This window comes from Ursus americanus, chromosome 12, assembly GCF_024610735.1.
Source record: "Ursus americanus isolate L20-20 chromosome 12, mUrsAme1.1.p, whole genome shotgun sequence".
NCBI classification, from domain to species: Eukaryota; Metazoa; Chordata; class Mammalia; order Carnivora; family Ursidae; genus Ursus; species Ursus americanus.
The window spans coordinates 21,894,991-21,957,840 of record NC_142138.1 but is presented as its reverse complement, the minus strand read 5'-3'; the positions used below and the strand labels follow the sequence as shown (position 1 = coordinate 21,957,840).

At 41.1% G+C, this 62,850-nt stretch overlaps 1 protein-coding gene across 1 annotated transcript; it reads right to left on the bottom strand.

Annotated features, from left to right (window-relative positions):
• Positions 1–14,812: 14,812 nt before the first annotated feature.
• On the bottom strand, positions 14,813–41,385 carry LOC148109157 (3',5'-cyclic-AMP phosphodiesterase 4B-like). Its single transcript, XM_087866314.1, has 6 exons — positions 41,378–41,385; positions 36,288–36,482; positions 27,654–27,690; positions 27,459–27,529; positions 17,929–17,981; positions 14,813–14,850 (listed from the first exon to the last, which is right to left on the bottom strand). The coding sequence occupies exons 1-6, from the start codon at positions 41,383–41,385 to the stop codon at positions 14,813–14,815; spliced, it is 402 nt and encodes a 133-aa protein (XP_087722440.1).
• Positions 41,386–62,850: the final 21,465 nt, after the last annotated feature.

Sequence of the window (62,850 nt, the reverse complement as noted above, 5' to 3'; positions counted from 1 at the left end):
TTAACTCACAGAACTGTCCGAGGCTTAGACATCACATAGAAATGGACTCGCCCAATGCCACCAGGAATAATGATCAGTGAAAATCGTTGTTGTAGTTGTTGCTGCTATTCTTTTGGGGGAAGTTTCTCCTTGTTTACTGTGTAGATGACGAGGTTAAAATAAAGCTCAGACAGGGTTCCCAACTCACTCAAGACCACACAGCTAATCGACAGACGAACTGGAATTCTCTCTCATGTTTTCTGACTCCAAGCCTGGCATCGTCTCCTGCCACCATAGCCAATACCGCACTAAGCATCCTGAGGAGCACGGCTCTGCTAATTCAGTCCCCTGCAGAACAAATACCACTGGCGCCTCACTGCACAAGAAATAAAATATCGATTTGTGTGCTAGGTACACAAAGCCTCTTATTATTTTCCCACTGATCTTTCCTGCCTAATTTCCCACTGCACACCTCCACCCTATCCTCCCTTCACGAATCCCCCAGGATAATTTTCATTCCAAAAACTCAGCCAACACTCTTTGGGCCACTATCCCTTTGTTGGAGCATGATCTGAATTCTTGAATAGTATTTCTCACTTTTGCCTTATGAACTCTTACCCATCCTTCAAGGCAGAGTTCAAGTCATACTTCCTATACCTTCTTACTTCCTCATCCTCGTGATTCTGGTTAAGATTAACCTGCATTGAAGGGGGAATGAAACATGAGAGACTGTGGACTATGAGAAACAAACTGAGGACTTCAGAGGGGAGGGGGGTGGGGGAATGGGATAGACCGGTGATGGGTAGTAAGGAGGGCACGTATTGCATGGTGCACTGGGTGTTATACACAACTAATGAATCATCGAGCCTTACATCGGAAACCAGGGATGTACTGTATGGTGACTAACATAATATAATAAAAAATCATTAAAAAAAAATAAGGCACAAAATATTGTCACAAACCCAAATATATTAAATCTTTAAAAAAGAGAAAAAAAAAAGATTAACCTGCATTTTCCTAATGGACTTAGTTATAATAGGTACTCACGAACACAATGACTTGAGCTGAAATGACTGAAAAAAAAGAAAAAAAACTCAGCTGTGTAATGAATGAGCTAGCTATGAGAAGTACTAATTTTTAAGAATTCAAAAAAAAATCACTTGTAAAATTCCCAGGTATAGCAACACAGTGTTACTTGTTACAGAGCACCTGGGGTAGAATCCTGTTCCTCACTACCCACCCTCCTCTGTGTATCTAGAACACTTTATCTGTGCTTTAGGCAACTTCTTATCACACTGTATTGTATATATTTACGTTTGTCTGCCCCACGAGACTGAGCTCCTCCAGAGAAGAAGCTGTGTCTTATTCATTTCTGTATACCCGCTGCCCGGCACAACGCCCAGTTCACGTAATGGTGAGTGCTCACTCGATGCTGAATGAATGAATGAGAGGGTTAGTGAATGACAGAATGAGCTGCTCTCTCTGTCTGACACAGATAACCCATTAAAAGTAGGTAATACTCTCTTGCCTAACATCAGAGTTCTAAAAGAGCTTTCTTCTTTAAAAAAGATTCTAATCTTCCCATTGGCCTACTGTTAATTCCACTTCCTCCAAATGGCTATCTGAATAAGTCAGTAAGTATTTATGTAGAATATTTTCTTCCCAGTTCCTTCTTTTAACTCTCCCTAAATAAGGGCCACCAAAAAAAAAAAATTAAAAAATAAATAAATAAAAAGAGGAATAGTTAAAGAGAAAAATTTTGCAAATTATATAAACTCTAAAACACGGTGACTTTTCCTAAGTAGGTTGTCAGATTCTAACAAGGATCCAGTAGAGGCTTTGCACATAGTACAGGCATTGTAAATAGTTGTTAAATAACTGGATCCAGCAAACATTTATTAATGCCAATGAACAAGACCCTGTTGCCACGTCCTAAGGCTCCTGGCATAAGGGAGCTAACAAACATATAGTGGTAACAATAACAACTATGTATTCATTCAGTCATGGCTCCATGACTGGCACTATTTCAAGTGTTTTATATGAAATAACTCATCTAATGTTCATAATAACTCTAAGAGGAAAGTATTAAAGATGAGAAGATGAAGATGAAGAACCTGAGGTTTACAGAAGGTTTCAGAAGTAATTAGTGTAATAAGTAGCAGAACTGGGACCCAGGCAGTCTGGCTCCAGAAACTTCCCATGAGAATGCTGCGAAGCTGAGGTGAGGGGCCATGCCCCCTCCATTTCTGTTTCCCCGGCACTCATAACCACTCAATGACCATTTGCTATTAAACTGTGCCAACCACAAGGCTGACAGGGATTAGGAAAAGAATACAGATACACTGTGTTATGCAACAATAATATGGCCTAATGTTAGGGTACGAAGGGGTGGAAGTAGCCCAGGTTTGGGAGCCAGACCAGAGACCTGGGCTTGAACTCCAGATTCACCAGTAACTAGCTTCAGGGCTATTTCTTCTCTGACAAAAAATCATCCACCCCAACACCCACACACTACCATTTCTGGGCCAAGAGCCACTTTGGAAATTTGAAGGCTCTGTAAGATTGGCCTCTACACTCAAAGACTCAAAACTAATTCAAAATAAAGATGACTAAGTCTGAGGTTAAAAGATTTACCTCAGGTCACACACCTGGTTAGTACTGGTACTGAAATTTAGTTTCCTGAGTTCCAGCTCAGTGCTCTTTCGTTTAAGTCACAGAGTTTCGCTTGAGGTAAAGAAGTTGAACAAAACACCATCAGAAGCAAATTATTCAAAACGGGGCTTTCCAGAGCCAGCCTGGAATTGGACAGCTGCCTCCTTGTGTTCAAGAGAGGCACACCCCAGTTTCACTACAGATCTGAAATCTAAGTCTCTCTCCTTGTGATGTCAGAGGCTGGGGACATCTTTTAAGCAGTGAGTAATGCTCTGGAGAGAAGTCTCCCACTGCTTTCGTGTGTCCTAAAAATTCTCCCTTGCCTTCTTTCTGTGTTGGGATAGCCTACTTAACACCAAAAATACCTTTCAGTGAAGGGGATTTATTCCCAGAAGAGAGAAAGTCACTATCACCTCCCTGTTGGCTCAGTTCTTTCCCTGAAGGGCTTGAAGCACATTTTCTTTTAAATTCTCTATAGCTCTAGAATCTGGAGAAAAGAGAAGATTAAACGTAGCAGAGGAAAAGGGGGGCATTGTCCAGAGAACGCTGAGTATGATTGGCACAGCAGGTGTGAACATCATCTCAAGGGTGTGGATATACCTTGAAGACAGGTACCTGTGTGGGCATCACCTACAGCACTTTATGTACCTGACAGCACAGAGGACTAGTGCCAAGTATCTTTGGAGCCAAATAAGCCAGGGTTCAAATCTTAGCTCTTTCACTTACTAGCTGAGTGTCTTTATATTAGTAGCTGTATTCACCAGGGCACAGTTTCATTGGTTAAAAAAAGAGAGACAATAATGACTTCATAAAGGGTTGTTGATGAGGAAAATGTCTCACTGTAGTTCCTAATAGCAAATCTTATACTTAGCAGGAGTTTAATAGTATGTTAACACTTCTCCCCGTGTTTTATAGTTGAAACAAATGTTTTAGAGTGAATTCTTTGGAAACAAAGAAAACACTTTGGGGCTAGTATAGCATTGAAACTGAATTGTCCAACCACTGTCCTATCATACAGGCTCATAATGCAGGGGAAAATCTCAGAATTGGCTAAGTCTGCCCTTCTTCTGAATAAGAGAATCTCATGTTACACTTTCTACATCTATCTAGACGTTCTCTTCCAGCAGGGCACACAGAATGAACCACTTGCCAGGGAAACATATTCCATTTTCTGCCAAATCTCTAGTGGGCTAAATGGTTCACTGAGGCAAATGTTGTCTCTGCTACAAATTCTACCCAGTGTAACCTGCCTTTGCTCTTTGCCCTGGCAACACAGAATGGTGAAAAGGGAATGTTTCCCTAACACTGTGCCCTGCTGAAAATCAGAGTGACTCCCCTCCGCAGAAACTGGAGGAGTAGGGGGTAATAAGTAATCCCACCAACAAAATCAGAAAATGAAATAGAAGGAGCACATTCCATTGCTGTAGAAAAAGAGGAGGTAAAGATAAGTGTTTCTACATTTTGAGTAAAACCAGTGACTCAAGACCAGGAGAAAAGGCAAGATTTTGGGGAAAAGAACCAGCTGAGATGTCAATTCTTTGAATGCCAGAAAGCATCCATATTTGGTTCAGTTTAGTAATTTGCTGAAAGCAATTCTTTATCAAAAGGTAAGTGAGGTGAGGAGGAAATTGCACCTTGAAGGGAAGATCATAGTCTGAGATGTTCCAGACAGAGGTGGTTACAAGAGCCACCTGGCTCACGGTTAAGGTACCCGCGGATCCCCCGGAGATGCAGGACTGCAGAGGTGAGAGCAGAAGCTGGGAGCTGTGGCGAACACGAGGCTATGTGCTTGGCAAAGGGGCTGGAGGCATCCTCTCTGATGTGTGCAGTTCTCAGTGGCAAGAACACAAGATGCAGACAAAGCAGAAGCATGAGAAGGTTTCAGAGTCCATGTCTGAGAAAGAAAGTGTCTCATGGATGACCTAGAGAATGGGGCTGACATTAAATTTCCTCAAGAGGATATGAATGTTCCAGACCCCATTCTGTGGAAACAAGTACTGTACATCAAGAGGATGCTCACCTCACTCCAAGGTATTTCCAGCCAAATTAACCTCTTCCTGAGATATTTGTCCCAATTAAGTTTGCAGTCATAGGTTGTGGTCTCCAGACACAGGGCACAGAATGACTGGCGTGCTTGCAGAGCTGAAGCCCGAGATTTCCTTTTCTCATACAGCTGCTCAGCAGAGAGAATGGTGAGAATGTGGGGCCTCTGTGGTGTCACCAACATTTACTAGGTGCGTCACCACTGCTGGGGAATGTTGGGGTGTTCAAAATACACATTGCCCTTGTGGTCTTTTCAAACCATCACATGGTTTTCAAGACAATCCAGTGAGCTGGGAGGAATGGCTATTTTACCATGTTTTGAAGTAAAGTCTCAATTAGTCAGAAGGAATATAAAGATTTTTATTCTCCTGGATCTTTTATTTTTTTATTTGTGTAGAGCTGGGCATAATTCTGGTCTGACACCTAAGGACAGGCTTATTTATTTGTTGGTTGGTCCTTTTGATGATTTGTTTTATGTGTTGACTTGGCTAGGCAACAGTACCTGGCTATTTAATCAATATTGATCTAGGTGTTGTGAAGATATTTTGTAGATGTGGTTAACATTTATAATCAGTGGATCTTAAATAAAAGAGATTACCTTCAATATTGTTGGTGGGCCTCATCCCATCAGTTGCAGGTCTAAGAGCAAAGACAGGTTTCTTAGAAAAGAACAGATTCTGCCTCAAGACTGAAGCGTTAACTCCTGCCTGAGTTTCCAGAAATTCAAACTTGCCAGTCCCCACAACCACATGAGCCACATCCTTTAAATAAATCATAAATATATGTATATATATTCTCACATTGGGTCTGTTTCTTTGGAGAATCCTGACTGATAGGGTCTACATCTTCAGGAAGCTTTTATTCTACGCTTTTATTTCCAGGTGGTGCAAACTGAAGATCAGATTCTGAGTCTTATTCAAGTTTGCACTTCCCTTCCCCCCTACGTGGTAGCAGGCCATAATACAAATGTTTAGCTTATGGAACACACACAAAGCCAAACAAATGGATGAACATATGCCAATGGCATAAAGAACAGTTATGTCTTTAAAAATCAATGCAGGACATGTATACCCAATACCATATATAAAGAGTGGGCCATTATTACAATAAGCAAGACTAATTGTAGGAGGCTTTCATAGGTAAGTTTTTGAGTCAAATTAAGAGGCCTAAAGGAAAGGCGGTTTAGAAGTGTGAGGGGCATGGAGGAAACAGCAAATCAGAGGGAAGCCTAGAAATGATCTGCAGGTGAAGAGAGACAGACTGGTTACATTTCTAATGAGAGAGGAAGAAATAATAGGAAACCAGGTCAGTGAGGACAGAGGCCCATTGTGTTGACTGAAAAAGCATTCGAAGAACCCTTATTTTTCCCTGGGATTTAAAAAAAAAAAAAAGGTAACCAGTCAGCATGCGTGCACACGCACATACACGGCACAGTGCTGGCGCAGGAGAGATCTGAGGGACTCGCTGTTCGTCAGGACAGGTCCTCTGCATGGCGATGGAGAGCAGCTGTTGGCCCTGAGTGCCTAAGACTCCCCAGCTACGCAAAGCCATGGAAAGCCTCTCCCAATGCTCATGCATCACACTGAAGGTGTAGGTTTGCTTCACAGAACTGAGCCTCTGTTAGCAGTGTAGGGGCGAAAAGGAAGTCACAGTGTTATGTCCTTAGTCCATGGGACTGTCCTCCAAAGCCAGCAAACGGAGAACTCTGGAGGCTTCACCTTCGCCTTCCAGACAGACAGTCCCGTAGCCTGAGAGAGTGCAGCAGCTCTTGCAGGAGCCCAATTTTCTTTTTGTGCAGATGGCAATCCAGATTGGCAGCACAGATCTTGAGACATATTTTTGTCTCATGGACATTGTTTCAAGTTCCCCAAAGCTGGAGCAGCGGGGCAGCTGCAAAGTCATTCAGTTTCTCTGTCCCCATAAGCAAATTTCTCCTCATCAGAATCTACCGCAGACTCAAGGAAGTCCATTTTTCCATGAGGAGGTCAGCAATCTTTCTCTTCTTTTACTTACAATTCATTGCATTACCTCTCCTTCACTGTTCATTATTTTCAATGATGTTTTTCTTTTTCTTTTTTTTTTAAGATTTTATTTATTTATTTGAGAGAAACAGAGAGAACACAAGTGGGGGGAGGGACAGAGGGAAAGAGAGAAGCAGACTTCCCGTTGAGCAAGGAGCCCGATGCAGGGCTTGATCCCAGGACCCTGAGATGATGACCTGAGCCGAAGGCAGGTGCTTAACTGACTGAGCCACCCAGGTGCCCCCTCAACAATGTTTTTCAATAAATATGTTTTGAGCACCGGCCCTGTACCAGGCATTGAGCAAACAGTCTAGAGGTGTAAGTAATAAAGAAAACAGGCAGGTATAACACATTAAAAATATTAACATTTATTTAGTGCTTTCTGTGTGCGGCATTGTGCTAAACCCTTTACGTACATTAAACTAGCTCTCACGACGATTCTCTGCTGAAGGTCCTATTGTTATCCTCATTGTACGTATGAGGAAATGAAGGCCCAGAGATGTGGAATTATTTGTCTATAGTCCTACAGAAAGAAAGGACTAGAACCAGGACTAAACTCAGCCAATCTGGATCCAGAGCTTGCCTGCTTAGCCACCAAGGTGAACGGAAGGGGCAGGTGCCGAGTATTGGGCCAGAGAAAGCACACGTCCCCGGGAGCCCACAGGAGGGGCCAGCAGCCCAGACTTGTGGCTCAGGGACAAGTGCTGTATTTGAAATGCAAATCTGATCATGTCAATCTTCTTCTCAAAATTCCTTAATGGCTTCCCACATTACTAAGAATAAAATTTACACGTTTCGCCCACGGCCTACAAATGCTCTGCTCAACCTGGCCTTTCTCAGTGTCTTTGGCCCTGCACTTCACTGCCGCCCTATTGATCCAGATTTTAGGCTGGAGCACCTGGAAGGGGTTACTTACCGTCTCTACCCACCCAGCTCCCACTCAGTGTTTAGGTCATAAATTCAAGGTCATTTACAAAGGCCTCCCCTGTCCCCTAATCTACATTAACCCCAATAATAATTAATGATAATGATAATTAGAGCGAATGCTAAATAATACCAGATGGTAGGCAGTGTTCTCAACGCTTTAGGTATAAAGGCTAACTTTAATATTACAACAATCCTAATGGCTTTTTTTTTTTTTTTTACAGGTGAGGCACTATTATAGTATTCTGTACTTTTCTTCATTATAATGATCAAATATGTAATTGGGTATTTATTTTCTTAACATTTCCTAGGCTGTAAGGTCCACGAGGTCAGGCTCTAAATTTTTCCTCTTCACTATTACATCTCCAGTATCTAACACAGTGTCTCATACACAGTCAGCATCTAATAAACATATATGGAATAAATTAATAAATGAATAATGGACATGTATGAGACATTTCTTTTAAGATTTACACATTTTTTATTACTTACAATAAAATGGATAGATAACAAAGGAATTAAAGGGCATTATTATATGGTAATTATTAAGGCTGTGGGTAATTCAGCATGTTTGTTTGCTCTCCTGTTGTGAAATGCTCACCATCCCCCTTTCCGTCAGTTATAACTTCCGAGGTTTACAATGGGGGTGGGACAGCGTGGTCTAGACTAGAGGAAAGAGCATGTGTTTTCAAGAAATACAGACCTAGGTTTCAGTTCTGACTTTATCACTGACTAACTATGTGGTCTTGAGTAGACCCCATGTATTCCCTGAGCCTTCTTTTCTAAATCTGTGAAATCAGGAAAACAATCTGCAGAATGGTTCAGTGTTGAGAATTAGGTGAGAAAATGTATGCAGAGTGCCTAGCCCAGTGCCTGGCACATAACATGAGTTGAATAACGGCTAGCCCCTTTCCTCTCCTGCAATCAGAGGCAGACAGGTAGGCTTTAGAAATTCTATACTTTGCTAGGCAAGCAGAACTAGCCAGATAGACCCTAGAAATGTGGATTCAAAGCACAAGTGAGGGGGTAGGGGCAAAGACTGCATTACTGACTGGGCTGCCTCCATGGATCAAATGGACTGGATAAGTGCCCATGGCCCCACCTCATGCCACGGACACAGCCAAAGGGGAGGTAGGAAAGTATACAAAACTCTGAGGCGTGACGTTTGGTACTTGTCAACAGCTCTGGCTGGGAGTAAGTCAAGACAATAAACTAAGAAAAAGATCCAGTGAGTTCTGTTGCCTGTTCTCTATTTCAAGGGGACAGTCCCTGCTTTGTTTCTCTTCTCTTGGGTGAAAGACTGTTCCCTGAAATGCTCCTGGCTTCCGAGAACAGCTCTGAAGACAACTCCATAAAGTGCTGGTCTGGGGTTGATCAGAAGCAAGCAGGCAGAATTCACCCCGCCCCCAGGATCCCCCCCAGGGGGATGCAGGAGGGAGAAAACAGGGAACTTAGAAGGTTCTCTTCCTTCTTCCTTCATTTCCTAACACCCATGTTCATTCTTCTCTAGGCCAACCCTGCCCCCCTTCTTTTCTCCCTCCCTCCCAATAAAGGGACAAGAAAGAGGCAGATAGGTAAGAGGGGGCCTTCCCGTTCTCAGAAGTGATTGAGAGAGGGCAGTCTTTTCAAAAAAAGTCAAAGCCCTCCCCTAGGCTGGACTCAGCTAGTAGGTTTTGTCTTCTCTCCACACGGAAGCTCTGTACCAGTTTCCATTGCTCATCTCTGCTGAGCTCCCCGAGCTGAAAAACCTGTGTATGTGCAGGTATGTACCAAGCCCTGAACATTGTATTTAAATACAACTGTAATGAGTTGTAGAGATGCAATTATTCTAGCCTATAAAGTGAAGTCCTCTCACGTTTGTGCAAGAGAAAGCTCTCAGTTAACTACAATCCAGTTCTCAGAGTCCTGACTGAGCATTTTCTGCAATCTGTCTTTAAGAGAAAGAGCCATCCTTGTCTGGTGTCCTACCTTCAGCTCCAAATGTATTTCTATATAATCAGATTTTTATGGTTTCAGGGAAAACGAATCTTAAACTTCAAAGACAGCTTGCCTTCTAGATTGTATTCCTATAGAAGGGAAGTAGGTCAGAACCTTTTAGACAGATCTGAACAGGACTTTCTGTTTTGGTTCCCTACTTATGCCAGCAGGCCTAGGCTCTTAGCTTTCACCTGACCACCTGCTATGTGCTGGGGGCTATGGGGAAACATGTTGTATAACATGATTAATAAAATGATACTAATATTGACACTTTTCTAAGTGTTAGGAGCTATTCTAAGTGCGTTTTGTATGTTTACACATTTAATCCCTACAACCAACATATGAGATATGTAAAATTTCCATCCCAATTTTGGAGATGAGGAGATTGGGACATGGAGAGGTTAAGTAATTTGTCCCAAGGCCACATACTAATGGAGTTGGGATTTGAAAGGGGCAGTCTGGCTCTAGAGTCTTTACTTTTAACCACTACATGCATAACTTTTCTCATTTAACCCTCACAGCAATCTTACATGACAGAGTATTAAAGTGCCCACTTTCTAGACAAAAAACTGAGTCTCAGAGTAGTAACTTGCTAAGGTATTGGCCCAGGGATTCCCAGCCCAATTCAATTCAATATACTAATTGAGTACCTACCTTGTGCCAGGCACTGTACTAGGCACTAAGAGATAATATAGAGTAATAAGCTAGTCACATCCAGTCATTTTTTATTGTATTTATTTTAACACTCCCACTTCTATTGTATTTATTTTAACACTGCCTGAAAGTAATAGATGATAAAGAGCTACTTCAAGTGAAAAAAAGTTACATGTAGTCAAGATTGGCCAGGAACGTCAGCATTGTATACATGCCAGAGAGCTAGAAGATATTTAGACAAGCCTAATATGAGCTCTCTAATCCTTTCTGATTCAGGCATGGACATATACTCATTTATATTTGTTCAGTCCATAAACATTTACTGAGCATCTACTATATTCCAGGTCATGTTCTATAAATTGGGGATATAAAAAAAAAGCCATTAGTACTTGAACTTGAGACAGTCTTAGTCTAAAAGGGAATAAAGTTAAATAAATAAATGCAGCATAATATGGCAAGTGCAATAATTGGGATTTTGAGATCATAATTAAGATAATAATTGAGAGTAATTTTGGATGAGTTGCAGGGAGCACACACAGAAGATGGCATATATGCTGAGTCTTAAAAGTTAAGGAATGTACTTTTAAGATGGGAATGAGTAAAGGAATTAGTATTTACTATTACAGATCAGGCTCTGGACTGAGACTACGTATTTAGTTGAATCCTGACTCCAGAATGCAAGAATCAATGAGTGGAAAGAACTTGTTCACTTGACAATGTAAGAATATCCCTGAGCTGAGTATGTGAGTGATATTTTTGGGAAAAGGCAGCCCAGACAGAGGGAACCACATGAATAAAGGCAGAAAGGCAAGAAGAGCATGGCATATTCGAGGGACAGTATGTTCAGGATGTTCAGGGCACCTCAACCATCAACTGTGCATGGGGGTTAAAGTGAAAGATGAGAACAAAGAAGGAGTTAGGAGCAAAATTCCGAAGGAATTGGTAAGAAGTGGTGATCCTGTATTGAAGGCAAGGGATACTCAACTAAGGAAATAACTTAACTATGACTGGATTTTAGAAGAATAATTCTAGTACCAGAATGGAGGGTGGATTGCAATGGGGGAAGGACTGAAGACAATAGACCAAGTGGAAGGACCACCGTAATGGTTTAGGAATGGGAGGATGAAGCACCCAACTAAGGAAGAGGGGGTGGGGAAGAAAAGGAGGGGGATGATTAGAGAAAAGGCTACAAGAATTGGCTGTTGAAGGTGAAGACAGAGATAAAGGATGGACTATGAAGCCACTACTCAAAGCCAAGAATATAGGAGAAGAAGCAATGGTGGAGGGGGGATGGTCCAGACCTCCAGATGAACCAAAAGGGGTTACCAACGGTGGTCAGATTTCTGGCATTTATATGCAAACTAACTAAAAAAAGAAAAATAAACATATACATATGTGTGTGTGTATGTTTTTTTTTTCTTTTATATACACACACACACACACACATACACACACACACACACACTAACTGATAAGCAAGTGGGGGGTGCAGGAGTAGGGGAGCACAGGTTGGAAAGGGAGATGAGAGCTGAAACCAACATGGCGGATTCCGATGACCAGATCTGAAGAAAGCTGTCTGCTCAAGATGGCTCCCTAATTCTGAGCCTGGGAGGGAGAGGAGCCCAGGTGTGAGGTGAATCTTTGGCTCTGACTCCTGGGGCTGTCCAGGTAAATAGAGCTGTCAGAAATACCCAGCAGGAGACAGATGTTTCCCGAAGGGCTCTCTCCCACACGCCTGGGAGCTGCATGACCAGGCTTGAGGTAGGCAGCAGCTGGGGTTTAGGAGGACACAGGCACGTGGGCAGCCTCCTGCCTCCCGTGGCAGCTCTGCAGATGAGGCAGCTGAGAGAAGTGAATCTTTCTTCCCAGCCTCCTCCTCCACCCTTCGCCTCAGAGCCCTGGTGCCGCAGCACCGTGCGGGCTGCATAAAGGCTGATTCATAGATGAAGGGCTGTGGCTACGAGCGTACAGAAGTGGCAGAAAGGACAAGGGTGTGCGTGTGCGTGTTCAGAAGAAACTGTTTATTCAGGGAACTATATGTCAAAAACAGCCTTACTGGCAGACAATAGTGATTCGCCCAGACAATTTATGCCACCAAATAAACATCAAGATGGGCTGTGTAGACCTAAAGGTGAGACACGTTTTCAGAAGTGGGGTGCCACCCCTCATGGTCTCAATGACAGGAGATGCTTTTGCACACAAAACACTGAAGCAACAATATCTGGGCATCGCCTGAGCCTACTGTAACCAAAGAGAAAGAAAGGCCGGAACTAAAATGCAAAAGAAAAAAATAAACTGTGTTTGGAGATAGGTCTGCTACAGTATAAACTTTTCCCTTTCTCTGGCTTACTGCTATAGCAAAACCTGATGGTTGTCTTTGTAAAAAACGTGTCTGTATCTAGGTCCCTGGCAGTGATTTGCCTCTGGGAGGGCCAGCAATCTATTTAATGACTCCATTGACGTCAATAGCATAACTGAAATACTTACTAACATGCATGATTCCAACTTTCGGGGGGGGGGGTGGATGGTGTTTCTCAGCAGCGCAAAAACATGAAGTGGAGTCAACCCGGAACGGACTCAAGTCTTTAGGCAGCAAGTGAGAGATTAGACGCTGCAGGTTTCATTGGTTCCATTGAATAGGAAGAAGCATTCACACCAAATTTAGAAATTAATTTTGAACTGGTGAAATAGCCATTAATGAGCAGGGCTTTATTTTTGGTAATGTTTGCTCAAGGGTAACATTTTAACTGTTCACACTTTAGTTGACTTGTCAATGTTTTTGCAACTACCCACACTTAAATTTAGACATATATGAAATAATTGCAGATCAATATAAATAGCTTGATGTTGATGGTCTGGGGTAAATGTTCAGAAGAGGGCTATTTTAGACAAAAGCAGTGCTTATAAAACAACTGTTCGGGGAATTATTCCCAGAATTACTGGGGCTTTTCTAGTGCATTTGCCCTATCGTTTTGTATGTGGGCTGCTTAAACACTCGAGGTTAGTCATTAAGGCAATTATCCCAATAATTTGGGCCACAGGACAATCAGAACACTAATGAAAAACTTCTCTGATATTTCTAGTTTTTTTTCTCTTGTTCCTTTCCTTTCTTTCTTCTTTCTCTCCTTCTTCTTCCCCTCTTCTCTTCTTTTGGTTACTCCCCCGCCCCCAGTCTCTCCTTTGTCATGTGTGGCCACCGCCTTTGGTAACAGGATTGATTTTATTCGTATTTGTTCATAAGTGTTGTAATCCTGCCTCAGAGTTCTTGCTTAATGTAGAAACCAAGCAAACGTACTTATGTCAGGCTTCATTTCCAGTCATCTGACACAGGCCACTGCTGTGGTTCTCAGAGAGCCCTTTACTCCTGCACACACAGTCCATGTCTCATCCTAGGCCCTGGCCGCTCTGGCAAAGAATGAGAACTCAGTCAATGTCATAACTTTCTGAAATTCTCAGAATCCAAGATAACTCTCTGAGCCCCTTGTCCACTCCTCGAACAGACGCTCTCTCTGGCACAGCCCCATGAACTTTCAGGGTGATATTCATAATCAAGTGAAGATATGGGAGGAACTCATACTGAGAAATAGACTTCTTCGCAGAAAGCCCCTTCTTCTGTTTTATCAACCAGTAAAGCATCATTTCCTCCCCCTAGAATGGCCTGGACACATAATAGAAGAAAGGGATTCCCATGAGCACAGAAAGAAATTAATTAAGTCTGTTTCTCACTTAGGCCAACCTATTTCAGACATACTGGAAAGTCCTCTGTTATCACATCTTATTTCTCCACATACAGGCTTCTCTTGAAAAACATCTAATTGACTGGTGTTGAAAACCACCATAAACCAAGGCCTTGGAGACCCAGGCTGGGAGAGACTCTGGGTCTGCAGCAGTCTGGCCTGAAGTCCTCAGGCAATTTTCTATTCATCTTCATGGCATGGTTTGCTGTCATTTCCAATGACCCATGGACTTGGGGGGTTGTTCGTCATGTTATCCTACATGTTATATCAGTGACACTCTTGCTCAATATGTTTATTGCTAAATTTTAGAAGGAGGAGATTAACATAGAATCTCCCAGCTTACACATCAATTCGCCTGCTAAAATGTATATACAATATATATTATCAATCAAGTCACATTTATATGAATCGGAGGTGCTGGCCATTAAAAGGATTACTTCTCTAATCCTTTTGTAAAGTAGAGTCAATTTGTAAAGGCAGTGAACACTGGATGATTTATCCTTTCAGGAAATTCTTAACTTCTCATGACATATCTGCACTCACTTGAAATGCATGCAAAGGCAAGGGATAGAATGGGTGGGAAAAGTGAGACAATTATCCCACACACACCTACACACATACGGTCACCCGCCCACTCCTGCACATGCACACACACACACACACACACATTGATTTTCCTCAATAATCTGTTTTTTTCTGTTGAAAATAGTTTGAGGCCTGAAATCCTAAAAATGACTTCCTGTTTCCATGTTGAATGTGTACAGATGATAGAAGCCTGCCTTGTTTTGGAGTGCTCTTTCTTCTATTTTTTTCCCCCTTTCTGTTCTAATCCTGACGCAGCATGTAGGAAAGGTCTGGAATTCCTGCTTGTGAAAAGGCACAATGTGATAAAACTCGAGATGTTCACTACACTCCACGGCATTAGCCTTTTCAACACTCCCAGGAGGACTTACTGCATCTTTCTCCTTAAAGCAGGAGCGTATCATTTCCACGCTGCTATACTTTCTGCGTTTTAAATTCTCAATTCCTTTACTCTGGCTTTGTTATTCAAAGTGCAAAAATGCCAACTTTTTTATTTCACTTTTTCTGTCAAAAACCCACATGACCCCATAAATACATATTTTTGCTGTTATAGAGTGTGTTTCAAACCTCTTTTCATTTCAATGCAATAACTGATATTTTTTTCAGAGTAAAAAAGCCACAGTTGAATATTTTTCAAACCCATAGAGCTAAAAATATTGACTCATTATTAAAATTTAATTTATGAACATTTTTCTTCAGATAAACTCCACAAACCTTATGCAGTTCTGGTCAAATCAAGATTTATGGTCTTCCTACTATGTGAAAATAGCGATGCTAAGGAATTTTGAAAGATAAAGAGATGAGTAAGGTACAGCTCCTACCATCAAGGTGCTCCAATGCAGGGGACAAGTAAGCCATGAATCACAATATAAGCTAGAATGGGATTGTTGCCATAGCACAGAAAAAGGAGCAATTACACTGATTAAAAAAATATATATATTGGGATGTCTCTGCAGAGGAGGGAAATTCGTGTTGTACTGCAAGAGCTGAAAAGAGTAACCTTGGTTAAACAGTGAGAATAAAGGTACTGAAGACTAAGCAATTTGCTTTTATTTTCCCCATGAATTATTTCAGTTAGTGATCAATTTGTAAGAGCAAATATACCAATTTAACCATGGATTCTGACAAGTAGCTTTTAAAATGAATTGCATTCCCTTCATTTCGATGCATGAAAAAAAAAAGTCTTTTAAAAAATAGTTGGCTTTTCTCTTTCTCTCTCTGTCTCTGTCTCTCTCGTACACTTGCTTCTTTATCCAAGAACAGTTACCTAAGTCAGTCTGGCTTTCCTAACAAACTGGATTGTTGCTAAATGTGTTTAAATGATCATGGGTTTCTTGTATCTTTTATCTTAGATTTCAATTGAAATACAGGAGTTCAACTTTAGTGATAATAAATGAAAACCTGATCTTATTATCATGAAAAATCATCTTTTAAAACAGCACTCCAGCTTTCCATTCTGTTTGCTCTGAGCTACTTATTTTTCATTCCCTTTTAAAGTTTCTATTTAAACGCACCTCTTTGTCACATGCTGATAAATATTAAAATACCAGGAAAAATCTGCCTGACTTATTTAAGCTGATAATAAGAACAAAACACAGGATGTGTGTGTCCTCCTTCCTTTTCTGGCTGTGGTTAAGTGGTAAGGAGATTTTGAAACCTATAATTACATAATAATTGGTATCGCTACATTCTCTTCCCGATGAAAAGCCAGAATTTTTGTAGTTTGCCACAAAGACAGACAAAAACAAATTGCCTAAGTGGTATTGTCATTTCTTTGCTCCATTGTTTTAAAAGAATTTACCAAAAGAATCCCTAGTTGCCAAGCCCTAGTTACTGTGCCAATAATCACAAAAGGATCTTTCCAACAACATCTCTGGCTAATGAGCTAATTTATAGAGCCATAAATATCACATATTCTCCTAATGTTTGTCAGTATTTATTACAAGAATAAGAAAGCAATTTAAATATTCAAATGGATGTCAAAACTTCTTAGCGCTTTTGGCTAACAGAAATGAAGAGCAGTGGCGTCTCACTGGCAAAAGCTAATATGATGAAATGATAGGAGTTTCAAAACCACCTCCTTTGATCTCCAGCTATGTAACACCAGTTATATGTTAAAACACTCTATTTAGTTTCCTTTTATCAAACTTCTAAAGGAAATAGTACATCAGCACACCAGGTTTTTGAAGCCCCCAGACGGAGTACTATTTTCTTCTCTCTGTTTCACATCATGGGGCTCTAGAGGCAAACTTACTTTTACTTATATCTTCCTCTCACCTTGATTCTTGTTCTCAATCTTTTTTCTAATAAAAATATTTTTAAAAGGGTGTACCATAAATACTTCCGAAGCCAATGAGCCAATGGAATCTATGTTTTTGTTCCTTTGTTTTTAGAAGTTGGGCTTTTATATTATTATTTCCGTTATCCTCCTGGCTGTGATACCAGCAAGAGAACACAACATGCAAGGAAGGAAGATGGTTAAGGATAAAGCAGTGGGAATAACATAGCTGGAAAGAGAGAAGTGTTCGAGGCAGTGCTGTTTGGTGTTAGAAAATCTCAACAGAGCTCATCTGGCTTGTTTTCTCCTGTGGTTTTACTCAGGTCCACTGCCACACTAGTGGGGACAGATTCAAGGGGGAAAACTCCATTTTGGACCTGTACCTTGCATCTTACGTCAAGTAGAATTACTGTTTGATCTATCACCATGGTGTTCCTTCAGCATAGCCCTGCCCCTCCATAGCTCTCAACTCCGCATGGAAAGCACATGCATGGCGCAGAAAGATGAGATGTTGGGTTTCTTAAACACACACACACACACACACACACACACACACACACACACACATTTGAGGAACAAAGTTGGATGACCTCCAAGGGAAATGATTTGTGACCTGGAAAAGCCTTTGGTTTCACACCTGGAAAGGATGTAGATTCAAACGGGGCCTATAGTTGACGCTCGGGGGAAAACCACTAACATACCCTGTGGGATGCTCGAGCCAACCTGGGGGCCCCTCAGGGCCTCTGAAGTCAGCTGTCCTGAAGTTTACTGGGGCCAGCAAACCGAGGTGAAGTTGCAGTATCAATACAGCTCTGCCTCCTGCCTGCCTTCGGGGAAGCCCCATTACCACACATCCATCACGCCCTGAAAGCCCGGGCGTGCACATGATGGGAAAACTATTCACACTGCTTTTCATTTGGTTTTACATGGAATGAAGGAAAGCTCCACTCTGCCTTTGAAAAAAGTCACCAAGAGACTTTATAGGGCCATATGCAAACGAGTGCTATGATCCTAAAAAAGTTTCTGCACAAAGGACACCTTGATTTTGAAACCTGGAGATAGGCCTCACCATGCCGCTTACCTTGCAGGTTGACTCTGGAGACAGGTGGCTGACTAGCAGCAGCTGGGGACCTCCTGTGGAGACAGAGAGGAAAGAAGGCCTGAGTCTTTGTATGAATATCACCTCCATGTCTCCCTCCCCTCCACCCCCGTGATCACCGAGGAGTTTTCCAGGTCATAATGAGCTATCAAATGACATAATGTTATCTCCGGAAGGCCGTCTCCCGTAACCCTGGTAGATGACTGCAATCCTCTCACATCCAGATGGCCTGGAATTTCCCTGTGCACAGCCTCCGGGAGGCTCCAGCTCTCCAGGAAGGAAGTCGTTTACTCCAGGTCCCTAACCAGCCCCTCCGTTTCAGGTTTCACTGTTCCAGGGGGCCCTCAGACAATACGCTTGCTCAGGAATAACACCAAATGTCAGAGTGGATCCCGATTCCTTTGGCAGCGCTGCAGAAAGTCATGCCAGAGGACCCCTTAGAGACCAATCAGTCCAGGCCTCCCCTGTGCACCTCAGGAAACTGAGACCCAGAGGGATGAAGTCAGTTGCCAAAAGTCACGCAGGAACAGGAATCCAGCTTCCTTAACCTCTGGACTGGTCTTTTCGCAGAGGAACTGGGCATTATTCTACATTGTAATACGCCTGCTGATGTCAAGAGTCCAATGAAACAAGCAAACAAACGTAGGCTCCACAAATACTGGGCTCCACCTTTTGTTTTTTGTTTTCCTTTTTTTCTTCTTTATCTCCCAATCCCACCCCCCCGCCCAATTTTGCTGGTCTCACCAACTTTTTCATGCTTTGTAGAACTTCTGCCCAGCACATGACAGGAGAGCCTCCCTCAAATAGTCTTAGAGCAGTGGCCCTCAAACTGTAGGCTCATCAGAATCATCTAGAAGGTTTACTAAGACCTCCTGCTAGGCCCAATCCCCAGGGTGTTTGATAGAACAGGCCTGGGGTGAACTTGACAGTGTGCATTTCTAAAAGCGCCCAGCGGTATGGATATTGCTGGTCCAGGAAGCCCATTTTCAGAATCACTGGAATAGAGGGCTGTCTGCCCCACTACAGAGCAATAGGACATCAGCAACAAGCAAGAGAATGAGGTGCTAGGCCAGTCTGGTTCTCAAGCATGGATGAGTATCCTACTCACTTGGGGAGCTATTAAAAATATGATTCCCTTCCCCATCCCTGGAGAGGCTATTTCAGTATATCTGGGATAAGGCCTGGGAATCTGTATTTTTCACATAAATCTGTGAATTCTGACACACAACCAAGTTTGGGAAGAAAGCCATGTTCTAAATGACAGAGAATGACCTGCAAGGATATGGTGAAGAAAGGGTCTCCATACTGGTATGGCCACAAGGTCTCTTCCTAGATTTGTAAGTGCGCCAAATCCATCTATGCTCCATTAGGGGCAATCTAGCTTCTAGGTAGCACACCCGATAGCGGCAGGGTCTGACGCACAGGGTGCACACTGACCGAACATTTACTAGCAAGGTCATCCTAGGCAGGCTACTTTTAAACCCTCTGTGATGTGACATTTTCTTGTGTGGCGAGGGAAGAAAAACTGCCATCCAAGGATTACTTTTTTTTTTTTTCCTGCTAAACATCGTGCTAGGTACTTCTTAGCTTCCACTGGGAATATAATCATCTCGTTTTAAGGAGAAGGAAACTGAAGCAGAGGTGAAGAGGTTAAGAAACACGCTGAAGTGCACATGGTTGCTAACTGGCATGGTTGAGAGTCCAAAGCTAAGTCTTTCTGAATCCGAAGTGCATTCTCTTTCCACTATTCCATCTGCTGATAACACCTGCAGTCATACTGAGGGCTGTTTTTCAGGAAAAGTTAAGAGATTAAATTCCAAACTTCTTAGCTTAGTATTCAAAGTCCTCTGCTCTTTGGCCTCAACATAACTTTTCCCAGCTTATCGGCTGGAATTCCTGACATTTCATCTCAAACCATTGACTGGCTGTTTGATCTCATGGATCCTGTGCTTCTCCTTAATAGCAGTTTAAAACTGTAATTAAAATAGACACTAAGTACTGTTCATTATAGAACTCCTTGGTTTAAACATAAAACTTATGCAGGCAGGGAACAACTTGTTTACTACTGGATCCCTGGAACCCAGGATGGTCCTTCACATGCCAAGCACTCAGTGAATGCTTAATGAATGGAAGAAGGAAGGAAGGAAAGAAGAAAGGAAGGAAGGAGGGAAGGAAGGAAGGAAGGAAGGAAGGAAGGAAGGAAGGAAGGAAGGAAGGAACGGAGGAAGGAAGGAAAGAATGAACTAACTCGTACTTTGCCAAGGCCAAACTTGATCGCTAATTTTTCCTTGAACACGCGCTATCCCTTTCCCGACAGTGTGCAAGCTATTCCTCTGAAAGGGAGCTCTCCCTGCACAAATCCACACATGTAAATATCACCTGCCCTTCTGTGATACTGTGATTTATAATAAGAAATATATATTTGATCTTTGTCTTCATTCCTACCACAGAGCTCCTAAAATTCATGGAATTTTAAGAGAGTTGTAAAAAGTGTCCTTTGTTATGTTAATGAGATTTATGGAAAGCCTCGAGGTAACCTAAGGATGGGGGCTGATTGCCAGGGGACCAACCACCGGATTAGAGGGTTAGCACTTTCAGCCCCACCTCAGACCTCTGGGGAGACAAGAGGAGCTGGAGATTGAGTTCAGTCACCAGTGGCCAATGATTTAATCAATCACGACCACGTAACAAAGCCTCCATAAAAACCCAAAAGGACTGGGTTTGGAGTGTCTCCAGGATGGAGAATACGAGGAGACTGTATCTCTTCCATTTGGCTGTTACTGAATTATATCCTTTTATAATAAACCAGTATTCTGGTAAGTAAAATATTTCTCTGAGTTCTGTGAGCCCCTCTAGCAAATTAATTAAAACCCAAGAAGGGGCGTCAGAAGCACTGGTAACAAACTGGACTTGGAACTGGTGTCTGAAGTGGGGAGAGTCTTGCAGAATGGAGCCCTTAACCTGTGGGATCTGATGCTATCTCCAGGTGGACAGTGTTAGAACTGAGTTGAATTGCAGGGCACTCAGCTGGTATTAAGGGAAAATTGCTTGGATATGTAGGGAAAAAAATCCACACATTAGAACTGGTGCCAGAATCATACCTTCAAAGGTGAAATGCCATCTTCCTGCAAAGGATGTCATCATATTAGCTAAAAGGGACCCCTCTTCTAATATCCCATGGTGCTTTGTACCTTTAGCGTTATTTCCTCCTGTTACAACTCATAAGTGTGCATATTATCCCCATCACTAATCTGTGACCCCTTGATGGGGGGATCCAGTGCCGACTCCTTTCTGTATATCCCCTGTGGTCCCCACCAACCCGCCTCACAAACAGTGGGCACTCCATAAATGTCGGTGAACTGTTGATTGAATGAACCCTTGATGTCACAATCATTTGAGGAGTCAAATACCACATGGATGTTTTATCTGGTTTCCTTTTCCTCTACAGTCTCGGTTCTATATACCACTCACTATTCCCACGAACCCAGCACGCGCTCACATTACTGGGCCTTTGCATGTGCTTTGCTCCACTCATTCCTTTCCTCCTTTGTAAGTGGCAGACTCCTTCCCCTGTACAAGGGATCCCCTCAGCCATCACTTCCTCAACTGCGCCTTCGCCCTGTGAGTAGTCACCCTCTGTGCTCCTCGTGGCTTGCTGCCTTTGCCCCACCCTAGCGCTGCTCAGAGGGTCCTGCAGTTCCTACAGTTTCTATTTTCTTGTCTGTCTCAATTCACCTGTGAGAAATGAGTAAAGACTGGATCTCCTTCATCTTTGTAACCTCGGAATTGACAAAATATTCGCTATGATAGAGGTATTCAATATGTATTCACTGGATTAATAACATGTCGTTAATAATTTTATTTTACCTGTCTTCCTGAGTTCCAAAGAAGGCTTTTGTGCAAGGAGACATTGAACTAGGGGACCCTAAATGTTTGGGAATCTCTGCTTTCTTAACAGTTTGGCTATTTGCAGCACCCAATTCTCCCAATGACTTCTTGAAAATGACACAAATTACGTAAATTCCTTTGTCCCAGGAGTTAATTTTGAAAACATAGTTCTTATTTAGAGTTGTTAATTCAGATTAGCATCTGTGTGTGTAAGCTTTGCAAAGGCAAGAGCCATATTTATTTGGTTTACCACTTATTCCCAAGACCTGGTGCAAAGAAGAGGTTCAACACATACTAAATGAATGAATGACTTCTGGAAGCTGCATTATTGCTTACAGGGCATGAAAGCGCCAGTTAGAACCTGTCATGAGTGCCAGAAGAAAATGTCATTGGTTGCCCAGTTTCCAGTGGTCCCTAACTATAGAAGAATCGTAAGAAGTTATATGCCTGGATTAAAGATGGTGATACTGAAAGGGAGGATAATTTGGCCACAGCAGTTAATATTTTACAGCCCTGAATAACACAGGGGAGAAAGAACTGGACTATGAATAAGAAGACAGGAATCCTAATCCTGGCTCTGGCCCCTTCCAACTGTATAGCCCTCGGCAACTCACTGAACCTCTTGGTTTCTTCCTCACTTGGGGAAAGCAGGCGGCAACTCACATTTACTGCTAATTTACAATGTGCCAGCTCCTGTGTGAGCACTTTTACATATATTTCCTCACTTACTCTGAGGAAATTTGGCTGGGTTCTTTCCCCTCTGAATGCTCGAGATTTTATTATTCTCAGCTAATTTAAATTCCATGCCAAAGGACATAAAGCAATGAAAGATATACATTGAAAACAAAATTAAGTGGTTATTAATTCTTTCTCAAAGATTACATGCATGTTGATTAAATTATGTCTCAGAAGAACATTGATACAGAGATGTTACATGATTTCCTGATAGCCACTGGTAATTTCTGCGATGTTAGAGGAACAGCTGAATGATGGGGGACACCTCTTTACTCCCAGCTGCTCTATTTCCTGGTTATCAGACTGAAGAATGGTGGGCATTGTCACTCGTAAGTGATTTCTCCATCAGCTGAAGCCAGCAAATGCTTTAGTGATGCTTATCTGAATTAACAGCTCTAAATGAAAGCCATATTTTCAAAATTAACTCCTGGGACTCAAGAAATAATAAGCTTTAATTTGAAGCCAAGAAATACAGGCCCAATCAAGCATCTCTCAATGGAACATTTCATGGAAGTGCAAGGAAATCACCTCAACAGAAACTGAGGTTTTTACCCTTTGGGTGGTAAAGCTCAGGCAGACAATGAGCTATTTTTGTGCAGAGCAAAGAGCCAAAAGATAAAGGAAATCTTGACTTATGAGAAGTATAGTTCTATGTGGGAGTTCCTTTTCATATAATAAACCACACTATCCAGATGTCTTAAGAAAACCATTCCAAGGACAGAATTATTGCTTAAATGTTACATTTAAGGAAAGGAGTGGCACCCTGGAACCCAAGTCAAATATCCCAGAAAGCAACTTGTGAGCTCCATAAATCTTACGGTTTCAGTTATTAAGACAAACGAATATGTGGGAGAAATGCTCTCAGTATGGTGGATCCATTTTTCTTGTCCTCAGTTTTCTTTGTTTGTTTGAGGGCATTGATGAGGAATAGGATGGAATGCATTGAATGAACACTCCGTTTTCCCATCTGCCCCTGCTAGGCTGCTTCACTAGTAGCTAAAGCCTATCACTCAGTTTTCAGCCTGAGCTAGACAGGCAATCTCAACTCCTGGTGAAGTTTTAGTGGTACCTGTGCCCCGCCTTGAACTTTGGTGAGGTGGTGTTGGTTTCAAGAAAATACTTGGAATCGATAAGAGGATCAACTCTGTACAAATATGGGGACGGATTTGAGGAAGATCATCAGATACAACTATCCTACTGCTGGAGATCTATTCTGTTTGGTGAGTGTGGTTTGGTGTGGACCAAAGGCAATGCAAAGGGTCATGATTTGGAGAGTGGTCCTCAGCCACAGTGTGAGAGTGCACTCTGGGTCAGCTCTGTATGTGACAATTGTGGTCTTAGGGAATTCTAGTTCCTGAAGGTTTATGTGTCTCAAAACCCTCAAAACTGTGGAAAGACCTGATTCTCAAGAAAGTAGCTTGAGCTGACATAGCCTATTATTCAATATGGTTAGGTGGAATGCCTCCACAGTTACAGAAAAAGAGTATTCGAGTTGCTTGCTAACACACAGTAACTGAAACCATCCCCCACCTCTTTGCCCTAGAGCTATGCAGGACAGTGACCTTGAGTCCTCTGAAATGTATCCTTATTAATCTTTCCTCCCCAGTTCCCACCTCCATCATTTCTTGGTCCAGGGCTTCGCTCCAAATATTTTAACATTTTTAAAAAAATTACTTATTTATTTATTTTGAGAGAGTTGGGGGAGGGGCAGGGGCAGAGAGAAAGAGTCTTAAGCAGGCTCCACACTCAATGAGGCGCCAGATGTAGGGCTCTATCTCAGGACCTTGAGATCATGACCTGAGCCCAAATCAAGAGTCAGATGCTTAACTAACTGTTCCCCAGGTGCCCCATTCACTCCTAATATTTTAATTCTGAAAACACTCTCCTAGCTCATGTCTCTGCCTTTGGGTTCTCTGACCTTCACCTATTCCATAAGTTCTTCCTAAGTGACTCTCTGTTAAAAAAAAAACCTTTAGAGATTTCTTCCCATAACCAAAAAGACTTAATGGGTGTAGTGAACGCAAAGATGTGAGGTAATAGAAATAGAATATATTGGTCTCTGCCCCCAATTCCTGGCACAGAGCTCCTAAAACTCTTGTAACTTCCTAAGTGATAAGAGCACTAGAAGCATCTTTTGTTCTAATGAGGCAACTCTGGGCGGGCTCCTGGGAGGGGCTGGTCACCCAAGCCATGATTAAGGGCTTGGAATTTTCAGCCCCACCTCCCATCCCTCAGAGAGGGGAGAGGGGCTAAAAACAGAGTTAATAATTGATCATATCTATGTGATGAAGCCTCCGTAAAATCCCAACAGCATCGGGTCAGAGAGCTTCCAGGCTGGTGAACATACCCACCCTGGGAGGGCAATGCCCCCCAAGTCCATGGGGACAGAAGCTCCTGTGTTCAGGACCCTCCCAGACCTCGCCCTGGGTAGGTCTTCATCTGGCTGTGCATGTGCGCCTTTATCATGTCCTTTACTCAACTGGTAAAGGTAAGTTAAGTGTTTCTCTGAGTTCCATGAGCTACTCTGGCAAATTAATTGAACCTGATGAGGGGCGACTGGAAGCTGCAATCTGTATGCCATAGGTGAGCACAGATGATAACCTGAGCGGTGACTGACGTCTGAGTGGGAGGCAGCCCTGTGGGATGGAGCTTTTAATCTAGGATCTGATGGCATCTCCAGGTAGGCAGTGTCAGAACCAAGTTAAATTGTAGGACACCCAGCTGGTGTCCGAGACTTGCTTGTTGTTGCGAGAGTGGGGGACCTCCACACATTTCGTGACCAGAGTGTCAAAAATGAAGTGTTTTCTGTTTGTCAAGGAGACTCACAGGGAAGAAAAACACAGGAAGAACCGGATTTTCTCCTACATAGGAAGAAAATGACTGTTTTTCCTTACAAAGTACACAGCAGTGACAGTCAGGATATCAGGCTTCAGGTCTGACTCTGCTCTTCACCAGAAGTGGTGTGTTCTTGAGAAAGTCATTTAATCTCCCTCGGCTTTGTCTCCTTGTCCACAGAGTGGGGGCAACAACACCTGTCACGCATAGCATTTATGGTGATTCTAACTGAGATAATGGACGTGAAAACTCCAAAGTGTTACACTGTCTAGATTCAGCAAGACAAATGTAACTATCAGTTACAATAGCTCACATGTATGGAGCACCTGTGGTGTGCTAGATGCTGTTATAAATGCTCTACGAATAGCACTCGTTTCATCCTCAGAGCAGCCCTATTTTATAGATTGGGAAACTGACATGTAGAGAAGTTGTGCACAAGTCACACAGCTGTCAAGTGGTAGGACTGAGTTATGGAATCAATAGGTATGGCCCCAGAGGCCCTAGTCTGTAAAGAAAAAAAGGTGGGTAAAGGGAAGGAATCTCTTCTGAAAAAATAACTTTCCAAAAAATTGGTGGTCTTTCTCCAACAATTATTTACTCAAAAATTGATATGTGTGATGAATATTTATGGAGCATACACTATGTGTCAGGCATTTTGCTACATCTTGGAAATTCAAGGAAAAGTAAATGTAATTCTAAAGGGGCCTCAAAGGACACACAGTCTAGCGGTGGACAGAGACCCATAAATGGTGTGATAAGGCTGGGAGAGTACTCTGGGGCCACGGAGGGGCAGTCAGCCAGGCTTGGTGGGGTCAGGGGAAGCCTACTGGTAAAGGTGATACTAGAGATGAGCTATAAAAGACAAGGAGGATTTAGCCAGGCGATCACTGGCAGGTGGAGAGAGACATTTTAGGAAGACAGAACAGTAAGTCCATAATTAGGATGGAAAATAGAACATGCAGGGAACAATCAGACCACAGTTGTTAGAATGTGATCCCATGTGGCCAGAGACCTGGTCTGATTATTCACCACCATATGTTCTGGCACTTCCTGTTTGAATGCAAGCTTTGAAAGGGCAGAAAACTTGTCTGTTCTGTTCACTATTATATTACCAGTTTCCAGTAAAAGGTGGTGCCCAATAAATATTTGTCAAAAACATACATGTATGCATGGATGAATAGTATATACTAAACAAGTCCTTCTTGGGTGAATCATTTAATAAATGAACAAACAAGGAGTATCACTACACAAGAGGCTGGGCACGTCTCTAGCCTCACGTATAAACCCAATCAACTATCAATCAAACTAACTTGAGTTGGATCATGCGGTGCCTTGGGCGCCATTCCACGATCATTGATTCTAGGACCTTCGGAACCCTGTGGTGATCTTTTAAAATGCTGGATAGTGAACTGCACAACACTTAGACTCACAGATTGAAATAATTTTGGAGGAGAAAGTTATGCGGGAATATCGAGTTCAAACCTTTCATTATAAAGATGAGGAGACCAAGGTTCAGCAATGTTCATTGAAATGACCAAGGTTATAGTTATTTGGGGGCAGAGGAGGAGATAACTCCACTCTTATTCATCAAATTACATGAACCTGTTTATATAATATCAAAGAAAGGCGACTTGGACTTGAACTTTTTGCTACCTTTAATCTTGCATTTGAATCTCTGAGTTCATTAATAGCTATTCCAAAAGAATTTTAGTAGAATTTATGGCTGTTACTGGTAAGTATTCATACTGCCCAAAGTAGTAAATATGTCAACAAAAATCCTCATCTCACTCTTCCACTAGTTGAACTCGCACTGTCTACAAAGTGTTAAGGGCACAAAGATTCACAAGATCCAGACTCATTTCTAACATCTTACCAGTTCTAAAATACTACGGTGCTCCATCCTATTTTCAAATTTCATCATGTGTCCTAACTTAGTTTGTAGGGCAAATTTCCATGCAATAGTGTTTTTTTCTTCTTCTTCTTCTTTTTAATGTGGCTTACTGTTTTTGCCTTTATGGAAGGGATTCGTAACTCCACAAAAAGTCCATGCTTACTTGTTGGACGCTCCATGAAGGTTTGTCAGGACAGTAAAGTTGTTTCTCACACTTCGCAAGCTGGCGAGGACCTGGAAGGACAATGATCAGGATGGTTAGGAACAAAGGGAGATGAACGGGTAGGTTCAGAGGCTATATTTGGAAACTGCACCCAGGGGCAGAGGGAGAGCGAGCCAGGGCCAGCATGACACATACCTGGGCAAAAGGCGTTACAATCAAGTCATCGCCATGTCTGGTAAAAAGAGAGGAAAGAAACAGGTAAGAATGAATTTGAATTATAACTAGGACATATAAGGTGTAATATTAAGCCATATCAGTGTTAGCAACACAAACGTTACACAAGTTCTTCTACCCGGATATAAGGCGGGACTGATCTAGGCATAAACGGGAACCTTGGGAATTTGAAAGAACAAAATACCAGGTTCGTGGCTCCTGGGCTTACAGTGACACAGAAGAGCACTTGCAAGTGAGCACATATCCTCAGGGTACATTCCCATCAAATAGCAGACCCAGAGTACTGTAATTCAAAGCAGCTTGGTTGCCAGAGCCAGGAAATTCAAAGGGAAGGCTGCTCACAAGCACACACAGAGTTGGAAAAAATGGCGTAACAGTCTGGATAAAGGTTAACTTTGGATTTCCTGGCTTTTGTTGATTTGAACCACAGCCTCAATGCCATTTAAACACAGATTTCTGTCTGGGAATCCCATTACTTTTTGTTTTTAATATAACTTTTTTTTCTTAAAGTACCCAAGGAAAAGCTTTTAATGGGAGTGTACGGACTGAGCCTACTATTACCATATCACTCTTGCTCATTTTGTCCCAAAGATCTGATTAAGCCGTACCTAGTGTTATGTAAATCTGTACTTAGGAACAGTCGAAAGCATGTTTTCAGAAATGCACTCTCTCTTTGGCACATACTTCCATAAATCTTCCTAAGCCCACATTCAGCAAGCTCTCCATAAAGTCATCAGAAGACACATTATTATTAGCTGCGGACACAAAATCGGGCCAATTTATTATTTGTGAATTGAGACAGCTGCACAGCAGTTGGTTGACAACGAGCTTCCTTCACTGTCTGATCTTCTCTGTCCTCATGACTGCCATAACAAATATGGCACCTTATTGGTTAATAACGTGAGCGCAGCCAATGATTATTAAGCACCTGCCCCGTATCAGGCATTATATGGGACACAGAGATGCAGAGCTGAACAACACATAAATCCATGTGGGCCTCTTCTCTAACACGGGCTTTTACTTTGGGGTCTTATCTAATATAATACTTTGCTTTCTATCTTTGTCTTTAGCTAGAAGTCCCCCTTCAAGTCACTCTAGTCAAGTTCTTGTGCATCTACTTTGTACAATGACTACAAAAAGAATACTGACGAGAGCATCCTTTGCGTGATTCCCTATGTCAGGCCCCGCACTGACCACTTTATGTGCATTGTCTCATTTAATTCTTGTAACAAGGCTTAAGGCAAGTACCCTTAATATTCCCATTTTAAAGATGATATCAAGGCTTGGAGAAGTTAAGCTACTGCTTAACGAGCACATAGTAAGTGGAAGAGCTAAGATTGTTGATTCCAAAAATCTGTGCTTTAAACCATTATATTACAACTATTTTATGATGACCCTGCATAGTTGGCAGATTGAATTACACAAAATCCATGACCCACCCCCAACCCCCAGTTACAACACTGTAGGGGAGACAGAAAGAATATTCAAAACACCGCGACAGATACAGAATGAGAACTGCAAACACTTCATGGGGAAACTTAATGGGGTGTAAAGGAGAGGTAATAATTACAAATTAGAGGAAGTAGGACAGGCTTGATTGAATGAGCGGTTTTGAGATGAACTTTGAGGGGCAGGTTCTAAAAAGTGTGGATGGTAGACGCCACCAATGAGAGAAATGGCCAGAACAAAGGCATACATGGGAAGTACTGAACGTGCTCACTGAGATGCCTGGTGGCTGTTTGGGCAGAGCTGAACAAATTAACTAGAGATGTTTTTAGAGGTTAAGATTAAAAGGTCCCCCACACTCATCTTATGGGTGGTATGGACCACGGTTGTGGAGGTGGTGCTTAACTCACAAGGAAGAAAGGAGCTCGTGAAGGTTTTGAGTGAGAGAGGCAAACAGAAAAGTGCTTTAGAAAGTAAAATCCTATGGACACCAAGAGACAGACTGGAGACAGGAAAGAGCCAGGAAGAATGGTTAGGGGGACAATGCAGTCATTCAGATGAGAAGAAATTGGTGAGGCAGAGGAAGAAATGGGAAAAGACAAGTTGAAGAGACCCTAAGTCTCTTCCAAGGACTCAGCATTTAATTGGCTAAGGGGTCATAAAGAAATACTATGTCAGTTTAAAAAATGGGTGTGTGGGAAAATAGTGAAGTCATGAGCAAAAATAAGAAAGTAAGGAGAAGCCTGGGGGAGGAGATGTGTCGCTTTCCCACAAGCTGAATTTTAAGATCCTCAGTGATATCCCAGTGGAGACATCAAACAGGAAGCCTGAAATATGGGAACTGGAGCTATACATTTCAGAGTTACCTACAACAGTGGGGAAAGTTAGAGCAACAGCAGGGAGTGGCTTCTGGAGGTGCGGGAATATAGAGAAAGGGAGCCCAAGTAAAAGCCTCAGGGTTGCTGGAGAAAAGCCAAAGGAGAGCCAGAAGAAGGTGCGGAGAGGAGCAGTTGTGATAAATGTAGGGTGGTGAACTGTACCAAGAGCAGCCCCTTCCCAAGCTATTATCTTGAGATGAACTTTCCATAGGTGAAATACTTGCTATTTGTTCATATTTCTGCTATGAAGTTCACATTGTTTATAAGGCATTGGGCTGAGTTGGGGATATAAGGTAGTGGAGTTAAGAGTTAATAGGTCATCTAAGGCTCCTGGATTTCAGGAGTCTAAATACTCAGTAAAAGCTAAACAGACAAATAAAATCTCATACATATGTAGACCTAAAGCTGATGAATTGTTGAATCAATGGGGAGTTACTAAAATGGTGCAAAGTATTGACTGAAGGGAGGTAAACACTAAGGGCGCACCCCGTCAGCATGACTTTACCATCATGGAACTTCTGGAGTTTGGGAAAGCAGAAAATTCAGAAGCAAGAGATGGTCTTGCAGGTCCCCAGCGTTGGTTCCCTTAAGGGATTTGAATGGCAAAAGCTCACGCTATGTATTAGGTAGTAGCTGCTAGAGGAGAGGATCAGACAATTTATAGGTAATTTATAGCAAGTGTAGGAAAGAAACAAAACCAAATTCCTATCTGAATACAGCCAGATTATTTATGAAACTGATCTAAAATTTTTAATCACAATTTAATATTATTAATGATTAGAATAAGATGACATGGAAATAACACAATTAATTATGACTAATTATGAAAACTGATATACTTCTTAGTTTCCCAAACTGCTAAGAGGGCAGCGCCAGATGTTCAGAATCATGGCATGAGCAACATCTAGTGACAAAACCAGCACATTACAATTTTGTAGAGTAATATGTAATGAGAACCCCGTAGATCTTCATGAGTGTAGTTCTGCACTAAACAATGAAATGGTTTTCCAGAAAGCAAAAATGTTACTGCCTTCCGCTATACCCTCTGGATTGCACTGGTTTTGTCCTTTTCTGTGTCATTACAAATAGAATTTCACTTGTAACGCTGATTTTAGTCTTACAGATTAGTCAAGAGCACAGATTTTGGGAGCCAGACAGCACTGGTCTGTTTCTGAGTTGCACAACTACTGGCTCTAAGACATTACCCAACCTCTCTAGGCCTCAATTTCTTTATTTGTAAAGTAGGGTGTTGTAAGAATTAAATGAGTTATTATACATGTACAACTCTTACAATAATGCTTGGCACATAAAAGCATTTACTCATTAGTTACAGCTATTCTTATTAGTAGTAGGTATCATTATAATTAAAGAATTGCATGTCTATCTTCCCCACTGGTGAGAAGTTTTTCAGAAGAGTCATATCTGCCCCTATTGCAGTCAAGAGAACGAATAATGTACTTTACAGTTTACAAAGCATTTTCACATACAACATTTCATGTGATAAGAGAATGTTCTTGACCCCCCAAAATGGCGCAACCAGCTATCTTGTTGGTCAAGCCTGAAACGTTCCCCCATAGTCAGCCACCAGACCCTGCTTATGCTAACTTGCAAATACTTATTAATTGCCCATTGGATCTGCTCTAAGGTAGATCCCTACCCTTCTATTATGGAGATCACCAAAGCAGTCTTCCATTTGGCTCCTGGACGCTAGTCTTTAGGCTTGTCCACCCTACAAACCACTCTTCACTGTTATCAGAACTATCCTTCAAAAACATTTCTCTGCTTATGTATTTTCCTCCTTCAAACCTTTAGTAGCTCCCCACTGATTTCCTTCAGCATAAAGACCAACTCCTTTGGATAGGCACTTCATGATAAGGCTCCTGCTTCCTCCTCCTGCCTTGCCTCTCACCACTTCCCCCTCCACTCACATTCTCTGCCTCAACTGCACTGACCTGTGCTTCTCTACAATGCTCCAGACAACTAAAGAGTAGACAGCACGTGGCCCTTCTTCCTGCATACCCCTCCCCCTGGCTAACTCCTCTAGCTTAGCTCTAACTGCTCAACGTGGGCTAGTCCCCTGCCTGGCCAGACCTTTCAAAGTCCTCTGCAAACCCTTCTGTGATTGCCCTTACTCAAAGATATCAAAATTGCCTATGGACTCACTAATCTTTTAGCTCCCTTGAAGACACAGAAAATGTTTTATTTGTTAGCAAGTGCCTAAATTTAAATTTAAAAGTTTTTGTTAAAAGAAAGAATGAATATGATCCTCATAACAGCGGGGAAAGCAGGCAGAGCAGAGATTAATATCATTATTTCTATTTTTCATCTTCATTTTGAGTCTGTATTTTTACTAAATATCCATATGATTTAATCATCCACACTCCTTGGATTTAAGCCTTGAATACCCATTTACTGTGCATGTTACTTAACTTCTATAAGCATCAATGTCTTTGTCTTTAAGACAAGAAAATTATAGTACTAATTAAAGTAAGATTATGGGGGGCGCCTGGGTGGCACGGCGGTTGAGCGTCTGCCTTCGGTTCAGGGCGTGATCCCAGTGTTACGGGATCGAGCCCCAAATCAGGCTCCTCCGCTGTGAGCCTGCTTCTTCTTCTCCCACTCCCCTGCTGTGTTCCCTCTCTCGCTGGCTGTCTCTATCTGTATTAAATAAATAAATAAATAAATCTTTAAAAAAAAATAAAGTAAGATTATGGGAATTAAATGAGTTAACACATGTAAAGTACTTTAAATGGTACCTAGCACATGGGAAATGCACTTTTATTTTACGTGCACTTTTATTTACAGATAATTTAGACACTGTAAAGGAGATTCAATGCCAAAGTCAGGAGGCCAGTAAGTGTGATGGCTGTAGCTTAACTCAAGTCCTCAACACCGGTTGCACCTCTTTGGCAGCCCATTAATAAACCGGTCTTAAATTTAAGTGAGCAGTTATTAATGCTTTTCCTCTTCATTCTTAGGTCTTATTTCCCTTGAGTGCTCTCTCTAGAGACCATTTAGCTCTCACACAAATGGAGGCTTTAAAAAAAAGCTCTTTGCCTATATAAGGCTTTGCAAATGGGGTGACCGAACGAAGGAAATACGGATCTTCCTTCCCTGTGGATTTGCAGGTGGATTGTCACAACTCCATCCTGTTCAGGGTGGTTCCTGCCACAGTTTTGAACAACGTAACTGGTCTCACCAGTTTCCAGTACTTTATGTGCCCATTGGGAAATCCGTACCTCGGTGTACAAAGGCATTACGTTAGAGATGACTTCAACACGGGAACAAAAGAGAAATCAGCAGAGTATTGCCACATCTAGGAAAGCATCCGAAATTTCCTCAGGGGACCCAATGATGATCTTGTTTTCCTTACTAGAAAGCCTTATTTCAATCTCTCTTTTGTTGCTAAAAGTTAAAGCCAATTTTCCATTCACATTTTTACTCCTAATATCTTCTCGCTCACATCTTCTCACTCACCTAATATCTCTCCCTGTCTATGTTTCCTCTTACTCTTCTGAAAGTGTTCAGATGAGAAATGTGGAAAAGCTCATGTTGTCTCTACCACTGGGGTTTAATAAAGACAGGAATTATGCACGTTTTCCTACATAAATCCATGATGGCACTGTACTGAAAATGAGGAGCTCCTGAGCAGGGGGCATCACATAGCCCCCACCCAATGACCTTCATATCAAGACTCTAGACCTATCATTGTCCTTCTTTTTCTTGGCTCCATAGGTAGAAGGCAGGAAAAGCAGTGAGAGGCTTGGGGGTTGCTGTTCCTCTATTCATTTCAATTCACTCTGAAGAGTAATAATCAGGTGAAATATTTTTGAGAGCATTACTTCAGTTTAGTTCAAGCTAGTTGTGTGAAACTGGACTTTCCAGCATGGTTCTGATAAAATAAAATACCAGAAAAATCTGGATATTATTCAAGCTCCTCTTTTTGTTGTACTGAGGAATCTAAATTCCTAAACTGACAAATATATAAAAGTTTTACTGTAATGTTGAAACATTAGCAAAATAAAAAATTGTGCCATTTTTATTCACTCAAAGATTTTAAGATTCTATTATCAGTATCTTTGATAGCCAGCTCTTATGTTGCCCATTGTTTTCTTGAGAAGAGCTATTCTTTTTTATGAAAGTGTGTCCTTTCTATATTTTTTCCTTTTAATTTTAAGAAGTCTCTTTCTTAAACAAACAAACAAACAAACAAACAAGAAAAACAGTGAGAATGATACTGGATAACTTACACCTAAAATTCTTACTTGCCTAAATTCAAAGTTGGCAATACTATGTAGGTTCTAAGTTAGGGGGAAACTTTTGCTGGTTGGTAAACTGAAAAGAGGATAAATGGTGAATATTAGGGACCCTACATGCAGAGTCATTCTGAATTAGATCTCTCTTTTTAGAGCTGTAGACTGAGTTGACTGTAATCTCTAAGTTCTCTTCAGGTTCAAAATTTTCATAACTTTTTGTTCTTAAAAAAAATCTTCAGAGTTTAATCTGAAATTCAGCTAGAACCTTCTGGGAAGCCTTGGAATGACCCTGAGACTCATCATGCTGTTTGGCAAGAGTTTGGGGAACTGTGAGCTGCCTCCCGAAGCTAGTCTTTCACCTGTCAAACGCTATGTGAATGAAGCTCTAATTCCTTTCAGCTGACGCCGATTCCTATGCTCTCCACCGACAACGTCTAGAGAGGTGTTTCTCCTGGTAAAAGAGGAAATTCCAGGTAGACTCAGCCAAGCCCCCAGGCCAACCTTGATCAGAAACATCCTTGGTTCTACATCATCGGCCGCAAAGTGGTTACCTCTCCTTCAGCTTCCGGCATCCTGACTCTGCACCCCTCTGTTTTCTACCGCGTGGTAGAGATTCTACTTTGCAGTTTGAAGAACACAGGCAACCAGAATTGAAAAGGTTCAATTAAGGTCAGTCTTAGCTACATCATGGGATGCAGCATAGCATATAGTTGTGGGATGGGGGCAGTTCTCTCAGTCTCTCAGAGGCTCGCTTTCATTATCGGTACTGTGGAGATAATAGTGGGACTTACCTGACAGGACTGCTGGGAAGATTAAAGAAATAACACATATGTCAGGGCCGCTGGCCCCGTGGTAAGCGCGTGTTAAATGTTTCCTTCCACTCCGTAGTGGAGTTATGTGGGTGTTCCTCTTATCTTTCTTATTAACTGTAACCTCCCTGAGAGGATGCAACCTTTCTGAGAATATCTGTTTTTAACTCCTCTATGATTTTTCCACTGTTTTGTTAATCTTTTATCCCCAGAGCCTAGCATGCTACATGGTACATAGGAGAGATTCAGGAAGTATTTGCCAAAGAAATGAATTTTGGCCCACCCAATGATTGAGACATTTTTAGGCCAGGGGTGCTTCTGGAAGAATCTGTTGGCAGAAATGCCCTGGGGAATCCTTTCTTACTGGTAGCTTTAAAATGTCCCCTGCCCTTTTCACAAGAGGCTGACCCTTTATAGCTTCATTTCCAACAGCACAAGAGAGCCCAGTGGAAATTTCCAGGCCAGAGACTTTAGGGAGCTACCAATATTTTTATAACATACAATGTTAAAAACAATTGTATGTGTGCCCAGAAACCTTTTAAGGCATGAATTCCAGCATCCAACTTTATTTGGTTTCAGAAATTTAATAAACGAATAATACAACCCCACCATTGTTCTTTAAAAATTAGAGATCTACGATTAATAGCAGCAAAACAAGAACATCAGCTGTGTTTAATAGGGTGGCAGAGTGTGCTGTGTCTCACCAAGGAGCCAGGCAACAAGTGGGCATTGAGTTAAGGTTCCAGAGAAGGGACACAGACATGCGGCTGGATGACAGCTTATTAAATGTCACCAAGCAAAGACCACTGAGAAAGGAGGCATGTCCCCAACTACTGTTTTTCTTTTTCACCATAGCCTCATGCAAACTGCACATGCTGTGGAAAATTCAAGTATGATTTGCAAAAACTGTTAAGGTTCTCAACCCATAAATGATTCAACAGTTCAGGAAATGAAGCTGAATGACAATTTTTAAAAAATGTATCAATAACAGATGAAAACTGCACACTGTGCCTGAGACCCCAGCTACATATTCTCATGCTGGAGGGCACTAATGTCTTTAAGGATCATCACTGTCACCTCTGCTCATGCTCATTTTTCTCCTCCCTCCTTCCCACGGGTTAAAGGGGGAACAGTTGTTGTTGCTGCTGTGACCGGTTAAAGATGAGGTAAGTGTGAGATGGCAGGCCACCCAGGGCTCGTACTTACTGCTCGCTTGGAAGTGAAGAGTTTCTTGACATCGCCTTTGGTGACAAGTCATAGTCGCTGTCTGATCTGTAGAGAAAGGACTCTCTGCGCTGGCTGTGCCCGGGAAAGGTGGCATGGAGCACCAACCCAGAGGAAGAGCTGGCCTGGGGGTCCAGAGGGCTCCGACCTGGGGAAGGGCCATTTTCCACATCAAAGCTTAAGAGAAAGCAAAAAACGCTGGTCACATAAGCATGGAGGAGGACATGTGACACACATACATGGAGAACCAATGTGTGCCAGGCATCTTACACAAAACTTCACACCTGATGCACCATTTTAATCTTCCAAACAGCTCTGAATTGTAGTCATTATTATTCTCATTTTGTATGAAGGAAATAGTCCCACAGAAGTCCAGTCATTAGTGAATAGTGGAGGCAGGATTTGAACCCTGGAGCAAAGCCCCATGGCCTTTCAGGGGCAAGAGTAACTTTGACAAATTCATAATAAGAGCCAACCGTAAAATCATTTGGTGATAACAAGCCACTTCAAAGACAGCATCCAACACAGCTCTACGTGTCAGACGCTAAACTATCACTTAAATGAGTCTTCGTAGCTGGGAGGCTTCTTCCTGCCATAAATAAACATCACGATCTCATTAAAAATACAATATGCATATTTCTCCATGTTTCAGGAACAAAGTGCTATCCTGAAAACATTCACTGGCTGATTAGATGGGAGGCCCAGTCTGAGACTTAATATTCACACGCAAGTTTAACCACAGAAAATGATTTAATTAATCTGATAATATCAAATTACCCTCAAGGGCTGCAGAGCTTTGTCTCTGGAGGAGGGTAAAGCCACTGGCTCTAGCATAGGAGAACCAGTAGGATTTCTAGTCAGTCTGCTCACCCTAGGAAGGTACCCTCCAGCCCAGATTAGTCGAACGAGCTCTGACCAATGAACACACTGATGGGAGCAGTGGAGATATTATCTCTTGTCTTCTCTCCCTATCCTGGTATCACATGAGGCTCTGTGTCCTTCCCATGCTCTCCATCATCCCCGATGCATTTTCCTTGGGTACACCACCTCCCTTTGCTTTAAACTGCCAGGAACCCTCTTGCCTACCATTTCTCTAGACCACTCCAGCAGGTCTGCTTCAGCTCTGCAGAGAGGTACTGAGGAAGGTATGCAGCTGGGAATGTTCTCTCTCCCAAGCTAGATCACAAGAGTGGGCTTCCTTCATACTCATCAAGCTGCCGTTATTTATTTCTATACTCAAGGTCTTTCCTTTCACTCGTTCTTACAACCCTCTCTCTTGGGGTGAATTCTGCTTATATTTCTTTAGTTTACAAATCGCTTTCTGATCGATGATTCCACTTACTCCTCATAACAACCCTGTAAAGTATACAGTATGCCCTCACTCGACATTTGAGGAAAATGAGGCTTAAAGAGATTTTTAAATACTTGCTCAAGTTTACATGCTCGTACCTTATAGGGTGAGTACTGGAAGACCCAAGTCTTCCAACTCATTTCTCTACAACCCTAGACTTCTCTAATCACAGCGTATCAGAATGGCTTGCTGGCTAGCTGAGTGCAATTTTTCCTCTGAATTCAAACAAAATTTGTGTTTGGTATGTAGAGAGTAAGATTATGAGCAGCCTTAACTGTTATCTTGAATGAGGACAAGAGAAGCAGCAAATTACCCTGAAGCTGTAGGCTTCTTTGAAACGGGAAAGAAATAACAGAATGCAGGGTTATAATGCTTCCCCGGAGACCATTCTGAGAAGCTGCTTTTAGCCAACCTACAAACACCAGGTGTCTGATAAGAAGCAGTGGGTGAGAATCTCTGGTTAAAAAGACAAGAAAGAGCCATAACAATCCAATATGTATTTGGACTTTCAAGGCACCAGTGCATGGATTTTCACAGCAGGCTAATGGTCTGGGATGGAGCTGCCTTTCAGAGACTGCAGGCAAGCAGGCAGGTGGGCAATCACTCACACACACCAGCTTGTTTCTCTGCCTGCTTCGAGGTAGAGCTATGTTGTAAGCCAACTACATTGCAGCAAGTGAAAATATAATGAAAGCTGACTTGCAAACTTTCCTTGGGGGGAGATCTATACTAGTTGTTGAGCGAAATAAAGAGCTTCTTTGTGGATAAGGGCTCCTTTGTGCCACCCAGATCCTGAAGAACTGGTAGGTCCTGACGCTGGCTCTGAACTCTTCTTAAGGACAAAGAGGTAAGTTCTTAAAAGGTGACCGTGGCCCTTAAGAATGGGCATGAGCTTCGAAGTTTCATGTGCACTCATGTTATTCATTTTGGATGTATCTGTTCAGCCTTGATGGATATTAAAACACTGAAATACTTTTGTAACAGTTGGCAGCCAGCTGTTGCCCCAGGCCCTCCAGAATTTGCTGGTCTCCCCGGTGATGCAGTAACTAAGGGGTTGGTGTCTGGAACAGCAGGGGTCTCTAGCTTTAGCACTATGGCCTGCATCCATTTAATTGGTCAGTGCCCATGCAGCAGCAGTCATTAAACATTATGAATGCGTGTTCCTGTGCTAAAATATTAGACAGGCACCAAGTGGGTATGCCTACCGAAGTCTTAGAACTTTTACCACTGAGAGTTTCCACCAGGCCTCACTCTGCCCCATGTTCTGCTAGAGGCATTCCTAGTGGGCAGAAAGTTTAAATCCACAAGGCATTACCCTTAAAGTGGATGTCACAAGGCATTCTGTCCCCAGGGTTTGTATATCAGAAACTTGGTCCTACCAGGTAAGCAGGGACTAGACCCAGACACCAAAACTCTCTCCAGGCTGTTCTCTTTTGCTTTTGTTTTTGTTTTTGTTTTGTTTTGTTTTATTCTTTATCGTGCCTAAACTCTAAACTCCTAGAAGAGCTTGCTGGAATTCAGAAAAAGCCAGGGAAGAATTCTGGTGCAAAGAAGCAGTCTCAGTGAGACAAACGGCCTTTCATATTCCCTGGGGCACTGTTTCAAAGCAACCAACACAGATGTACAACTTAGGAACAAACATGAATCACCAACCAGACACCAGCCCCAGTCACAGCAAACTTAGCGGGCAGACATCACAATACATCCCGCAGACCCAGGGTGGGAGGACGGGTATGAGCAAGGGGAAGATTGAGGACAGACTTAACAAGCAAAATGAACAGACCACACAAATGGAAACACAATTAGGGAGAAAATGGAATCTGAAATATCAGAAACAAACACATAAATGGGGATAATTCATTTAGGATGAATTATGTAGGCTAAATTTTTTGCACCTGCCTTAATCAGGACACACATTTCACCTTTAGACTTCTTAGTATTAAAGAAATTATTATAACAGCTATAAGAGTTTTATATATTATATAAAACATAGACAATAGAGAAAAAAATGCCACTTTTATTAGTTTAGTATGTTTCCTCCTGAATATTTTTCCTGTAGGCTTGGAGCATGATTTTTTTGTACAAGTATTTTCATGTTCTGCGGTTTTTGAAATTAGCATTTTTCATGGCCTGGCACCTAATGGTTCACGAGAAGCTGTACCATACTTTCTCAAGCATTTTCCTTACTGTTGGCATTGCACCTATGACCTTAAATAGCATTGTAGTTGATATCTTTCAGCCTATAGCTACTGTAATATTTAGATGAGGTCACTCAGAAGTTTCAGATAGATTAAGCGAGGATGTCACTAGTGAGTTTCTGAATATTTCACTGTACTTCTCTGGAAGGGATTGTCCATATCCAGCATGTGGACAGAAACAGTATTGCCTCTCTTCTAGGTTCAGAGAAAGTCCCATAATGACTCTCTCCTGTCCAGGATTCTGCATGTTGCCCTCCCTCATGATTCTGCCTGCTTCTCCCTGCCTTGGCCAATCACCCTGGGCTGAGTCAATTGCTCCTCGTCTAAGACTGAATATTTCAACAACTTTCTCCTGCTTTGTATCTAGAGTCTCTGCCTCCCAAGGCAGTGGTGGTAGCAGGTGACACTGGGGGTAGGAAGTGGTGCTCCCGGAGATGGGAATGGCCTTCCCGCCAGTCTCTGATAAGTCACTATCTTCAAACTTCAGCTCAGGGCACCCCCTCCAGGAAGTGTTCTCTGACCATGCAGCCTGAGTTTGATGTAAACACACGTTCCTCTCTGCATTCCCCTCCGCTCCTTTACTGCAATCCTTGATCACAGCATGTGCACCTCTCTGCTTAATTCTCTATTTAGCTGATTCCCACTAGGTTCTTAGGTTCCAGAGAGAGGGGACCCTAAATTACTCACTTTTGTATGCCAGGAATGTGGGTCAGAGCCTTGTAATTAACAGATCCTCAAAAAAACGTCAGCCGCACCGATTGAAGAACACTGCGATTTACTGTGAAATGTTTCTCCTCTCCCTTCCCTCTTCCTACCTGCTTACTCACATCTCGGTTCCCACCGACATGGGGTGCTGCTGTTTCTTTCAAATGAGTCTACAGAGATGGGGCAGTGACTTATTTGATCAGACTTATAAGGTGATGATCTAAGAATTCAAGTAAAATGAAAGGGGAAAAAAACAAAACAAAAGAAAATAAACTTGGACACACGGCTGTGTTCTCCCTGAACGAAACAATCTTGCATCGAAAAATCACTGCCTTGGAGATTTGAGATGGCGACATCTTTACACAACCCCATCCTGGGAAAAGCCCTCCTATGCCACTTTGTTTGCCATCTTCAAATCTCCTTCTTTTTTAATAAAAGTGAGAACCTTCTCTGCCCCACACTTTCTCTGCTGGAGGTTTCCATTCCCTAAGAATCCATGCAGAGCCAGCTCCGGACTGGTGCAAACAGCGAGCCAGCAGATGGCAGAAGACAGCTACAGCTTCCTCCAGGAGGCACCTCCCAGCCTCCAGTCGGAGCAGCTGGGGCTGCGTGCCAGTTTTGGAGGGAGAAATGTGACTGAGGCCTTATTCATAAGCCTAGGAGGAAAAATCAGGGATAAAGAACAGAACCACAAGGTATACATGAAACCTTTTATTAAACTAAGAGAAGCTCTACTTCCAAGAATTCAAGCTGAGCCAGGTGATTGCAGAATTGCCTGCAATTGTTCTCAGGGCGGCTGTTTCTTGACCCCCAATTACCTGCGCATACCCCAATTTCTGTAACAAAAACTCATGAAACAACCTCCCAGGAATAATTCATTTCCGAATCAGAGGAGACTTCTTTTTCAACTCAGCCCTTCTAGAGGTGAGTCTCGGGCTTATTCTGATAAATAGCTCCACTGTCAAGATCGTGAGCTCTCCGAGAGGTTTAAACTCACAGGGCAGCGTAGTGGCTCACCACCATCTGGAGAGGGCCCTGCTGTTCTCAATTTTGCTTTTCTTTCTTAAAAATGTATTCATTGAATATCGCATACAGCCCTCAAGTTTTACAACTCAGGAAGGCTAATTCTCTTCCTCCCATTTCAAAGAGGAGAAAATGGAGCCTCCAAAAATGTGAAACTTCATTTGAAAAATTCCAAAATGTGATCTCCTTGAAGGGCACTGGGTCTGTGTCTAGGGCCTCTCCTCCATGTCCCCATGCCCCTTCTTGATCCCAGAACCGGCCACGCTGGATTGTATTCCTCTGTGTACCCATCTCTTTCACTCCACTAGACTGTGACCTTGAAGCAGAGACTAAGCCTAATCCGTTTTGTATTCCTGGGGCCTAGAACGGAGCCTCACGCCAGAAGGTGTATAACCAGTATTTGTTAAACGAATGAGAGGATCTCATCCTTTATATTTCTCATCTGACAAAAATCTTCTTCTATTTGGAATAAAACCTCTGGCAGGTGAAGACTTCTGAGAAGCCCCTCGGGGGAGCTGATAGGTTCCTCCTTCCCCATTCTTTCCCACCTTCCTGCAGCATCCCAGGAGCTGTGTCCCGGGAGTTTTGGCTTTTGAGAACTTTTGTGTCTATGTTTGCATATAGAATGTGTGTGTGTGGATGGCCGTGGTCCGTCTGTGAGAAAATGCCATGTTTCTTTAAAGTTCTGTGGGAAAATATTTCCCTCAATTGGACTCAGAAACTAACATCTTCAAATGCTTGCTTATAGTTTTGATAAAAATACTCACGATGGCCATCAGCTCAGTGTGCTATCTGGTCCCTGCAGATAGGGAAACTGCCCAGGGGCGTGCATTCTTACCCACAATGGCAGTGACCCACCTTGATACAATGAATGGCGGCAGGCTGCTGCCAGTCCTAATTTTTAATGAAGGACTTAACTGTGCAAAATCACAGCCAGTGTGATGTAGAGCCCATGTCCTCGCTGCAGGAAAGCAGATCTCCTCTGGCTATAGTTACAGCCGAATATTGTGGTTCTGCCCTGAGATTTCAGTTCCAAAGGCTGTGCCTTCACAAGGAAGAAGAACGATGATGCTGGGCTCATCTGAATTCTAGAAGCGGCTTCCCACTGCTTTCTTTTTTTCCTAGGGGCTTTGAAAATTACATTCATGGCAATAATCCAAAAGTGCTTTCCCCATGGAGAGGTTTAACCAGAGGTAGCAGAGTAATGCTGAAGAGCTCTAGGATTCTGAAGATCTGGCTTCCAGTTCCTGCTCTGTGAGGAAATAACTGGAATGAAACAGAGACTCCCCATACCCTGACTCCCACGCCGTAGTCTTTCCCCCCTGAAATGAATGAAGAAAAGAATGAGTGGAAGATCTCTGAGGCCCCTCTGAGATTAGACATCTTACAGACATTTCGGAGATGGAGGAAGGATTGGTTCTCAAGTGCGGCCTGATGTGATTTTATATTGTTAATGATCATTCATTCAACTCATTCATTAAGTGCCCACTATAAAATAAGGCACTGTTCCAGGTCTGAGAATACCACCATGTGCCGTTCAGACAAGGTCCTTATGGGGGAGGGATGGACAATAAATCAATCAAATAAGGTAGTATCAGATAGTTGCTCTGAGGAAAATAAAACCTAACAGTGTGGGAGAGACACGTATGGAAAAGAGTGTTTCTTTAGTGTGCGTGGTCAGAAGATCCACTCGATAAACCCCAAAGGTGGTCTCCAGCTCTACATCAGGGTACACCCCTACCCCCACCCCACAATCTTTCCCAGATGGTACACTTGGGTTGAGATCTGATAGAGGTAGTGGGAAGTCTATCCCTGGATTCTTTCTGATTTCCATTTCTGCTCCCCTTGTAACCAAAGAATTTGGTCAGATGATACTTGTGCTCGAATTTGGCGCCATTTATTAAGCTAGCGATTTAATTTTCCTCATCCCTGCTCCCTTTCTGAGCTGAGCTGGTTGCTCCGCTGTCTCATATAGCTATACATGTATTGATATCTTTGTAACTCTGCCATAGCACTTGTCCAGCATAATCGTTAGTGTTCTAATCTGCCCCCAAACTGCTTTGGTCCTCAAGAACACAGAACATCTTTTTCATATTGTTTTTACCTCCTTGCTAAAGGCCATGTCTATCAGATTATGGGTACTTAATAAATGTCTGATGGATATACCAATGAAGGAATGAATGATTTGGGACCAAGGAACTTTTACCAGTTCCCCTTGATACCCATCATAGCACAGATGTACTTCTCCAGCAAGAAGGGATGGGAGTGCTGTGGGGACACCAAGCTATCTTCTGCTCTCTTCTCTACCTGACCTCTAAAAGCTAGCTCCATAAAGAAGAATCTGAGGTTTGATATCAAATATCACCTGCAGAGAGGACTGGAATACCTTTCATAGGGTACTGAGCCCAAGGAGAAAGCAAATGGTCCTCCCTGGCAGCAGTCATTCTCTTCCCTTGGTGTTGACGGTATCAGAGATAGACGTGCCAAGAATATTCCTCCTAATGTTCCTTTGGTAGAAAGCTTTAATTTTGCTAAGGAATTTATGCTGCAACTTCTTTCTTTTACTTGTTGTTTCAGATCCTTTCTTGGGTTGTAAACATTTCATGAAAGAAATGCATAAACAAAAATGTAATACCAATACTTCATTTTTCTAATGAGATTATATGAGTGTCATTTTTAAAAGCTTTTCTTTTCAAATGCTAAGGACATAATTTTCATGTGATCCTTTAATAACTTCACATTGTGCTGTTCCTGTGTTGTATGATTTGACGCACAAGGAAAACAGGACCAAATGTAAACAATCTTACCTCACAATTATAAGAACATTATTTCTAACAAGTAAACAAAGGGTTTTGTCAATCTATTTCCAGGTAAAAAATGATTTTCAGACATATAAGTGTTATAAGGTAAGTATGTTTCTTTATGCGTTCTAATTATCAAACCTACTCTCAGACTTTCATCCACTTAAACCTTCTAAGGGTTAGGATGACTCTTAGCAGTAATGGTCACTTTCTGTAGGACAGTGATTCTCAGGAAAGGTAGGGGTCCCCCCGGATGATAATAATTTTGGGTGGGAATGTGTTTTGCATGTAGACTTTATAAAGCATGGGGGAGGGAGGGGAACCAAGATTGAGAACTTAGTACTCTGTGGTCCTGCTGCTCTAAGTTGCACTTTGGGTATACAAATTTCCTACTAGCTCAATATTTTCCAGCCTACATTTTCCATCTTTTCTAAAAGATTGTCATAGAAGATGTTCAAATGGTCTCTTAACAGGATATAAGTATTCCCATTTATATGTTTGTAGCCCTGCCAAAAAGAAAACCTATTAATTAAATAATATATTTATTTAAAAATATTGTGTCAGCTTCCAGTAGCTCGAAGGCAAGTGAAATTCCCTTCAAGAGAAATGATCCTGATCTGGGAAAACCAGTTCTTACTCAACCAGTGATGGCTTCCAGGAATTGTTGCTTTCTTTTATAAGTTCTCAGATACCATCTGGAAATCAGCTCTAGAATTCTGCTTGATACATAGTTAAAATATTATTGATAAATGGTCACTTAGCTTGTTGGTATATGCTCCAGTGATGGGGGACATGTTAATCCCATGAGATAATGAATTTCACTTTTGGATTGATTTCATTGCTTATGACTTAGGCCAGCAAACTTCAATTACTTTCAGTCTTTAGTCCAAACCTCCTCCACCCTCATCCACTTACTCAACCAGTCTCCCTCACTGTGGTAAATAGACCTGCCATCTACTCAGTTGAATCATCCATGATTGACCTCCTTCCTCAAATTCCCTTCCTCTTCTTCAGTTGGCCAAGAAGTTCTATTCATCCTACATCAAAACGATACACTTCATTTTTGCTGCCACCATGATTTCAGTGCATTAAAATCTCACTTGAACTAGAATAGCCCCTATGAATCTCCCTGCTTCCACTTTCCCCCATCCTCCAAACTCTTCTCCACATAACAGCAAGAGCAATCTCTTAACATAAAAATCCAATTATGTCATTGCATTTCAAATAAAATCCAACCTCCTCACCATGGATTACAAGTCCCCATATAATCCAGTCCCTGCCACCACCCCTCCAACCTCATTTTATACCACACTCCCCTCTGCTCAGTGTGATTCAGCCTCAGGGGCTTCCGTTCTGTTTCAGGAACATGCCAAATCCTTTCCAACCTTAGCAGTTTTGCATGTGTGTGTTTTGTTCACTAGTATATTTTATTTGCTTTGAATACTTCCTGGCTCACAGAAGGTACTGAATAAATATTTGTTAAATTAATAAATAAATGCTGGTCTCTGCTTGTTCTCTCCTTTACTCTTTCCATGGCTGCCTTCTTCTCATTCTTTAAGCCTTGGATTAAGTTAGCTACTAAAAAAAAAAAAAATTCCTTTCCCAACCCATTATTTATGGAGGGCCCCTTATCTTCATAGCACCTATCTCTACTTTTTGCTATATATATTTGTAAGCTCATTGTTTTTTAATTGTCTTCCTCTCTCAAAGCTCCATGAAGGTCATCTGTTGTATTTACCAATGCATTAACTAGTGCCTAGCACTGGGCCTGGGACATACTGTTAGTTCTGAACTGATGTCTGTTCAATAAATTAATGAATAAATGAGTGTGTAAATGTATTAAACACTAACAATCACCTCACTGATTCATAGCAGATCCATCTAACTGCTATTTGAAAAAATATATTTCTTTACTAGGAGAAGAACTCATTTACTGACTTCCTGTCATTGGGACAGCTCCCACACTAATCCTAAGGAACCTCAAGTATAAAATATCAGTTGTTTTAAAAACTTGCTATAGGATTTTTTTGTGATTATTACTGGGGCTTATTTCAGAAAATGAGACTATTTTTTAGATCAAGTTTCATAAGCCATTGACCTTTCAGAGAGGGCTGCAAGGAGGTATTGAGGTTTACGTGGAGGTTGCATCCCCAGTTCTAGGTGTGTGAAATGCCATTACTTAATATTTTAAGAACTTCATATTTTTAAAAATAATTTATATTCTCTTGAGAATGAATAGGCTACACGTCTTTTTGGTGGAGGTAGGGGTCTGGGAGGAGTGGCAGACTGATTTGCTATAAATCCAAATAATAATCATAAAATTGGAAATCATTGCCTCAGCCTCCGGTCTACTGAGCATTTAATAGTGTTTACATCAGTTAACATCTGGCCTCCAAATGTTATCAGTCTTAAACACTGCACCTGCAGACAGCCTGGCATTTGAGTTTTAAATGTGTTCTTTTGGAAAGGAAGGAGGGGTGAAAGAAGAGGGGATAAGAGAAAGTACAGGTGGAAAAATGAGATCCCAGAGTCTCCTTGACTCAGGCAGTAAAGCTAAGAAAAGTTACACATTTTTTCCTCGCAGGTATAGAAGACTTACAATGTGCCAGGCCACGTATTCAGTGTTTGATATATATTAACTTGTCTCATTGCTATAGTCACTCTGTGGGGCAGTTGTTCATTTGGTTCTATGGATATGAAAACCCAGGTTCAAAGGGTTTAAATAATTTGCTGAAGATCACTCAGCTATTCAATGGTGGATCTTCGATTCAAACCTGGAAACCTGATTTGATTGTATCCATTAATAGATCAATTAACTCACCCACATCAGTAAACATTTGCTCAGTCTTTCCTCTTGTGACTGTAGATAAATTCTCATGATTGTATCTGAAGCCAAGTCTTCTGTTCTGAATCCTGCCCTTTCTCCCCTACTCCTAGACTGTGCTACTGCATCATCATTTTCCATTTTGCACATCAGTAAACAATCTAACTGTAAAAATTTATATCTAAAACAAACCAACCCACAAACAAAAAATAGTCACCGAAAAGACTTCCACCAGACATATGAAAGTTGAAAGAATTCATCATCAGCAGACCTGAAGTCTCTGAAATGTTAAAGGAAATCCTTCAGGGAGAAGGAAAATGATACCAGACAGAAATCAGTATCTACACAAAGGAATGAAGTTTTTGGCTTCTTTTAAAAATCTCTTCAAAATACAATTGACTGGCAAGAGAAATAAGAAGTAATAACCATGTATTGTGAGGTTTGTAATGTACACAGAAGTAAATCATACTACCGACAATAAAAGCACAATGGCAAAGAAGACAGAAATGGAAGTATATCGTGGGAAGGTCATTACACTATATTTGAAGTGGTATAATATTGCTTGAAGGTAGACTGGGATAAGATAAAGAGTTACATGAGAAACACTAAAGTAACATTAAAATTTTTAAAAAATGAAGAGCTTTACGTAAGGAAATAAAAAAGGAAGCATAAAACACCTAATTACCCAAAACAGCAGAAAAAGAGGAAAAAGCATATAATGGACAGATAGGGCAAATAGAAAACAAATAGCAACATGGCAAATATAAACCTGACCATGTTAATAATCCCTTTAAATGTAAACAGCCTTAACACCACAATTAAAAGGCAATTTTCAAGATGGATAAAAGAGTATGACTCAACATTATGCTGCCTGTAACAAGCCACTTTAAATATAAAAACACAAGCTAAAGGAAAAGGAGTGGAAATATATATACCATAATAACACTAATCAAAAGAAATTCTGAATGACTATATTAATATAAGAACAAGAAGATTTTAAAACAAAGAATATTATCGGGAAGAGAAGGTCATTTCATAATGATACAGGAGACAATCTGTAAAGAGTATGTAACAATTCTGACCATTTATGCACCAATATATGAAACAGAGTTTCAAAATACATGAAAAAAGAAACAGAAAAGCAAAAAAAGAACAAATAGAAAAATCAAGAAGTATAGTCTCAATAATTGATAGAACTAATAGAAACCCAATAAGGACATAGAAAACTTGAACAATGCTATCGATTTAACCTAACTGACACTGATAGAACACTACACCTAACAGCAGCTGACGACACATTCTTTTCAAGTGTACATGGAACACTCACCAAAACAGACAATATTCTAGGCCATAAAATAAGTCTCAGTAAGTTTTAAAAAAATCCAAGCCATACAAAGTATGTTCTCTGATCAGAGTGGGGTTAAATTAGGACTCAATAACAAAAATATCTCTAGTAAAGCTCCAAGTATTTGAAACTAAACATTCTAAATAACTCATGGATCAAAGACGAAATCAAAAGAGAAATTAGAAGGCATTTTGACTGACTGAAAATGAAAACATTACATATCAAAATCCGTGGGATGCAGCTAAAGCAGTACTTATAGGCAAATCTATGGCACTAAATGCCTTTATTAGAAAAGAATAAAATAAACAACCTCAGTTTCTAGCTTAAATTAGAGAAATAATAGCAAATATGCTTACCAAAGTAAGCATGAGGGGAAAAAAGATAAGAGTAGAAATAAAATAGAGGGGGAGAGAGAGAGAGAATCAATGAAGACAAAACAGGTTCTTCATGTAAACACCAAAACTGACAAACTGCTAGTCAGATTTACAAGGAAAAAGAGATGGAAATTAAGAATATCAGGAATGAAGGAGTAGACATCATTACAGATTCTAAAGATATAATAAAGACAATAAGGAACCATTATGGGCAACTTTATGCCAATAAATTCTACAACTTAGATGAAATGGCTAAATTCCTTGAAAAACACAAACTGCCCAAGCTCACTGAAGAAGAAAGAGGTAACATGAATGGCCTACAGAAGAGATAACATGAATAGATCTATATACCTATTATAGAAATTGAATTTTTTTAAAGTTTAAATCATGCTCACAAAGAAAACTGCCGGCCCAGATGGTTTTCCTGGTGAATACGGCCAAAAATTTAAAGAAGAAATAATACTAATTCTACACACACCTTCAGAAAGTTGAAAAGGAGGGAATACTTCCCAACTAATTGTTTAAAGTCAGCATTTCTCAGAAAAGAAAACCTACAGATCATTTCCCCATGATCACACATGAAAAAATTCTTAAAATTATAGTAAATAATATAATATACAATACAAATAATATACAAAATATAATAATATACAATAATATACAAAAAGGTTGAAACATTATGATCAAGTGGGGTTTATCCAAGGATATAAGGTTGTATAACACTCAAAAAACAATCAGGGTAATTCACCATATTAATACTAAAAAAAAACCCCCGATGATCATCTTAGTAGATGCAGTAAAAAACATTTGACAAAATTCAATATCCATTTCTGATAAAAACTTCTAGAAAACTGGAAATAGAAAGGAGATTTCTCAGCCAGGTAAAGAGCATCTATGCAAAAGCTACATCAAACATCAGTGAAATACTGTTATTGCCCCTTGAAATTAAGAAGAGTAAGAATGTCTGTTCTCTCTCCTAAACATTTTACTAGAAGTTGTAATCAGTGTAGTAAGGGGGGGAGGGATATAAAAGCATCTACACTAGAAAGGAAAAAGTAAACATTTTTTTTTAAGATTTTATTTTTTTGACAGAGAGAGACAGCCAGTGAGAGAGGGAACACAAGCAGGGGGAGTGGGAGAGGGAGAAGGAGGCTTCCCACTGAGCAGGGAGCCCAATGCGGGGCTTGATCCCAGGACTCCAGGATCATGCCCTGAGCCGAAGGCAGACGCTTAATGACTGAGCCACCCAGGCGCCCCAGAAAAAAGTAAAATTGTCTCTATTCATAGATAATATGCTTGTATATGTAGAATATTCATTGCTGTTTTGTTATACTAAAAAACAAAATAACCCAAATGTTAACAGGTGAATAGATAAGAAAAAAGCCTGTAATGCATTCATACAATGGAACACCACTTAGCAATAAAAGGGAACAGACTATCAATAACTGCAATAATATGGACTAACCTCAACCTAATTATTCTTGGGTAAAAGAAGGTAGATCAAAAGAGTACATATTGCATGTTTTCATTTATTTAAAATACTAGAAAATAAAACTATAGCAACAGCACATTAGTGATTTTTGGGGGGTACAGGGGCGGTAACAAGGAGGGTTGGGAGGAATTGCAAAGGTACACTTTTGGGTTTGATGGATATGAATTATCTTAGATATAGCTATGGTCTTATGAGTGTCTATGTGTCCAAATTGTACATTTTGAAAAGTAAACTTTTTGCATTTCCTTTGTACCTAAATATTAAAAAAAAAACCACTTGTGATTACTCCATGCTATCCTTCAACTATTGCTTGCTTTCTTTCTTTCTTTCTTTCTTTCTTTCTTTCTTTCTTTCTCTTTCTTTCTTTCTTTCTTTCTCCTTCCTTCCTTCCTTCCTTCCTTCCTTCCTTCCTTCCTTCTTTTTCTCTTTCTTTTCTTTTCTTTTTTCTTTTCTTTTCTTTCCTTTTCTTTTTTCTTTTTTCTTTTCTTTTCTTTTCTTTTCTTTTCTTTTCTTTTTTCTTTTCTTTTCTTTTCTTCCTTTGTCACTCTTTTAAAAGCAAAGTTCTTCAAGAAGTTGTCTTTATTTGTGGTCTTCACTCCCCAACATCTCTGTTCTTCTCAGCACACTATGCTCAGGAATTGGTCCACAGCACTTCATAGGAAATCTGTCTTGTCTAGATCATCAGAGTTCTACATCTCGCCCAAATGAACAGTCAGTTCTCAGGCATCATCTTTCTCAAAGTGTCAGGAACATTTGACACATTTATCCTTCTCTTATTTTGATTTTCAAGATATTACCTTCTCCTGGCTTTCTCCCTATTTCATTGGCTTTCTTAGGGTTTTCATCTCTGCCCAGATTCTACATGTTGGAGAATCTCGGGACTCAGCTCTCACCCCTGTTTTCCTTATCTATACTCATTTCCTAGGTGATCTTATCATTGCATTTATCATGGTATAAAATACTGTTTGTTCACCAATGACTCCCTAATGTGTTTAAAACGATGACAACACAGGAAGAAGATAATGAATGGTCAACAGGCTCATAATCTGACTAGACAGAGCTGGAAATCTCAAGAACAGCCAAGGCCATTTAAAGGCTAAAGGCCTGAAAATGTGGGATGGATGCCAGGTGCTGTCACAGAGGCTCCCAGACTGTGCTTTCCAGTGCATTCAAAACACTGTCTGCACTGCCTCTGTGCATCACTGCCCTCGGCTCTGGTGGTAATTTTATGTAAAATGCATCCAATTTCTATAAAACTACTTAGCATTGATTTTGCATCTGAAGAGTTTCGAAACGTCAACATTCCAAAAATAAATGGTATCGTGATTCTATTAGAGCTCAAGCAAAGTCTCCAGGCTTCACTGTTCTTTGCCATGATTTTTAGAGATTAAATCTTCCTGTAATCCAAGTCGAACACCTCTGAGCAGGTCACAGCTTGCCCTTCATCAGGGTAGGCGGCCCTCCTTTTCATTCCCTCAAGGTGGAACCAGCCAATCTTGGGGGTGACCTCACCATTACAGTACCTTTGGGGAACTCTGAGGATCCTTTACGTCACATTTAGCCTTCATGGAGAATGAAATCCCGAAATCACTAGGACAGGCTTCAGCTTTTCTTTCCACAGCAGCCTTTTCAGAGAGGTATATAGCATCAGTGTTTTGAAGTGAACAGAGAAGTCCTTTGTAACCAACGTGAATTCATTTTCTTCAGATATCAATTCCTATTCATGACTTGTTATTTTGGAAAGAGCATTGTTCCTTTACAAATCCATCTTTTCAATAACAGAAACAATGATTGCCTCCAAATACGAGTTGTTGAGGAAACCCATTTGCAAAGTATCCTCTTCCTTTCAATTGCTTTTCCTACAATCCTGTCTTTGGACTGACTCACTCACAGTTAAACCCGTCACTTGAAGGGCTGATTTATTTGCTAGAGATATCCCCTGAATATTTTGTCTCAGCTCTGTCAATAATCCCATTTCCTCATTTTATCTTTTCACAACCAATTCTCTCAATATGGATTTCCTCTTTAATACTCAATTATGTTAACTTACTGGTAAATTATCCCGTCTAACCAAAACATCAGTTTCAGTAATAAAAAGGACAGAGGGCTCTTCAACAAGGTGTTTCTGACTCACGTATTTCTGACTCATGGACGGATGTACTATGTTCTGTGCCACCTCAATAATGTGGCATTACTTGGACAAATAAAAAACACCACTTTATGCAGCCTAGCTGTTTCTTGCATGTTTTCTTTGCAATTTTATAAATGAGTCACTTCTTCAATATTCTTCAAATGATTTTTTTTTTAATTCTACTCGTAAGTGTGGCCATTCGACTCTAAACAAGGAAGCCATAAAACTCATTCCATTTTCCATGCAGGTTGTACAATTTTATAATTTTTCAAATTTACAATTTCCATGCAGGTTTAACTATTTTGACATAGAATTAAGAGATGCTTAAGGTCATCCCTGATTGAATATAAGTAGCAGCAACTTTTATTCTATTGGGAAAATTCAGTTTGGGAATAGTTGATTTTTTTCTTTTGTCTATTTACAGGTGAACATTTCTGATGTATCAACTTATAAATCTCATTGCTATTTTGAAAAAAAAATATGACTGAAAAGGATGCGCAACTCTCGAATCTCCCTTAACAATTCCTGCAGTAGGATTATCCTGTCTGCTTGGTACTCAAGGCACTTCTCAAACTTCTCTCTCTCTCTCTTTTTAATTTTCAGCACAAAACACAAAGTGTAATCTAACTCTCCTGTGGCAAAACCTCCAATGCATCATGACTACAGACAGAAAAAAAGCTCATATTCCTCTGATAGTCAAGGTCCTAATGGTGTGATTTGAACTTGACCTTCTAAGCATATGTGCTAGGATCTCTGATATATACTCTAACCCAGCTAAAATATACACTTTCCCAGAGTTTTGTTTATGCTCATCCTATTTCCTCTAGAATATCCTTTCTGACATTTCCACAAATCCAAATCCATCTGTGAGCAAGGGACAAGGTGGGGGATGGAAAGCACTAGAATTAGGGAGAACTCAGGAGCTCTAATGGGGGAGCAACTGCCTAGACACTGTTAAGCTGCCCTGTGGGGTCAGCCCCATTAGGAAATACATAGAATGATTCAAAGGCTCCTATATAGAGAGGGAAATGATTGTCCTGGGAAAGATCTGTTTAGAAGCAGTTTAATGTAATTCATCAGGTCAGGCAGAGGCTTTGGAATGAGGCAGACCTGGGTCTGAATAGAAGCTCTGCCATCTGCCAACTAAAGGGCCTTGGATTTAACTCCCCTAAGCCTTCATTTCTGCATGTGTAAAACAGTGATAGAAGAGAAAGCTAAAGGCTTGCTATGAGGATGGAACTAAATAATATGTGTAAAGATTTCGATGTTCGGCTCTACAATTCACTAGTCCTGCCAGTGCAGGACAAACACAATAGAACAGAAATGGCAGTATGGTTTGTTTAGACAGAGCGCCAGAGATTTTTACCTGCCCCCATTCCTGAAATGGAATTCCCCAAGATCTGTAGATATCACAGAGCAGACCCCAAAGTTCTTGTGTGGCCTGGGAAGCTGCTGGAGCTTGGAGGAGGAATTCCCCTAGGTCTGTGTGGGAGTGCTGGCCCCCCTGTAACAGATGTTCTGGGGAGGACGGCCCAAAGCCAAGAGACTGAATTGAGTCTTGGAAGATAAGCAACCCAGGAAGAGCCAAATCGTGTACGGCAGGCACGGAACTGGCTGCCCCAGAGGCTCACACAATCTTTGTCTCCTACTCTGTTTTGAAGATAAGAGTGTCCAACTAACACAGTTTTGGCCAATGCTATGTAGGTGGAAGTCTCTGGGGAAGGTGTTCCTTCCCAAATCTTAGGTCAGACACACGAAATTTACATTTTTGTAGGTTAAAAGTAGTTGGAAGTCAGATATTTCAACCCAGAGAAGACAAGCCTTACTCCCTAAGAGAACTCTATCCTTTGCTCCTTTACCTTTCCTCTTTATTTTTCTGTTTGGAGCGGGGATCTCAATACACAATGAATATCAAGCTAATGGCTTTGAGGATAAGTACCGTGGTGGCAGAAAAAGAAGATAAAAGAATCCTGAATCTCAGGACAGCAGTGAGTGACATGAGGCCCTGGGCTACCGACCCCTGAAATTCTTGTTGTACAAGACAAACAGCCCTAACTGCTTGGCCACTGTGTTAGGCTATCTCATTTGCAGGTGGAAACAATACTAATTGATGCCATGCTGCTGAGTTAGCAAGAAGAGGATGTCTGGACCTTTCTTGAGTGGAAGAATGGACTCCAGAGAAACTGGCTTCAGGCACTATAGCTTCTCTGGGGATGACCAGCCCCTCTGGAATAGAAACAAACCTTACGTTGCCTTGGAGGCAACATAGTACGAAGCCTTTCCTGGAAAAAACAAGAAGGGAAAAGAAAGGAAGGGGAAGATAGGGAAGGGAGAGAAGTTACAGGGGAGAAGGAACATAGTACTAGGGAAGCTGAAATTTTAAATAGATGGTCAGGTTAGCAGGGTAAGATATCTGAGGGAATTTCTGGGATATTTGAGTGTCAAGCTAAGGAAACAGGAAGTGAAAAGGTCCTAAGGCAAGAACATGCTTGTGTATTTGAATATTAGCAAATAGGCTAGTGTGGCTGGAGCAAAGTGAGTGAGGGAGAGAGAAGGGGATGAGGTCAGGGGGCCATTCTTAGAAGGCTTCCATAAAGCATGTGTGAGAAAGACAGGGACCAACGAGGACTGCAAGGTTTTATACTCGAGCAATCAGGATGCCTCAGACACGATCATCTGAGATGAGGAAGTCAATAGCGAGATCAGATTCTGGGCCTGGGGGTGAAGATTAAATCATGTTGAGTCTGAGATGACAGACATCAAAGAAGAGATGTCACATAGCAGCTGGATATAAGAATCTGGATATAAGAATCTGGAGAGAGACACATTTCAGGTTCATATGAATGTTTCCTAGATTGATAAGTCAGGGGTAGACTGTGCAGATGTGCACATTTTTCAAAAAGTAAAAAATAAATTTGTGTTTTCATCCTTCTGTTCTCAGTCTCCTTCCTGTATATTGTTATTTAGTCAGTATGGTTGATGTGAAGTGTTTGGGGGAAGATTAGGTGAAATAATGTATACAAAGGGCATATCTCAAGTATAGATATTCAATCTGTATATTCAATCAATAATACCTAATATGTATTGTGTACTTATATTTTTCCAGAGATTTTGTTGAGCATTATGTATAAATCAACTTATTTAATCTTTACAATCAATTGATAAAGTACATAATATTTTAAATTCATTTTGTAAATGAGATACCATGGTTCAGACAACTTTAAGAATCTTGCTCAAGGTTACAGAGCTGGTAAGCAGAAAAACCTGGATTCATACAAAGATCTTTTTACTCTTGAACCAATGTTCTTAACTGACATACACTATAGCAGAGTTACAAACTCAGAAGCCCTCAGGGGTAATGTAAATTTATGCAGTGACTCCTATATCCAATGCCTAGTCATAATTTACACATGAGTGTCTAATAGGCATCTTAGACTCCACGTGGCCAAAACAGAATCCTTTATTTTTCCAACTAAATGTGTTCCTCCTTCAGTCCTTCAGTTTCCCATATCAATTAATGACATTCATCTGCCTAGTTACTTAAGCCAAAAACCCGGGAACTGGCCTTGATCTCTCTCTTTCCCTCATCTGATGCATCCAACTCATCAACAAGGTCTGATGCTCTATTTCCAATATTTATCCCATATTTGTATAGTCTGTTCACATTCACAGTTCCAAACTACCATTATCTGTAATCTGGATTTTTTTTTCAGTAGTCACTGGCTTTCTTATTTCCAGTCTTGGCTCCTAGAACCTCTTTTACCCACAGTAACTGGAATAAACTTCAAAAAAATAAACCAGACCATGCTTTAAAATCTTCTATGGCTGTTCATCACATTTAGATAAAATCCAACATCCTTACCACAGTCTATAAGATTCTCCCTAATCTGCTCTCTGCTACCTCATTTTAAACTTGTCTCCCTCTTACTCATTATATTTTTTAAAAACTTTATTTATTTATTTATTTATTTATTTGAGAGAGGGAGAGAGAGAGCAGGGGGAGGGGTAGAGGGAGAGAATCTCAAGCAGATTCCACACTGAGTGTGGAGCCCGAAGTGGGGCTCAATCTCACGACCCTGAGATTATGACCCTAAGATCATGACCTGAGCAGAAATCAAGAATTGGACACTTAACTGACTGAGCCACCCCGGCACCCCTCCTTATATTTTGGCTGCACTGACATTCCTTTTCCTTGAACAAAGCAAACTCTTCCTGCCACAGGGGCTTGCACTTGCCATCGACCCTGCTTACCATCCTCTGTCCCTGGTTCTTCATATCATTGAGGCCTCAGAGCAAATGTCATCCCAGGAAGGCCTTCCTGGTCTACTCAATCTACATTATTACCTTCTTCCACAAATACTACACACCACATCATCTTATTCTATTTGCTTCCTTATTTACTTGTCATTATCTGAAATTTATTAATTTGTTTGCCCATTTTTTTAAGAAAAACTTTTTTTTTTTACTTTAAATTCAATTAGCCAACATATAGTACACCATTAGTTTCAGACATAGTGTTCAATGATTCATCAGTTGCACCCAGTGCTCATCAGTCTCTCTCCCCTAGAATGCAGGCTTCATGAGATCTGAGATCTTGCCATCTCTTCTTCCCTGCTATATCTCCAGGACCCAGTCGAGTGCCTGACACACAGAAGACCACCAATAAAGATTTGTTAAATAAAACTGGTTGAATATAAGATAATGGGGAGTAATTGCTGAGGTCTTAATGAACTGGATTCATCCTCAGCTTAAAGAAATTTAAATCTAAACTTCTTTAAAATACTTTGTTGGCCAAATCAAAAGGTCTGTTAGAATTTATAATCCCCGCATGCCAACACTTTACACCCTGATCCACCCTCACTGATTCCATAAGGTTGAAGACCTGAAAAATCACAAACAGAATGACACTGAATTCCAGTATGCAAAGGAGCAACTTCTTCCCCGCAAAATATTTTCCCCCTAGATCTGTAGTTATTTCCCCAACAGAAGAAATCATTCAGCCACCCAATTTTTCTTTAAACATGACACATACATTGAATGAATTACTTCCCCTTGTGGGAAATTTATTGAGGGGAAATGTAACAAATCTATGAAAAATAATTTTTTTCAAATGAAAATAAGAGACTAAAACCTCCAATCACCGGGAAAATGAAGTAAAATTGGAGACTCAAAAACAGCATGAATTTATATAAGTTAAACAGAGGGTGATTTTTAAGAGATTTCATAGCTAGGTTAAGCATCAAATAGACCTTTTCTGGTTGCCAGGCCCAAATACTCAGGTTATAGTTTTTAAAACCCAAGTCTAGATGAATCCTGGCTGGAGCTGTACATGTCTTGCTTCAAAGCCCATCAGAAGCGATGCCATGGGAGCTGGTGTGTCTGTACCCAAGGAGGGACAGACCTTCTTCACTTAATTCAGTTCAAATCCACTTGATCAATGTAAAGGGACTCATTTCACTCAGGGTCTCCCATTATAAAATGTGAGGGTGGAAAAATATTTAAGCTAACATTAACAATGCAGCAGTTCTTCGAAATATTATGTACTGAGTAGACTAAGATGAGGATTAATAATGCACTATAGGTTTGGAAAAAGGAGAGTACAGATGATGCGGTTTCTATCTGAGGGTAGTTTGCTAAAGCCTGACTGAAGTGGGTTGAGGTGAGAATGGGAGGTGAGAAAATAAAGACAAACTTTTTAAAAGAGTTTTGCTATGAAGGGGAGGGCGGATGTGAAACAGTCATTGGTGGGAGCCGATGGAGTCCATTTGGCTTCTTTATTGTCATGCTCGAGTGCTTGAGAGATGGAGGAAATGATGATCAAGGTGAGGGAAGAGAAATACAGGTGCAAAGCCCTGGAGGAGGCAAAACAGGATGAGCTCCACGGTGCAGGGGAGAGGCTAGAGTTTGGGAAGTTACATGAATTAGCTCTCCTGTGATTCCTTCTATTGTCTCAGTAAGAGTGAGATAGATGACCTTGGTTTGGTAGATTTTAGGAGAGATGACCTGGTGTGAAATAGTTGTTTTAAGAGAATAGGAGAGTGAACTGACCTGAAACACACAGTAAAATTGCTAAGTAATACCAACAACTCATCTGAGATTTGCAGTCATTAATTAAGAATGAGCTCAAGGAGCATGGTTGAGTATTTTTCTCCAATCATGTCCAGCTGCTCTTGTGTTGAGGCTGGGTAGGTTAAGATTTGGTCTAATCAGTTCTAAAATGTTGCTGGTGAGTAGGGCAGGCACCTAAGGGTATTTATAAGGGAGGAATTTCAATGTAAGCCCTGAAATCTAAGCTGGGTAAGGGAAGAGATGGGGGATATGTGGGAGAAGAGTTGAGGGGAGTAAGGGACAGTGAAAAGGTGGTAGGGTCAGTGAATTGGAAGACATCACGGGATACAAATATAAGCAGTGAGAAACAAAGAAGAGCTGGAAGGATGGGTAGTAAGAATCTGACAGTAGGATACTTAACATCAAGATTTCAGAGATGGTTTAGTCATTGCTAACTAAAAGGTCTAGGATAAGCATGGGAGAGAAGATGCTTAGTTGGAGTGGAACAAAAGATTCTTCAAAGTGATAGCAAATAATCATAAGACAAGAGTACCGGATGGATTGTCTACATGGATGTGGAAATGATCCCAAATGATGACACAGTTTCCTAGTGGAGAAAAAGAGTGAGTAAGATGCTGTAGGGTTCAATGAATTAGAGAAAGTGCCCCAGGGGTGGATAGATGACTACACCCAGGAGGGATAGTGGGTGGTACAGTCTGATGGCATGTACTTCAAAGGAGCCAGGCTTTTGCAAAAGAAGGGCAATAAAATGATCCTGAAGAAGCACTGAAAAGTAAGGACAACACCTACTCTACCTTAGGTCCTACAGTGCATAGAATATGGGAGAAAAAAAAAAGTAGCTATCTCTTGAGAACAACGCAAGGGTAACTCAGTGGCCAAGGGAGAGCCAAGTGTCAGTTACAGTAAAGAAAGGGAACAAGCAGCTGATCGATGGAGAATGCAGGAAATCTTGATGATTCCTAGACCAGGAGTTCCAGCAGGATCATGGAAAGGTTAGAGGAGATTAGCTTATAGTAGGGAATGTGTCTGGCCATTTGGAGCTAAATGTCAGGGTGATTACCAGAGTTTGGACTACTAATTGTAATTGAGGGAAACAGGAATTTAAGAAAGGAGAGAAATGGTGACAGAGGGAGGGAGGGTCATAGGGAAGAAAGGAGACAAGATTTTGGACCTTTAGTTCCTCAAGATCTTATCTGTTTGACTATCAAATCACAGAATAGGAGAGATAAGGAGGAAAGAACATAACATAAATAATCGGGAGGCTTAGTACTACATATGACTCTGTCACTTAATTGCTACATGACTTGAGAGAATTTATATAATACATTTAATCCTAAATTACTTAATCTATAAAATAGCTATCATACTGCATATATCAGGGTGTTGAGGCAAAGACTAATTGGATAATATGTTTTACATTTTTATAAAAAAATAAAATACAATGGATTTATTTATGTTTGCCAACTATGCATTTTTAACAATATCCCAGTTTGCTGTTAAGCAATTTTGTCTTCCCCGTTAGAAAAAGTCAACTGACAAGCAATCAGAGACCCTACCTAAACCAATCAAGGATCCAGAGTATAATCCTGGCTGAGCTAAACAAGATGCCCATCCTTAGAATCTAAATTCCCCCTACAGGGACAAAGAAGTTAAAAATGGCCAGAGTCCCTTTCCTTCCTAGTGGGGTGGTCTTTATCAGATGGTTCTGGATGGGAAGACTTTCTGGAGGATCCTGTTCCTTTTCTCCAGAGCTGCCTTAATTTTTGCTTATTTCTGGGGCTGGCTCTCCAGGCTTCCAACTGGATTAGGAGCTCCTGATATCTTTTCAGCGAATTCCCATTTGTTTAAGTCAGCCAAAATCAGTATCCTTTGTAAGAAACCAAAGACCCCCAACTGATATATTAATGCATATTATAGAAATATTGTCATTGCTACTGCTAATACTTACAGCAGTGAAACAATATACCTGTTTACCACTTTAGACAGAAATAGCCAAGGCTTAACTGGAAAAATAAATGAAGATAACAACTTCATGTCATTCCCTGGAGCCCTGGCAACATTTTCAACCTATTCTCCTTCAAGGGACTATCAATTCCAATCGATGTTATTACCCATCTCCAGAAAGCTCATGGCAACAATTTTAAGACACCTTTCTAAAGCTCTAAATTTGCCAAACCAGTCACAGTAAATCTGAGTCTATGCCATTAAATAATTGTAGCACAGGGAAAGGCAGTTTAAGGATGTGAGTGGGAAAGGATAAATCACAGATAAAAAGATAAATTATCTACATGAAAGAGCAATGACTCAAGAAAAGAGCATGCATTCAAATTTATAATGCAAAAGGCTCCGCTGTCATCATCCATCTTAGCCTGCAAGCAGCATACAAGGCTACTTTGCAATTTCAATAATCAGTTTTGATAACTAATATTCACATTAAAAGCCCCTCAACTTCATACTGCATTAAGAGGATGCTAATGTGTCAGGCTCCTGAATGTCTTCCACTTTATCCTCTGGAACTCATGAAGAGACAATTTGGAAACTTTAAATGTTTTTTTCTCCCTAATGGAAGGGAGATGAGGCTAACAGAAAGTACCTGAGCAAAGAAGTACTGAATATTAATCTAGGGCTATAATGCTTTGAAGTAGAAGGGGATCAAAGAACATTCTTGTTATCAGCTACTCTGCTCTTTTCTTCCTAAGGTAAGTAAAACATCCAATCTTGTGAGCTTTTTAGCTGCTTAGCCTCAGATCACCTCCAAAGCTCCAGACATTTCCTGATCACCGACTTCCTTCCTTTTACTTAGTTTGTCCGGTGGTCATAAGTAACTTTTGCCATCCCTTGGAACCTTTCCTCTCAAATCTGGCTTAGAGTACATAGCTTCCTCAGCCCCAGCTCCTCAGGCCTGTGTTGCTTTGGAAGATAAGTAGGCAGGCCTTTCTAATTTTAAGAGTTTTGATGCTAATCACTATAGAAAAATTTTCAAAGAAACACAAAAATAATAAACCAGAGAAATGATAAAAGTTTCCAAAATTGTACAAAGTCTGTAGTCTCTGATCTTTCATTTCTAATTCTCTTGCAGATGTGGTGACTGGAAGTCCTACTGTGTTCCTGCTCTTCGATTTTGTTATTAAGGATGAGGCTCATGTCCACCCCCATCCCTCCCCTGATCCTGTCTCTCTGCAAGGTTATGTAGAGTCCTTCTGCAACAATAGTCTTCTTGTCAGTGCTTGACCTACAGGTGTCAACCGCAATTTTTGAGAGTGTAATTTTTAGCTAATGGAAATGAGATCACTGAGGTTTTGATTTGGATAATTTGATCTCTATATTGCAATGCCAGATGAAGTAACACCTCTTCAAATGACATTGCCCAGTCCAGAAATCATTAAAACACCTTTCGGCATAAAAATGGGGTATAGAATCTAAAGGTAAACCAGGGACAAAGGAAGATTTAATACTGTGCTTGTGAGTTTCTCTGGATTTCAATTTTCCCCATGACTTGGTCTTCACCATCACAGGAGGAATAGAAACAGCACACTTTGTGCCCACAACTGAAACCACAATTTAGGAAAATACTATTACATGTGAAATGATTGTGTCAATTATAAAATCTCTATGACGGTTTACTTATCAGTTTTGACCTCTATGAAACTTCTTTGGCACCAGGTCAAAGCAAAGGATTCTTAGTAGCAGCCAAGAGAGCTGGGTGAGAAACATGTCACTTACCTTATGATACATTCCGTGTCCACTGGTCCAGCTACCAACAGCTGCCACTATGCTGCCATTGCCCCTGGGCCATATTCCAAGGGAAACAATATTAGAGTAAGACTCTTCTAGTGACTTATCTTTCCTGAGCCTATATTTAAGAGAGGTCAGATGTGACTAACTTCTGCGCTTGTGAGAATGGGAGTCCTACATTTGGCATCCCCTGACTGAGAAGTAATTTTACTTTATTTAGTCAATCTGAGGAGATAGAAATACTGATGCTATTAAATGCTGTTGGCAGAAATGAGGAGCAGTAGTAAATGCAATGAGAGCGTGACTTTTCTATAAGAAAAACATCATTGAACCCCATATTAAAACCCCTCCCAAAACAGATTTTTTTAAAAGACGTCTATTGATAGTCTTACAATTCCACGTAACCAATCAACCAAAATTTGTCAAATTCTATCAAATGTCGGGACTTACGCTAGGTGTTCAGAATGCTGACATGAATAAGTAGCAGCCTCGTTTGC

Coding starts and splice junctions, on each gene's coding strand:
- LOC148109157 (XM_087866314.1), bottom strand. Junction 27,691..36,287: donor TCTTCACTTCCAAGCGAGCA/GTAAGTACGAGC, acceptor TCTTTTTACCAG/ACATGGCGATGACTTGATTG. Junction 14,851..17,928: donor CTCCAGAGTCAACCTGCAAG/GTAAGCGGCATG, acceptor TTTCACAAGCAG/GAATTCCAGACCTTTCCTAC.